The sequence below is a fragment of the Coptis chinensis genome, chromosome 5 (genome assembly GCF_015680905.1).
Source record: "Coptis chinensis isolate HL-2020 chromosome 5, ASM1568090v1, whole genome shotgun sequence".
In the NCBI taxonomy this organism is placed as follows: Eukaryota; Viridiplantae; Streptophyta; class Magnoliopsida; order Ranunculales; family Ranunculaceae; genus Coptis; species Coptis chinensis.
In genome coordinates this window covers 9026351-9098439 of record NC_141460.1, presented here as the reverse complement: position 1 = coordinate 9098439, position 72089 = coordinate 9026351, and the positions used below count along the sequence as shown (strand labels likewise).

The following is a 72089-nucleotide window of genomic DNA, read 5'->3' as shown; positions in this document are numbered from 1 at the left end:
ATTAAGGTACGCCTACACCTTTTCTTTATTTTGGTATGGTTAATAGCTTATTTTTGTTTCATCCATGTTCAAGGTTTTTAACAATTCACTGTGAATTTAATTTTACTCGTTGGATTATAATTGAGATACTGAAGACGTTGAAACAAATTGTTCTGTGAATAAAGAATTTAAGGTAAGTAATAACGAAATCAGGCTTTTATGTTGTGGATACTTAGTGAGTTGGTGGTTGAATTTAAATATCTCTTTATGTATACACATCCTTGAAACGGAGAATGTAGAGTCATCTCCTTACTATCATTGACTCATAGTAGTATTGGTTTTCTATACAAAGATATTATATATTAACTAACGAGGCATGTCAGAATGTAAGACAAGACATAGATTTGAAAATTGTTATCCAATAAATCCTAATAGTGCAACATTGCCATTTGTGGATTTTGGGGTACAACGTGTTCCCTAGCATTGCATATTACAGAAAATAGCAGGATTGTATTATGTATGCATGTCACTCCAGTATTCCATGGAAAATAATGTTTTGGACTCATTTAAATAAGTGAATTGATTCTTATCTTTCTATATGCTATACACAAATCCTTTGATGGTAACAACCCTTGAATTGGAACAATATATGAAGCTCTTTACTGTCTTCTAGGTAAGCATTATCAAGAGTTGCATGTTTCAAGGATATTGACAGGAAATGGTTAGTTCTTTCACTGAACTTGGTTCAATGTGCTATTAACAAGGTCATGTTGGCATCGTGTGTATTATTATTTTTGTAGGTAGCGTTTGAAGTTATTCAATCCGAGATGTCATTGTAGGAATATGTCTACTTTTTTGTCGTGGTAAATAACTAGTGTGTGAAATTTATGATAAGTTAATTAAGAAGGATTTAAGAAACAACGATTAAATTCTTTCTAAATTTTGTTGTTTATTATATAGTCTCTTAAGATAATAATGTTCATATTTTCTTTGTTTTTCAGTGAGCGAGAGGTGAGCTTCTCAACAATTGTCAAGCATGCTCTATCAAGCCTTGCTGCTAGATAACAAGAATTTGATGTCAAACTTTGTCAAATACCTAGATGATAATTTAAAGATTTGTTTTTCCCATTGAAGATGTGTTTAATCGGATGAACAATCAGTGGCCTGCAATAATAAGCATATGTGTTCTCCTAGTTTGATCCTACTTTCCAGCGCACTGAGTTGCTTTGTAATGCCTTAATTGCTGCAGTTAAGTCTGACTCCACCCAACCATTTGTGCACCCCATCTCAACTGCCTTAGTTATATTTTCAACTATTGCTCGACTCAGCCACATAGTTTGTGTCTATACCCAGGCCCCCTATGTAAACCTCCTATTAACTTCTCCTGTATGCTTCCTAAAGATACATGACACTACTGACCAGCAATCGAAATGTACAATGAGGTGAAACTATTGAAGCAGGTTCAATGGTTTCGTTCCTGTTCTAAATATAAACTTTTTGCACGAGTCGGTTAGTCCCTATATTCTTCATGTAAGTTCAGTAGGGTCTGGTCATAAGCTCCCAGAGGAAAGTCTTTTTAAATCCTATATTTCTTTCTCTCAAGCAGGTTTACATGGACATTATGTATAACAATGGGCATGAATCCTCTCCATGATGATCTGATTTTCAAGATTCAGGTAGTTTGAACCTCAGTTACCTCACCAACCACTAGAAAGACATTGGACTTTGTACATTTGCGGGTTTATATAAACTTTGAATGATGTTAGGAGTTGGGACTGTTAAAGTAAACTATGTCTTTTGGTTATGGTCATTGAGGTGAAACAACTTGCTAAGTTGCTATGCACTTGGATTTTCGAACACGACTTCCATATAGGCGTCAAATAGAATACACCCTGGGAGTTGGGAGGATTAGCCAATTTCAAGTCATATATCTGTAGAACAGAAAATAAATTTTGAACGATCTCATTTGGCATGTTAGTATAGCAGGAGTACCGGCTAATATCAAAAAGAAGAAAACTAAGATCAAGGAAGACAATTGGACGCCAGTTTGGGATGAAGAGTTTCTATTTCCATTAACTATTCCAGAATTGGCTCTGCTTCGAATCGAAGTACATGAATGATAATAGTAAAATTGATAGTTTTAATAATGAATAAAGCGATGAAACTCTAAACGCAAGTAAAACTAAAACTGAACTATACTCGTAATTATCAAAGATTTCTACTCTCGATACTATTGAAGTAGAGTTGGAATAAAAGATTCGTTCCACTCCTAGTTCTTTAGCATCCAAGTTTCCTACGACTATCAATCCTACCAAAGTCAATGAGAGCTTTACGAATTATACTACGAAATGCTACGGAATACTAAAGTTTGAATCTAGAATAAGAATTAGGAGGGAATTGAATCCACCTTAAATCCAACTTAAGAAACTAGCATAAATTGTTGTAATCCAATTATTACGTTCTTACGGTAAGAATTGGTCGTTCTAATCCCTAATTATACATGGCATCTCTACCAATTCATAACTAGCATGTGAGGACGTCCACCCATTCTCATGGCGAATCAACGACCTTCTAGAGTGGAATAGACTCTTACAACGATTTTATACTACAGAATCAAGTTTTCATCAATGCTTCATCAAACCCCTCTAATGGAGGTTTAGCCTTGATTCATCAAACTATCATTTCCATATGAAATTGAATAAGACATAATATAAAGATTCTAACTTTATTAAATTCAACTAAACAATAATTGAAATCTAAATTAACAACTAAGAAATCATTAACGACTAAGAATTGAAATTAGATCTAAGCAATTTTAAATAACAAAATCAAAATTATCAAGAACTAACTATTTTATTTATCTAATGAATGATAAACAATGATTCAATACTGAAATTAAAACAAGAATAACAACTAATTAATTAATTGAAAAAACTAGATCTAGAACTAAGCTTTAATGGCTACTCTAATAGGTACTTTCTATCCTAAGCTAATTGATACTTAAGAGCTAAGTCTTGTGTGTGGAAATGGAGGAGACCAGATCCACATTTTCGTGCATGGGCTGAGAATCCATGTTTTGGGCCGGAAAATCAAGCCCAAAGCCCAATTTCTTTAGTCCACAGGGCCCTTTTCAGTTGGCTTTGACTTCAATAAGCTTTTCGTGCACTTCTGCTCCTCCGATTGGGTCAAGATTTGAACTATTGGAAAGCTCTTTCCGAGATAGTTGTTTTGACATAAGGTACGCCCAATTCTGAGGCCTGAGTCCAAAGATACGGTCTTTGGAAGTTCTGCTAACTTTTATATGTTGTTTATGCCCGTGTTGACTCTGACTGTTCAGCTTCTGACCGGGCTTTATAAATGCTTTTTCTCCTTGAATCTTGGCCTTTAATCATAGAACTTCTTAGCAACCAACCCTTGCTCCTTTATATCGCCAAAGTGGCACATTTCTGCACATAATTGACTTCAATGCCTGAAATACATAAAAGCACGTAATTAGCATTAACTCTTATTTATTACTCGCATAATTGGTCTAAAAGTATTATTGTTAAGGGGTTAAAACTACAGTTTTGGACTCTTATCAAACCACCCCCAAACAGCATTTTGCTTGTCCTCAAACAAATATGAGAAATTAGCATAAGTGACCAAAAATGGAGTCCTAACTAATCTCGTTTCGCCGAGTGCGATTGCATTGACCATATGCAACAAGGCCTTAAACCACTTGGAATTCCCTAGTGGACGAGTTGTAGCCTCGTGAGAGTTTTCCAATGAAGGTACTCACAAACTTCATCTATATTACAACGACTCATAAATAAAACTATTATTTCCTTATCTATGTCTCTATTATCTATACATCTCACTAGCAATGAATACAGAATAATCAAGTCGAAACCTAAGCTAATATATGCATAATAATCAATCATCTACGAATAAACATATATACAATGAGTAATACTATGAGATGAACTAGCGGGTTAAGTTTTAGAAAACTTCGAATAAGCGTCCTTAAGTAGGTCCTCACATAAATGTCAAGACAAAACCACTCGATTTTTCCGCTCAAGTTTAAGCTACTCCATTAATGCGGTGGGCACACTTTACCTTACAAACTCTATGACACACAAGGAAGCCGGAGTCGATCAAACACATCTGCCACTTACTATCACACTAACCTATTCCTAATTGAGCTAGAGATCTTTATTAGGTGTTGTAGGGATTAGGAGATGGTTTAAGAATGAAAGAAATGGATATTCAAAAATGACAAGTCTGAGATAATAGAGGTTTCATATTATGCAACTAGAGAAACCCTTGTTCTTTACTTTTGCTTCTACACTTTGTTTCCATCCTTAGCCATTTTTTTTTCCTTTTTCCTTGGCTTTTGACTTCTTGATTCTATTTTTGGAGTTCTAACTTTTTTTTTTTTTTTTCTTTTTTATTTTTTTTTATTTGGATGGAAACTTATTTTTCTCATCTGAAGCGACTAACAAATTCTTGATTTCAAAGGCTCTTCTCTTTTCTATTCTTCATCTCTATTCTCAGACTTATTCAAAGAATTGGGTAGGTTGATTTTTTTTTTTTTTTTTTTGTAACAGGGTAAAGGATTTGTGGTTTATGAAAGGCTAAAGAAAGGCTCAGAGGGGCGACTAGCGGAAAATAATTCATAGGTTTGAATTTCTGGCTATATCGATCCAAAGAGGGCCTAAATTCTCGCTTAGGATATGGTATAGTAATCAAGCAAGTGGACGTGTGATTTCTCTATCCGGATTTTACTTCTCCCTTGTGTCATTTCTCAAATGTTCACTCATATAAGGCTTTAATTAGGCTATATTCTCACAGGATATGTAGAATAAGTACTCTAGCCTAGATTTCAGAAACTTACTGCCAACAATCATAGATACTCATGTAACATATTTATAGATAGATGCAAGGATTATTACCTACATATTAGCCTAAGTTTCTAAAAACTATTCTAATGCAAAAGCTACATGAGACTTCTAGATTATTGAGAGCATAAAGAAAGAAAACAATACCAATATTCCTAAGTGTATAGCATACTTTTTATTTATATTTTTAAATTTTTTGAATTTTTTTTAACTAGAAAACAAGTGCATATTAGAAATATCTATATCCTAACAGATGTCTTAATTACACGTGTTTCTATGCTCCCCCCCCCCCCCAAACAAGAAACATGCTTTGTCCTCAAAGTATTTAAATAAATAGGTTAGAGAAATACTATTGAAACGCGTGAAATTCTGGAACATATGCAAAATAAGATTAAACATACTAATATAGAAAAGAAAAATTGACGCAACTCTATAAGAGTTCCACCCGTAATGGGGTTAATGAGAAACAAATTGCTTGGGACATAAGCAGACACTAACTGAAATAAAAACTAACCTTAACTTCTGTTTAAGCATTTTCCTCCTCATCCTTAATAAAGAAATGAGGTTCCTTCGCATCCTGCCATGCCATGGTAATTTGCCAGGCTTCACGCCACTTATCGTCTACTATAGCTAACCTGTCAAGCGCCATTTGGTCGGATGGGGTGTAAGGCGCAACCTTATGAGGTTGTATCCTCTACCCGTGCCAAGTCATTGTACAGAACGATCGAATAATACAATTGGTGGGTCTCACAATGTCGACCCCAACCCAATCTATGAAACGGGCACAAAAAACAGGGAAGAAACATAGCATTATACAGCAAATTAAAACAGGCATAAGAAGGTACTCATGCCTCTTGCTATGGGCTCGGGCTAAACTAGACATTAGGGTATGGGGAATATCATAGAGTGTACATCCCCCAGCTAAAGCAAGGAAAATATCACAAGTTTCGTCATTCACAGAAGAATAACGCCATTCCCCTCTAATGTTGAGCATGATCCAAAACATAACAGTGCCCACGTTCATAGACAGGCTACCAAGGGCGACGTTATAATCCCCTTGGTCCTCTATCCTAAAGATTCCTACCCCGTAATGCTCATGCAAATCATCATAGTTGTACATGTATATATTATCTACCAAATAGGCCCATGAGTCTTGTATTTCGGCCGGCATAGCAAGTCAAAATACAAAGGCTAGCAAGAACCTGGAAAGTTCCATTGGTTCATCCCCGATGGTGATGGAGAACACTTGTTTTCCATCTGGTCTATCGAAGAACTTACAATTATCATAAAAATAAGATGTAAGTGCGGGAGAATAAAGTTCATCAGGACTTACCAATAGTGGCTCCCATCCTGCTAGAATGATCACTTCGCGAAACCACGCACCATAGGTGTCACTTTGGAACAAGTCTTCAAAAGACTGTTCCGGTATGATACGAGGGAATGTCATCCCCAATAAACTCGTTGGAATAGCTGCGAAGGATCCTGGAACAACCAACAAAAAATTGGAATTTTTCTTGGCCACGGGGTTCTGGGCGCGAGGTGCGCCTTGGTGATTTTCGAGTACCAGGCACTTGGGCGCCAGGCGCGCTCACTTGGTGCCTGGGATGGGCGCGGGTCGTGCTTAGGATGAAAACTAGAAAAATAGTGTTGTGGGCGCAGGTCGCACTCAGCTCAGGGCTTGGTAGGGCTGGTCGCCCGATGAAATTGGGGCCGATTGCCTAGAAGTAGGTCGCGCTCCTCCATCAGCAGCAGCGACTCAGCCGCTAATAGTGCTAAAATGGATAAGAAAGATGGGAATCATGGGAATGAAAGGTGAGAGATGAAAGTGAGGTGTAGTGTAGGTTGTGAGTGTAGAATGAATGAAGTTTTTATAGGTTTTAAGTTGCTAAAACGAATCGGGAAGTTGCCAAAAAGTTTTAAGGCAATTGCTGGAAATAAAAAAATTTCCAAAACCGAAAACGGAAACAACCCATATTCTCTATTCCAAAACAAACCTAATATCTTTTAGGTTGAATTTATGATAGAAACTGCCTAACTCATCGAGATTTCATCCTATCACAATATATATTCATAGTCATGCCCATATCGGCAATATTCCCAACAATCATCGCAAAATTATATAATAAATTTGTGGATCATATAAAAATCATGCTAGACTAACTAATACCACCCCCAAACAATTCGGGAAGGTGGGATTAACGATAAAAACAATGCACAATTTGAAAAGAACCATATTATATTAAAAAATGAAATTCAAACAACATTTTAACTACCGAATTTAAATTTAACTACTGAATTTCAAAAAACTTAATATCCGAACTAATAAAAACAATAAAAATAACTAAATAACATCGAAACACCAAATTTTTCGAAACACCTAGCCACGTGATGAAGATGAGATGGAGATTGGGCCTGGGATGAAGAAGGGCCCGAGCCATCCGTCCTTTGACGACGACGCTCATGCCTCTCAGACTCATCTGAATCAAAACCTTCCAGGGGTGGCATGCGTCGTAGAATCTCTACTTGGAACAGGCGTTGTGCTTCCATTGTTGCATTCATCTCTACATATTGCGCATTGTGACGCTGAAGGAGTGTCTCCATGTTACACAAGAGATCCTCCTGACCCTTTTCGAGGTTTTCAAAACTCGTCTGAAGGTTCTTTTATTTATTTCGAATTATAATATGTCTATCCCGTACATCTTCACAAATAGCATAAATGCAACGCACGCCAGTATGCAACACTGACATGCGTTCTGATTCAGACATACATTTTTCCAAGGCATCTTCATCCAAACATGTCATGTCCTCCATTTCCTCATCCGAATCAACCACCCTATCCTCTGGCAACATCCAAGTCTTTTGGATGCACTCCGTATAAATAATTTCATTTAAATGTAATTTCAACATAGTCCCCCCCCCCCCAAGACAACATTATCTTCGTAATTAAAGCAAGGAATGGTGCAATACTCTTCCCAACTCCTTTAATCATATTTATCAAAAACTCGAGGATACAGAATTCATACATCTTCTCTTGCAATATCCAAATAACGTGCAGACATGTCAAACCGATGTCGCTCACTTTCTCCTTCCCAATGATGTTCTTACCAATCCACTGAGCTACAGCCAGTTGGTTGGTTCGCAGAGATGACTATCGAGCACAATGAGAATTCGGATTGTATTGACCTTCCATGAGAGTGTCGTTGAAGGTGTGCACATAACAAAGTATTCAGGTGGAACTAAATAATCATATAGGAATTAAGCACTAAATAATTAATACTAAATAATCATCAAGTTCCCTGCAACCCTGAAAACAAAGTGCTTTAGATTCACCCATGGCGGTGGTATGTCGTTGTAAAAATGATATCCCAACACCAAAGTCACTCGACAGCAATGATACATGTCTTGTTTGATAGAGAGGTTGTTTCGAACTTAAAAAGCTACTTGGAAAACCTGGTGGTGCCTATATTGTATTTAAGATTCATCGATGAAACAAGCATAGTAAGTGTTGCAACACTAACAGTAGGAAAATACATAGGTTTGATCCCAAGAGGGCACGCTAAGGTTGGAACCCAGTAAGCAAGATCAAAGAAAATGAAATTTGGTTTGAGATGTTGTAGAACAACTTTTACTTGGTCTTGTGTGAGATCAAATGCTTGAGCAAAAAGACTTCCTTTGTGTAATGGTACATCTGACATGGTTTCGACACCAACAGCGAGACCATCAACTGGAGGAATGTCAATAGATATGAACTTGATGAGATCTGATTTGTGATTGAGTTGGCTGAATTTGTGTTGGAATGAAGAAGGTGATTCTATGACCTCTTTCAGCAAATTTGTTTGAGAAATGAAGGTATTGGGTGATATGACCCATGGCAAACCAAGGAAACATAGCTATGTGAAATGTGGGTGTAGTGACCATTTTCACTGGAGTGTGTTATGCAGCAGTGCAACTCTTGTGATTGTAAGGATTACCAAAAAAAACGCTTGTGAATGTAAGGATTATACATACCTAGGGAAGATGGAGTATGGTTTTAGGCCTAGAGATCTCACTAAGTCACTAGCATCGATAGTCCCCACTTAACCACCTTGTACTTGATCAAGGTGTGGGGTCTTTTCTGAAACGCTTATGTACTTGGTAACTACTGTGAAATATGCAGTAAGTACAACATATCATAGTTGTTTGTGGCTGGAAAACTAGCTGATGCCCTGTAATTTCTGTTTTGGTATACAATTTCACATGTGTCATACAAATAGTGTTGTGAAGGAAATACATTTTATTTTATTTAGAAAGTATGCTGATTATTCAGAACAATTAACTGCTGTTGGCTTGGACAACTTGCAGGAAATGGTGGATTTTCTTGTTGATGTTTGGGAGCAGGAGGGAATGTATGATTAAATGAGTGAGGCTGCAAGGATATGATCAATCAAAGGTTTTCTAATCGGGGGGTGCCTTCTACTATTGTAAAGACGCTGGGGAGCAAATAGGCATTTAATTGTGTTAATTGTAATATTTGAGTCTGGCCGTTTCATGTTCTTCTCCGTTGGATGTGATGTACAGAAAATAGAAAAAATGGCTTACACAGTTCCGTATGCAACTGAATAGTAAGCAAAATCGTACTCTTCCCACCTTTTACTACCGTTTGGAAGATCACTTATGTTATCTCTTCATTTTTTTACTTGACATTTGAAAGCACCCTCTGATTTCGTCATTCCCTTGTTTATCTTTCGTTTCGCGTTCGATATTGTTATAGTAAAAAAACACGGAAAAGAAGAAAACAGTGAAAAAACCGTGCGTCTGAATAGCGGAGCCAAAAAGTTATCAAACATTTCTTTTTTGGGATGGAAAATGAATGTGTTATTTCATATTGGTTGACATGGATAATATGATTATTTGGCTTCATCATATTATCATACAACAATCTCTATTTTATTCGGACTTCTTTTTGTTCTCTAAAACAGGCCGGGGCTGAAGTAAATGCAGACGTGCAGACGTTTACCCTTCTAATATGTATGTAAACATCATTGAATCATTTGACTTCAAAGTACACACCCTTGTATTAAAAACTTGTTTGATTCTATAGTCATCAGCATCCAATTTCTGCCATTTTTCTTCTGCAGCATAAGTATAAACTACCCAGAAGTTATCAGGTCAAGTTAAATTCCAAGCTGCGCTACCTACTAAGCAGAGACTATTGGACTCATGCACCGTAAGGTCAAAGGGTCTAATGCTGGTTTGATTAGAGTAAGAGGATGGTTTCAATCACCCATTGTGTGCTTCTGCACTGAAATGGTTGCAAGAGGGAGGGGAGAAATGAAACCTACGTCAAAATAACATTAATGATTACAATATGTCCACTGCAATGATTTTTTTTTCCTTTCAAGGAGTTGAACAAAGAGTACATATTGCCGTTTATCCAAAAATTAATAGAACTTAACTATTATACATCCAAAAAAAGTTAAGTTAAACTAAAATTAAATACATATAGGCAGAACACTTGATTGCCTATCAAAAAAACATATTTAACTTGATGATTATTTAGTATTAATTATTTAGTATTTAATATTGAGAATGCAGGAACTCCAGTATACTGGGATTCCTGTATGGTGGCGTCGAGGTAGTGTTCAGGCGTAATGCCTAGAATCTCAGCCAACTTCTCTCTCGATAATTCTCTCCTAACCCCAGCCACCTTCATGAAAACTTTTCGACCATCTAACTCTCTCTTCTTATAGAATTGTTCAACCAAATCGGAGTGGTAGAAATTATTTGACGAGTACCACAACCTATTCCAATTCCTCCTAATCATCTCGTCATGAAAAAAAGGCGTGAAGCGGTCGGCCGTAAAAGCTTGTTCCGGCAGAATTCTTCGTCTTAGAGCCATTGAAAGTTTTGAATTGATTTGGGGGTTTGTATGTGGTGTAGGAAACGATGTGAAACAACCCTACTTAAAAAAAAACGATGGTGGTGGGACAATTGTTGCGCGGCAATTCAAATATTTTGTGGTTTTTCTCTTAATTTTCGGTGTTGGGGATAGTGGTGGGAGTGTTTTGGGTAAGGTTTTGAATTTGGGCGTGGCTGTTTTTTTTTTTTTTTTTTAGGTTATGATTTTGAATTTGGTAATGGCAGTTTTGGAAGGTGAAATCGCGACTGTTATGTTAAAGATGGAGACGCATGTGCGTTGCACGTGTGCACGAGATTGGGTCCAAGTCCAATTTGATTTTTCGATTTTTCGCACAACTTCAAACTAAATTTGCCGCTTCGTTACCAGTCTGATTTTTGCGAATGAGCTATGGAAATGATCAGGAGAGAATTTCCAATCCAATGATCCATAAAACACTCTATTTCGACTATGGATGACATATAAGAAGATGAAAAATGCCTTGAAGTGCGTGCGTAACGTAAGTTATGCGAACGATTGAACTCTAATTTCATAGATAATGTCAACCCGAATCAAAATACAATTAAAAGGCCTACGCAACACAAATGGAAAGTTGAACAATCCAGTACAGAAACGAACACCCCACCCCCAAACAAATTTTTGGCAACGAAGTTTAGAAAATTTGTTTTAAAAGCTGGTCTTTTCAAGTCAGATTCCCGGGACTTCCTAAATTACTATTTTTATAATTTTAACAATTTTTTTAAATAAGATTTAATATAATCAAAACAATAAAGCAATAAATGCATAATTCACGCCATGGAAGAACATGACCCAAAATCTGAGAAAACATGCAAGAGTGGAAAATGTGAATTATGTTTAACGTGGACTTAGGATCCGGTACTTACATCCACACACTCCATAAGGAGGGCCTGGTTACCTAAATGGTGCACTTACCAATATATGAAAATGAAAGGAAGTACACCAATGAAAAAGGTCAGTCCTCATAGACAGGGTCCTGTAAAAGGACTTCCTCTACATCAGGGGACAATAGCTCGTGAAAATGTTTCAACCTTTGGCCATTGACTTGAAAGGTATTGTTGTCCTTGGGATTTACCAAGGTGATTGCTCCATGAGGGGTGACTTCAGTAACCAGAAAATGACCAGACCAACGGGTTTTTAATTTTCCTAGAAAATATGTAGACGGGAGTTGTAAAGCAAGACTTTTTGACTTACCACAAACTCTTTGCGCAAGATTTGCTTATTATGAACACGTTTCATGTTAGCTTTATAATCATTCGCGAGATCATAAGAATAGCTATGAATTTCTTCAAGCTCATTCAATTGCAACTTGCGCTTGACACCCGCCTCATTAACATTGAAATTAAGGCTTTTTATAACCCACATAGCACGGTGCTCCAATTCAACGGGCAAATGACAAGGTTTCCCAAATACAAGTCTGAAGGGAGACATACCTATAGGATTTTTGAAAGCCGTCCTATATGCCCATAAGGCATCAGATAGACGCTTTGACCAGTCTTTCCTATCAGGATTTACAGTTGTTTCTAATATCTTTTTGATTTCCCTATTAGAAACTTCTACTTGTCCGCTAGTTTGTGGATGATACGGAGTTGCTACTTTATGTGTAACTCCATACTTTTTCACTAGAGATGCAACAACTCTGTTGCAAAAATGTGTTCCATCATCACTAATGATGGCTTTGGGAATGCCAAATCAATAGAAAATATATTCTCTAACAAAAAACACAACTGTCTCATGGTCATTGCTACGATAAGTCATGGCCTCTATCCATTTAGACACGTAGTCCACGACGACTAGAATATAAATGAAATCGTAGGAAACTGGAAAGGGACCCATGAAATCAATGCCCCATACGTCAAAAATTTCTACCACCATGATTGGATTCAATGGCATCATATTACGCTTTGTGATTCGCCCAAGTTGTTGGCAACGAATGTACGTCTTGCAATACACTTGGGCATCTTTAAAGAGAGTGGGCCAATAAAACCCACATTGAAGAATTTTAGCAGTTGTTTTCATACCACTAAAATGGCCACCACACTCTTTGTCATGGCAGAATGAGAGAACCTCATTATATTCCCATTGGAGAATACAACGACGAATAATCTGATCCGCACAATACTTGAAAAGGTAGGGCTCATCCCAGTAGTATAGATTAACTCTGGCCAAGAACTTCTTACGTTCATTTCTTGACCAATCATAAGGAATAACATCAGACGCTAAATAATTCACAATGTCAGCATACCATGGTACAGAAAAAATAGCATACAGATGATCATCCGAAAAAGAGTCCGGTAAGGAGTCAGAATCACTATCATCATCGTTTGTAAGTCTAGATAAGTGGTCGGCAACTATGTTTTTGACCCCTCATTTGTCCTTTATTTCTAATGTGAATTCTTGCAGGAGAAGAATCCATCGGATTAATCTCTGCTTAGCATCCTTCTTTGCGAGAAGGTACCTAAGGGTTGCATGGTCTGTGTAAACTAGAGTCTTAGAACCAACCAAATAAGGACGGAACTTATCTAAAGCATAAACGACAGCTAAGAATTCTTTTTCAGTAGTTGTATAATTCCTTTGAGCATCGTTTAGAGTTTTACTAGCATAATAAATAATGGTGGATTTATTATCTAGTTTCTGTCCCAAGACAGCACCAACTGCATAATCATTAGCATCACACATGAGTTAAAAAAGTTTAGACCAATCGGGAGGCTGTATAATAGGTACAGAAGTTAAGGCAGCTTTTAAAGTTTCAGAAGCCTGTTTATAATTAAAATTAAAATCAAAGATGGCCTCCTTTAAAAGCAAATTAGTTAACGGCCTAGATATTTTCGAAAAATCTTTGATAAAGCGCCTATAAAAACCTGCATGGCCTAGAAAGGCTCTAATATCACGGACAATCCGTGGTATAGGTAGAGTCGCTATCTTATCTAGTTTGGCTTTATCTACTTCGATGCCATCACTAGATACGATGTGACCTAGTACTATGCCTTTTTTCACCATGAAGTGACATTTTTCCCAATTTAAAACGAGACTCTTTTCTTCACATTGTGTTAAAACTTTAGACAGGTTAGACAGGCATTCAGTGAAAGAGTCTCCATAGATAGAAAAATCATCCATGAACACTTCCATGAAACGCTCTACCATGTCACTAAATATATGAAGCATACACCGCTAGAAAGTACCAGGAGCATTACAGAGGCCAAAAGGCATTCGTTTATAGGCGTATGTTCCAAAAGGACATGTGAAGGTAGTCTTTTCTTGGTCATCAATATCAATAATAATTTGGAAATAGCCAGAATAGCCATCCAAAAAACAATAAAAAATATGACCAGCTACACGTTCAAGCATCTGATCTATAAAGGGTAAAGGAAAATGATCCTTTCGTGTCATGGCATTTAAACGTTTGTAATCAATATAGATCCTCCATTTCATAGGACCATGCGTGGCAACATATTCACCCTTGGCGTTACGTACCATGGTAATCCCTGATTTCTTTGGAACTACATGAATGGGACTTACCCATTCGCTATCAGAGATTGGGTAACCATAAGACCTCTTACCTGACCACCTCTTTCATGGCAGGATTTAAACGACGCTGAAGTTCGCGGGAAGTCTTTGCGTTATCCTCTAAATAGATACGATGAGTGCACACATTAGGGTTAATTCTCTTAATGTCGGCTAGGGACCAACCAATCGCAGAACGATGTTCCCTAATCACCCTGATCAACCGTGTATCTTCCTCCTTAGATAACAGAGAAGATATAATTATCAGATGACTACCATCCGAATCAAGTTGAATATACTTTAACTCAGGAGGAAAATGTTTAAGCACCGGGGTGGAAGGAATATCGATAAATGCTTCTGGAGAGTCCTCATCTTGAGTAATACTTGCTTAGGCAGCAGGTCTTCAAACTCTGTATATGGAGCAACCGAAGGGTCTATGATTTGTGTAGACTCGAAGATAGTGTTGACTTCCTCTATGTAGGAGTCATCAACAAAATCTGAACTTCCAAAAAAAAGGAATTTATGCATATGGTTTTCTGAAAACGTGTTATTAAAGTAATTTTGAGCTAAGCTCTCGATCATGCTAACCTTTCCATCTATAGACGAATCTGGTAACTGTTTCATCATTTTAAAAATATTTACCTCAACCGAAAGATGGCCAAAAGACAAGGACATCGAACCATCGCGGCAGTTTATAAGTGTGTTGGCAGTCGCCAAGAAGGAACACCCTAAGATGATTGGAACAGAGTCGTTAGCGACTTCTGTATCAAGGATAACAAAATCAGCAAGATAGTAGAAATCCTGGACCTTAACAAGCACATTTTCAACCGCACCCTTAAGGTACTTAATAGATCAATCCGCTAATTGCAACGTCATTTTAGTAGGTTGCATCTCTTGTAGACCTATTTGTTTGTATAGATAATATGGGAGTAAGTTAACACTCGCCCCTAGGTCTAGTAAAGCGGTCGTCGTGTGGGAATCTCCTAAGGTGTATTGTACAGTAGGACGACCAGGGTCCTTGTACTTAACGATTCCATTGTGTTCCGTTAAAGTTGGAAACTGTTTAGTTAAAAAGGCGTCTTTAGGAATATTTGTCTTACGCCTTTTAGTGCACAACTCTTTGAGAAACTTAGCATGGTGAGGTAATTTTTTAATTGCGTCCAGAAAAGGTAAGTTTATCGTTAGATTTTTAAAAACTTCCCTAATTTTGTCGAAGTTTGTATCCATGTTTAACATAGCTAATTTCTGGGAAAACGGTGGTTTCTCTCTATATTTAGCGTATGGATCAACTGGATGTCTAACCTTTACTTTCTGTTTCTTAGGTTGTTGTTTAATTGGTACCTCTACAGGAGTAGGCTCTTCAGTTTCTATTACGGTATCTAGTACAATCTCCGGTGTAGGGACAATTTGTGGAGTAACTATAGGCATAGTTACTTTGTCATCAACCACTCTCCCAGAACGGAGAGTGGAGATGGCATTTAGCTCACCTGCGTTTTCATTTTCCGTACTAGTATTACCATTTACCTCAAAGGCTGTGTTTGTTGTTTTAGGATTAGCTAGCGCTATCGCTAGACCTGGAAACACACCTTTGGGTTGCACTTTCTCTTAAGCTAACTGCTGTAAAGAAAGTTGGATGACTTGTAAAATCTGTTGTTGAGATTGCATAAAGATATCAAAACGATCCGGTTGTGGAGGAGTGTTAGCTATAGGTTGTGCGATAGGAACTATGTCACGTTGATTATTAATTGGTGGATTTTGATTGTTATTATTGACCGGAACGATATCTCTATTAGTATTATAATTATTATTATTATAATTATTATAATTACCCTGACCTTGTCCTTGTCGTGGTTAAGCTTGGTTGCTATAATTATAATTACCCTGACCTTGTCATTGACTTTTTTGTGGTAGGCCTTGGTTATAATTGTTTGTTGGCCTAACATTTTGATTATTAAACCCTGGAGGTGTTACTTGTTGATTATTTCTCCAACTGAAGTTAGGATATTGTCTCCAAAGGGCGTTAGGAATAGGAAAACTATTAATCGAGCAAACATTATCTTGTTGTGACTGTTGTTGGTCATAGGCGAGAGGACAATAGGAGTCGGGATGCTCTGGACTCAAATAGAAATTACATGGATTGGAGTTGACATTCATGACGGGGATAGGCGTTTGTTGAACAGAAATAGCCTCTACCTTTTTAGTTAGAGATTCGATTAAATTTTTAAGTTCCGAATCGGGTTTCATTTCAAACATACCGGCGACTTTAACTGTTGTAGAAGAACTAGCGGAACGGGAGAAATCGTTACTACCCCAAGTTATTATTACGCTTAGTTTGATCTTCTAAAAATTTATAAGCCTTTGAGGCTCCCTTACTTAGGAAACTACCCTCGTTCATTATGTCAAGCACCTCCTTAAGGTGGTGTAACAATCCCTTGAAAAAGGCACGAACTAGCGTGTCTTTCGCGAGGTTATGGTGTGGACACTCTATAAGTAGATCGGTGAAATGATTCCAAGCCTCTGAAAATGATTCATGAGGATTCTGTCGAAAGAAATGAATCTTGGAAAGCATTTCATCGATCTTCAGTGGTGGGTAAAAATGTTCCATAAATAGTTGAACAAGTTAGCCCACGAGTCCACAGAATTTGGCACTTGGGCAGTTAACCAAGACGTCGCCTTATCGGCTAAAGTGAAGGGAAATACCCTTAGTTTAATTTGTTCAGCACCAACCGTAGGATGGTGGAATGTAGTAAGGACTTGGTCAATCCCACGATGTATCGATAAGGCTTTTCATGGTCTAACCCATGAAAAGCGGGTAACATATTAAATATATTTGGGGATTCGAAATCCCCACCGGTCCGATAGAGCGATTCAAGATTTAGGGCTATCGTTCAAGGCTTTGTAAAAGTCAGAGAGAGGAGACTCTCTTTCTTCAGCCATTACTTCAGGTGGTGTGTGTGGTATATTAGCTAGAGATGTAGTGAGTGGTATACCAGAAAGGCGTGTTTGTTGACGTTGCCGGTTGATTACGTTAGGCATTTTTCTTCGGCCTGACCTTAATCTCATGCAAGGCTAAGCCAATCTTAACGAAACACAACAACACTCCAAACAATCCTGATATGCTAGTATGAACCTTTAACAGGAGATGCGAGGTGTGGAAGAAAAGAGTACCTGAATGCCTCCTTGCTTCGCTTATGAATAGCGTCTTGTTTACGCATGCTCAGTGTGTATAACAAGTTAAAATACTGAAAACTATGAAGAAATGAAAATTTGAAACAAACCTGTGGAAATCGGGCAGTTGCAGCAGAGGGGGGAATTGAATCCACCTTAAATCCAACTTAAGAAACTAGCATAAATTGTTGTAATCTAATTATTACGTTCTTACGGTAAGAATTGGTCGTTCTAATCCCTAATTATACATGGCATCTCTACCAATTCATAACTAGCATGTGAGGACGTCCACCCATTCTCATGGCGAATCAACGACCTTCTAGAGTGGAATAGACTCTTACAACGATTTTATACTATACAATCAAGTTTTCATCAAGGCTTCATCAAACCCCCTCTAATAGAAGTTTAGCCTTGATTCATCAAACTATCATTTCCATATGAAATTGAATAAGACATAATATAAAGATTCTAACTTTATTAAATTCAACCAAACAATAATTGAAATCTAAATTAACAACTAAGAAATCATTAACAACTAAGAATTGAAATTAGATCTAAGCAATTTTAAATAACAAAATTAAAATTATCAAGAACTAACTATTTTATTTATCTAATGAATGATAAACAATTATTCAATACTGAAATTAAAACAAGAATAACAACTAATTAATTAATTGAAAAAACTAGATCTATAACTAAGCTTTAATGGCTACTTTAATGGGTACTTTCTATCCTAAGCTAATTGATACTTAAGATCTAAGTCTTGTGTGTAGAAATGGAGGAGACTAGATCCACATTTTCGTGCATGGGCTGAGGGTCCATGTTTTGGGCCGGAAAATCGAGCCCAAAGCCCAATTTCTTTAGTCCACAGGGCCCTTTTCAGCTGGCTTTGACTTCAATAGGTTTTTCGTGCACTTTTACTCCTCTGATTGGGTCAAGGTTTGAACCATTGGAAAGCTCTTTCCAAGACGGTCGTTTTGACATAATGTACGCCCAATTCCGAGGCCTGAATCTAAAGATACGGTCTTCAGAAGTTCTGCTAACTTTTGTATGCTATTTCTGCCCGCGTTGACTCTGACTTTTCAGCTTCTGACCGGGTTTTACAAAGGCTTTTTCTCCTTGAATCTTGGTCTTTAATCATAGAACTTCTTAGCAACCAACTCTTGCTCCTTTATATCGCCAAAGTGGCACATTTCTGTACATAATTGACTTCAATGCCTGAAATACATAAAAGAACGTAATTAGCATTAACTCTTATTTATTACTCGCATAATTGGTCTAAAAGTATTATTGTTAAGGGGTTAAAACTACAGTTTTGGGCTCTTATCATTGAATATGACAAATCCGAAAAGGATGATTTTGGTAATGATCAAATGGGTTGATCCCTAGAGGATTTCCTGAACAAAAAATGACTTAGATCATAGCACTAGTAAAACTGTCATTGGATCACTTTGGATTTTGGACGCTCTTATTAGGTTGAACCTCCCATGTAAGAAACTTTTTTTCTCTTTTTTGTATCCAGCTGTGTCCAATATGTGCATGGTACATATTAAGTAAGTTTTTCTTGGTCTTTTGCAAATACCATAGGAAGAACAAGGCATCAAATGCAATGAATCGTGATGCTGAGCAGTGAGATGGTTTCAAGGTATGGATATATCTTATTAATGAATAATATATGTCTAGAATTAGTAATTGAATACCAAAATTTTATTATGTTGAATTTCATTTATTTACTTCATTTGTAGCAAAATAATGTAGTTTTGAAATAAGAATGTAGTCTGAAGTTTTGAAAGAAGAATGTATAAATATAGACTTGCATTTATGTCCTATTCGTAGTTAATGTGCTATTCGAATTGTAGCATTTTTAATCTGGAGAAGTAACTGTACAAATAATGTCCATTTCTCCATGCAGCCAAATATAAAGCACAGATATCTTACAAGAGAAGTCTTCTGATGTCACTGAAGTTCATGCTTGAAACGAATGAACCTGAAAACAGACGGACATTAACCCAAATTTATTAGTGGAAGCAATGAAAAATTAACTCTTATAACGAGTAGTTAAGTGGGTCAATCCAAAGGCGCGTACTTGAGGATTTGGAACATCATCTGCCAATCAATAACTAAAAAAAACAATATTTAGAAATATATGTGGGCCTAAAGGAATGCCTAAAGATCAAGAATAGTGCTCCTTTTTCTATTTCATCTTCAGAGATCTTGAGCAAACCATTTTCCGTATACTTTACCAGCAGCCAAGCTATATCCAATAATATAAGCATATGCCATGGTATAAGCTTTTTTCAACTTAAAAGAAGGAAAAAAACTTCGGTGCAGACTTTGCGTTTTAGCAACTATGCATATCCAGACACACCGTTGCCTCCCCTGCAAGGACCAGCAGATGGCCTTCCACCGAAATGCAGAACAGGATCAACATCATATATGTTGTCATCGAGTTCAACTCATGAGGTATGCAATTGGGAATCAACAAGTAATTTGGACGTGCCTCATGAAGAAGGGACCTACTACAATTATCAGGCTCAAAACGAACCAACACTCCAACAGAATTGGCAGGCGGGGCTGCGTCAACACCCAGGCTCATTACCTTACAATCAAATATGATATATTGTACTAGCTACCTAGAGCTAATGTATTTGAATATGGTAATGCAATAGTGGTTAATCAGGAAACATATAGACAATTCTTTGTTCAACTGACAAAATAAAACATGCAATCCTAAAAACTTGCAACAAAAGTTTCTAAAGTGATATTACATTTTCAACATAAAAAAAACTTCTCTTGACATATTCCTGATTACTGCTAAGAGAGAAAAAGGACAATAAACATTACACTGTGATCACCATCAGCTAGAAAATAATTTAACTGACTAAAACACACAAACTTGCAAAGTATCAAGACATATCACAATTCAAAACATAAAAAAATGCCCTCTAAAAACAAAAAAACTAACACCAACTTTTTAAAACTAACAAAACAGCAGTTGGTATTTCTTAACAATATCCACAGCTAGCTCAGCAGCCAGCATATATGCTTTAGCCTTGGACTTTGTTATCCATTTCTGTGTTTGCAAAACCACACATTTGTCTTCCCAATCCATACCCTGACATATTACTCCTGATGCAGGTTTACTACTAAACCTGTCAAATCAAACATAAAATATTCAATTCAGCCCAAATAGAAATTAGGAGAAAGAGAACACCCAAGTCCCCAACACATGCACATGTACAACTCAGCCTATTTTGTCTCTTAAGTACCTTAAACAATTGGACTAAAACAATATTTGACTAAAACAACTTACCCATCCATGGCGTCTACGGTAGTAGATAAGTAAGACTACAATGAATATGAAACCAAGAGAGCAGAGAACGAGGACTATGAGTTTAGGGGAAATAGGTATGTGGCTGGATGTGTAAGGAACGATGAGGGGATAACTTCTACACTTTCACTGAAGCAAACTTCAAACGTCAGAACTTCCTCTTTTTTTGTGTTTGAACAATTAAATCTCAATTCACGTGGTCTTCCAATGACAAATGAAAGAAACGAAATAAACCGGAAAAACGGAATTGAAAATAAGTAGAGACCAAACCAAAATAACATAGCCCATTTCAAAGCTCATAGACAAGTGTTTACAATGTGTCTTAGTTTCAAAGCAGTAATGTTATACCGACCCACTTATTTAATATTTTAACCTACTATTTAAATCTACTAATGTGTTAAAAGTCCTAATAAGTGCAAGTTTATACATCAATAAAAAGTTCTTAATAAATAATACTCTGACCAAGGACACATTTTCATTAAAAAATTTAACTCAACCACAATTAAATGGGTTAACAGACTTTATAATTATGGGCTATATTTAATATGCACTATAGCCCGAAGAAGTGCACTATAGGCCTAAGCGATAAAATTGGAATGTATACGTCAATTTAGTTCGTATTATAGATTACCAAATGGGCTTATGACTTAAGTCCACATTTGTATACGACCCACATTTAAAAAAAAATGATATAAATGCATCTATCAAAAAGTGGATACAAAAACCACTCAATTCTTTGTGAAATTAAGGAGAGCACTATCTAATTATATATACTCATTATTAGCGGGTAGGTGAAACTTTTTCTTGAAGTATGGATGAGATTAGAGATGAAAAAGACACTGGGATTAGTAAAAGATCGTTGATCATACTTTCTTGCCTTAGCCACTATTGAGTAAGAGGAACTCATAGCACATGCAATCCTTACCTGTGAAGGTAGTTTACTTGCTTACTTTAACAAGTAAATTTATATGAGTGATAAATATAATATTCATATCTCATAGCTCTACATAGTTACTAATATTTTTCATAATAATTTAATATAAAGCAAGATCAGCAAAGTTAAGATAGTTGTTAATCCTAATAAGTCAAACAACCCACCATTCGTTAGACTTGAAACCAAACTCATGTTAAGTATTCCCCGGTATAACAATGAGAATTTAATTTGGCCTTGTAAAACACTATTTATGTTTCACAAATGGGGCAATTATATGATAAAGCAGAATCCACACCTCAATGTTCTAAAAAATGCTACGCGGTGGGAGAGCGCCTAGGCCTTCTAGGCAGTGCCTAGACGGGTTAAGCACTAGGCGGTTTTTTTTCCTAATATATATAGTAAAACACGCATATACTACAAGAAATGAAGAAAATCATTTACCATAACTCAAAAAATAAACACAAACAAAGATATTTATTACAAAAATACGTAATAGTTGAGAAATATTGACTTCATATAAAAACATATTCTTTGTTATAGTGACATATAATTTACATTAGACTTAAGTCTTTTAAACTAATTCAAATCTTAAGCCTACACGGGCCTTTATTTTTCGACATTTAATCATTCAAAAAAAAAAAAACTTGACTAAACCGCCTAGTCGGTCTACCGATTTTTTAAACGACTAGGGCCTAGGCAAGTCGGTTGGGCACTGCCTAGCATCTAGAGACCGCCTAGGCGGCTGCCTAGACCAATTTTTAGAACAGTGCATATGGATAACAGTTACATAACCAAACTGGAGAAGACAAAGAACCATCCACATCAATTTTTTTGTGAAAGCCAATATAATATTCATATCTCGTAGCTCTACATAGTTACTAATAATTTTTATAATAATTTAATATACTCAACCATTTTATGTTTTTCCATAATTTTTTGTCATAAATCTAATTAATTATGTTTGTTGAGATATTTTGTTCATAAAAACAATCTCCATTTGTTTGTTGAACGGGCTAAAAAACTAGTTTAATAGATTATGCGCGTCCAAAATCTCAGTAGTTAACTCAAGAGGACCAAAACAAGACTAGTCATTTTCTCCACTTGAACAAAACTCGACTACGCTGTCCACTGCCCAATCAAACCCCACCACGTCAGTAACGCTCTCTTCTGTAAAGTTCACTTTTAAGAGAGAGAGAGAAAAAAAAACAGTACACATCAAGATCTCCTTCTCCTTCTCCTTCCCTCATAACACTTGTTCGAGGAGAAAGAAAAAAAATGAGCCAACGTTGAAAGGAATCAGACAACTTGAAAATAATTAAGAAGGCTGAAAGTGTCTGACTTTGAAAATCAAATGGTGAAAAAGTCAAAACCCTAATTATAAGAATATAAAAAAGGGGCCGCCTTTTTACAATTTATAAAAAGAGAGAGAGAGATTTGAGGAGAGGGAAAAAAATTTAGTTGAAGAAATAAATGTACGTGGTTCCCCCACCTAAGAATGGCGGCGGCGGCTTGGGAGTTACGGATGGGGCGCCGCCGCCTATGGTTTTCCAGTCCTGGAAAGGCAGCAATGTAAGTGTTTCTTTCTTTCTTTCTAGTTTTGATTCAGTGCAATTAATTGGTTGACTTTTTTGAGTTGTATGAAAGAAAGTGTTCCTTTTTGTAGCTAGTGAATTGAATTCCAAATATATACAGGTGCTTGGATTGGTTTCAAATTTCCAATTGTTTATACAGGTGTGAAGATTAGATTCCGTAATTGCAATAGCCCTTTATTTGTTTTTTCTTGTCCTAATTCTTAGCGAGGCACTAATTATGTGTACCTGCTGTAAAAATGGACATATATAGATAGTATTGTGTAGGCTTTAGGTGGGCATGCAGTGAGTATAGCATTGTCCATAAATAACCTGCATACACCTGATTTTGCCTACTGAGCGAGGAATGTCTTAATGTGCTCGAGGAACAAATTAGAACCATCTTCAAAGTAGTGGCAATGAGAACAGAGACTTGGATGCAATTGAATTTCTATGACTTGGAAAGATAGACTCAATGTTTTTAGTGTACAAGAGATTCAGTGTTGGATAGAAACAATTATGATGTATATAAACTTTCGGGGTATTTGTTGTTGAGGAACAAAGAGAAATTATAAGTGCTAGGATTTGATTCGAAGTAGGGAGTCAATTTACTTGTCGCTCCATTAAACTGAAGAGAAGTTGTGCATAGCTCATATAGGGAATTATGATGATGAAGGGTAGTGTTGCTGGGTCTTTGTGTTATGTATTTGGAGATCAAGTTTTACTATTTGTAGGATGTCAGCGGAAGAGCTGAGGAGGTAATGGCTCACTGGTATATTATTGGTGGAGAGTGGAAATTTAAATCGGTGAAATGCAGCATGTAGGTAAAATAATGAATTTACTAATAAAATTAAAAAGGATCTGTCGACTTTCCCTCACAAGGAGTGAAACATATGTGATCAAATCTACATGTTGAACTGATAATCGAATGATTGGTATGCTTTAGATCTTTTCGTGGAGTCCCATTACCATGAAATTGGAGAGGAAGTGCTTGAATCTTCTACTTTCCTCGGATCTTGAATGAGCAAAATATAGAGATCTTACCCCTCTTTTGTAACACTAGAAATCTTAGTCCTTTTAGGTTAGGGACTGATGTAGTCAGGACCAATTTATGGCAGTAACTCTTGTATGGAGGAGGATTTAGATGGAAGTTAAATTCTTAGACGGGCTCAATGATGGAATCCGGATACAAATTATCAACCTGTATGATGGGCAGATTACCTTGTTGCTCTTCCTGCTACTCGTCGTGTCGTAGTAGATTTTAGATTGGAAGGTGACATAATTTTTGGATTAACAACTGAAGGATTTTACCACTGATATAGATAACTCCAGTAAAATGTTTATATAGATTTAATTAAGCGAATAACTACTATAAATAAATTAAAATATGAATTAGTCCGTGCTGCATCATATTCTCTACTTGAAAGATCTCTGCTCTGATGAGTTGATCTCTTCTTTGATTTCCATCACTTTAAAAAGTGAATGCAATTGAGAGAAACACCAGGTGGTGTCTTTCTTCTATTTACATATGAAAGACTAACAATTAAACTTCAACATCACTAGCTTGTAGTAATTTTCATGTAATATGTAGGTCAACACAACGTACCGAAAGGAAAAATAGTAAATTAGAATCAGTTGGAAAAGACTATGTATTGCATTTAAATAGAAATGCAACAATGCTATGAAGTGTTTCACCTAGCTTAAATGAGTTGGTGGAGGATCAAAGAAGATCCCACGATCATATAGTTGAACTCTATATGAATCTTCATTCGTCATTTCTATGTTAGACTCATTTCTGAGGAGCCTATATGTGATTGAGCAGATGAGGTTCAAGTTCACTGGATTTAAAGGGTTTTGGAGGGCGAGGAGATGAGTCAGTTTTAAAAAAGCTAGATCGTAATTCTGCCCCAGGCATTTCTGTTTTTTATATGGAATTGAATCAGTGATGGATTGTATAAGGTCGCACTATTAGCCATGAAGTAGTTCTTGTTTGGTTCTCGGTAATCAGCAAGCTGTATCTTGTATATAGCTTCGAAGACTCAAGTTTCTTGACTTGGAGAAACATCCCATATTAGGACGATACTTGCATACAAGCTGCTGTTGCTATTATTCAGCTATTATGCGCACAGCTGTATTTTGTATCCATGTCCTCATTTATCTAAAACTATGTGTCATATCACTCATCCGTGGCCATTTGTTGGTTCCTGGGTCTGTATCCAGGTATTCTGGACTTGAGCTTTTGTAGATACGAAGACCTCTTTTTGGGGCCTAACATTGTTGTACACTAGGTTCTACTCCTCTGTCTTTTACTGCTCCTTGTTCTTTGCTCTCTCTCATGACATAGATCTAGTTTTGCTCATAGTTTTAAATATCCTCTGCCAGAAATTTCTCTGATACTAAGAGATTATAAAACATGGTTGATATGACTTCAAAGTAGCTATACTCTCATGAAATAGATCTAGTTTTGCTTATAGTTTTAAATATCCTCTGCAGTAAGTTTCTCTGATACTAAAAGATTATAAAACATGGTTGATATGACTTCAAAGTAGCTATACTCTCATGAAATAGATCTAGTTTTGCTCATAATTTTAAATATCCTCTGCAGTAAGTTTCACTGATACTAAGAGATTATAAAACATGGTTGATATGACTTCAAAGTAGCTATACACCCTCTAGTGAGTAGTGACTGTTTGAAAGAAAAGAAATGTGTTTCAGTTTCAATGGCAGGTCTAATTTTTTTCTGTAAGATATCTATCATTGATCCATTAATACACTTTAGTTTGCGTCCTGCAGATATTTTTTTGCCAAGGAAGGTTTATATTTGGACCCGATGTTAGATCACTGGGGCTGACTATATTCCTCATTGTTGCGCCTGTTGCAGTTTTCTGTGTGTTTGTAGCCAGAAAGCTTATGGATGATTTCTCTCATCACCTGGGAATATCAATAATTGTAGTTGCTGTAGCATTCACATTATATGTGAGTATAGCCTTCTCCAGATCTGTTCGCATTATTTTTTTCTCTGTATTTAGTTTATGCTAATTTATTTTTCTGTTTATTCATTTTTGATAACTTAACATAGCACATTTTGGTTCGCAAATTATTTCTGAACTATCAGTATGAGCACCAATCTTGAGAGAGAAAATAAAGAAAACAAGAGTATTACCGACCAGAAGAACCTGGCTCCAATAGCACTTCACCTTGCTGCTTGGACACTATTGGAATTTAGGACCTACCATAAATGAATACTAGGTCAGTGAAATAAAGATGGATGCAGGTGCCAGCTAGCATAGTTGGTAAAACTTTTGGGTGATGATACCAGAGGTCTGGGGTTTGAACCCAACAGCATCCGAGTTACTGATCACATTTAGTAATTAAAACATGCTTGTTAATAATAAAAAATATAGGGATGGACGGTATAATTGCCCCCTTTAGGTGCCCTATGTATTGAAAGTTCATTTTCTATTTTCAGTACTGCCATGTAGTATCCAGACAAGCTGATGTGATTATCTTCCTTGTTTCAACATGTCACATCACCTCAATGCCATTAAGTTCTTACTACTGGTCTGCGGCCTACTAGTCAAGCCTTGGGAGGCTGGGCCCCAGGTCTTGGGATCAAATTTCACCTCTAACGGGGAAAGGGTAATTTAAGGGTTTTGGAATAGAGTTGTAACTATCAGGGAAACAAAAAAAATGTTATTGCACCCTTTTTGAAAGTTTTGATTAGTGGCACAACTGTACAAGCTGAATGTCCAGTTATGTGTTAGTGGGAAGGTTGTAACCTCAGAACTTGGCATCTCACTAAGTGAGGATTGCGTATTTTGGGAAGTAACGAAATACATCTTTTACCGTGTAGGGAAAAAGGGATATATCTTCCCCATCAGTTTGGTTAAAGTTTGTGGACATAGTTAGTTTTAACAGCACCTTTTTTTCCATTACACTATTTTTTTTTCTTACTCTTCAAAAATTATTAGTGACTTTGTTAGTCAAGATTCAATAGAACAGATAGTCCGATACATCCATACCAATTTAGTATTCTATTTGGGTTTCCATCTGGTCCTTCACTGAGTGTAGCCATTTGCCTTTATCTGCTACGCGTCTTCTTCCGTATCTAAGATTCTGGTTGATATTCATTTCACTATTATTGAAAAAAAATATATCATTTCTTCCTGGTATCTTGGTTTTTATCTAGGACTCATTCAATGGTCCTCATGATGAGCGATCTTAATAGAGCAAACATGTTCGAAGTCCTTATTTTGTTCATCTCTACTATGTATTAGCATGTTTACATCATTTCTATCTCTTTGGTGCTTAATCCGTTATATTATTGTTAATGGATGGTCAGTTGGTTACCTATTATTTAGAGTAATAAATGCCTAATGTTCTGTCACTTCTGTCCCACTTTTTCCTTAGAGACCCCAAGGTTGTTATATTATGCTCGAGGAAGTTAGAACATTTGTTTTTTTTTTCTTCTTTTCTTTTTCCTCTTTTTTATCGGTCAAGTAGAAATGTATTATTAATAATAAGCAAGATGAAAGATAGGATGAGACATCCTCATACAACACAAAAAAGAAGACGTCAAATCACTAAACAGTGAAAGCATCTATTACCCAATACTAATAGTTGGTTTTGTAGGCTAGATTGAACTGTTAAGTCGGGGTTTTTTTCTGGGTGATATGATTTATCTTTTCCTTGATTTTTTTTTTGCAAGTATTTATTCTAAGTTGCATGTGTTGACATTATTGTGATGAGGAATGATTGCTTGTTGAGCTCTTTCCCTTGAGAGTAGTGCTGTTATGGTTTCAGCAATTGTGTTTGAATTTTTCACTTTACTTTGAACTAGAGGACCATATTGTTGTGGTTCCAATTTGGTTTGGTTCTATGTTTCTGCAACTTATTTGTATGTATTATTGTTCTAAAAACACCTCGGATAAAAATAGGCAATGGACATGCATTAGATTTATTTTATTATTTTATTATTATTATTTTTTTAATGTCTTAATTGTTTATTTTATTTCATTTTCAGGTCTTAGGTCTTCTTCTGCTTACTTCTGGAAGAGATCCAGGTATAATACCTCGTAATGCACATCCTCCAGAGCCAGAAGGTTATGATGGTAGTGCTGAAGGTGGTGGTCAAACTCCTCCGTTGCGTTTGCCTCGCACGAAAGATATTAACGTCAATGGGATGATTGTGAGGGTCAAGTATTGTGATACCTGCATGCTATACAGACCTCCTCGATGCTCACACTGTTCGATATGTAACAACTGTGTAGAACGATTTGACCACCACTGTCCGTGGGTCGGTCAGTGTATTGGGTTGGTATGTTGACAATCTTTTGTAGTTTCAATGTTAATCTCAATGTTCAAAAAATGCTAGATCTAAAAATGAAAACTCTAATTTGATAAAAAGAAATTAGGAAAACACTTTTTACTCTCATAGACAGCTTTTTGTTCGTAGACTAAAATTTTCTTTCAAGCCCTTGACCAGAGACATACACTTTTTGTTCCCCAAATTCGGTGGAAAACTCTGTTGGATGTTATGTTTGCCTGTATGATTTGTACATTAATATTAATCAAGATTTAGCTCGTCTTGTGAATGAAATTAGTTATACACTTGGGTTGAAAGATGTGTCTAGTGAATTGTATTACTCATAGAAGAAATTGATCAAGATTACGATTTGAGTTTTAGAATTATGTTCAAAGTATTAATGTATGCTGGGATCGAAATTTCCAGACGACAATGAAATTTATCAAGTCAAATTAAATTATATCAATTTAAAACCATTATGAACCATGAGGAAAAGAAAATAGAAATTGTGATGTGCTGTATTTTCTCTAAATAAGATTTTGGAAAGGTTTTTGATGGCCTTATCATGCTCCTGAGTTATCTATGTCTCTCTGTTGTTTATTAGTGAGTGAAGGGTAAGGTCTCTGAATCTGAACCAAGTTATGATTCTGGTTTGCAGCGAAATTACCGATTCTTCTTCATGTTCGTCTTCTCGACTACTCTTCTCTGCATATATGTGTTTGGGTTTTGTTGGGTGTACATCAAGAGAATCATGGATGCGGAGGGCACGTCAATCTGGAAGGCAATGAAACATACACCTGCGTCCATAGTACTCATAATTTACACATTCATATCAGTATGGTTTGTCGGTGGCCTCACAGTCTTTCATTTATATCTTATTAGCACAAACCAGGTAACAGATGATATTGTCATTTGAATACTTTGTAGCTGAAGATTCTGTAGTATCGATGACACTAAGTGTTTCTTTTCTTTGTTTCTGACAGACTACGTATGAGAATTTCCGTTATCGATATGATAGGAGAGCGAATCCTTATAACAAAGGAGTTGTGGACAATTTCAAGGAGATATTTTGCACCAGCATTTCGCCTTCGAAGAATAATTTTAGAGAAAGGGTGCCAAGAGAGCCTGGCTTACCACCTCGCATGGTTGGTGGGGGATTTATTAGTCCAAACATGGGGAAAGCTGTAGGAGACATTGAAACAGGTAGGAAGCACGCATGGGAAGAGGCTGGGGCCGGTGTAGTAGATTATGAGGGGCGGCTAAGCAATGATGATGGAGTGGAAAACAAGGATGGTGGTGGATTTGGCAATGTCTCTCCTGATTTAAGCCAGTCTCTCCCATCCGAGAACATGGAAGGTCGTGCTGCAATGCATCCTAGGCGCTCTAGTTGGGGAAGGAAAAGTGGAAGCTGGGAAATATCACCAGAAGTTCTTGCTCTAGCGGCAGGAGTTGGGGAATCTAACCGAGTAGGCAGTGGAAGTAGTGGCAGTTTGACAACTGGGACACGATAATAGGTGGAATATAGGTCTGACCAGTGAACAAAAAGAAAGAAGACGGTTAGTGTGGAGATTGGAGTTTGGGTTGCTTTTTGTTTGGCCCCTTATTATCACTGTGTGCACTGTGGGATTTGTTTTTTTATACTTGGAGGTTTAGGGCCATTGTATTTCAAGGAAGGAAAGGTGTACAAGTATTTTCTTTGAGTTTCTTTCCTTTGCAGTCGTGATTGTGTTATATTTGTGAAAAATAGTGATAAATCTCTCTCTCTGTGGAACACTGGAACTCTTATGTTTGTTTATTTAGGTTTCCCCTTCTTTTTTGTGCTAGACAGCCCCAGCTAAAAAACAATATGAAAATAAGAAAGGAGACTATTCGGCTAAGACTTGGAACGATATATAGTGAATCTCGGGTGCCCCATGATAACGATCATTAAAAAATAAAAGCGCAAGTTTTTCATACCGGTGAGTGGGAGTTGTTTGAAAATCAAATTGAGAAATAATTGTATTGGAACAAGGAATGAGAATGTACTGAAGGTCTGAAAGAGTAAGTTTATAACCAGCTGAGCTCTCCCTAGCCACTTAGTGGCTAAACGAAGAGGGAAAACGAGTGTATGTTGTAATAGTCTGGTGAATCTTCTAATTCGAGCTAGTGCGTATAAAAGCACATTGTGGGATGGGATAATGGGAATTGGAAGGAAGAAGGTGAAGGCAATTTGTGATGTTGAGAAATTTCACTGATTGTGAAAACTCAATATGGGTTCAAGTCTTGCTAGACTTCAAGTGATCAAGTGGGTAAAGAATTACTTCGGTGCAGATTTGAGGCGTTATAGCATCTCTAGGTGGTGGTAGTATCACCTCTAAATTTGAATTTGAAAGCGAAATTTGAAGAAATTTGACGCAAATTTTGACTAACTCTAGGTAGTCGCAAATATCGGACGCAAATTTGATTATAGGGTCTACCATGCGCACCATTGGTACTGTCGCGTGCCATTACTAATGTTGCGTGCTATCGAGCAAATTTCACAAATTGCTTCATTCTCACCCCATGTTCCAAAACTATCTCCACAACCATTTTATTTTACCATGACTACTTCTTCATCATTGCAAAAAGTTAGCCAACATACCGACGTTGAAAAATCAACTCAACAATCATGTTATTTTGATACACTCAATCAAGAAAACACCTTGCATTATCATGCAAGTATCTGAATGCAATGTGTCATAAAGCACCACATTGCCAAGATTATATGCTCATATATAGAAGTTGTAATGAAGATGGTGAAAAAGTAAGATTTTTGAAATGCATGTATGATATATGCCCTGGTATGGAATATATATATGGAGACAGTTTGTTGATATGCACATGTTGTGGCGAGGATGATAATTGGTATAGGTATTGCTCTTATGCATAGATACTATGTCCAAATGGTTGTGATGGTGTTAGAGAGCTAAAAAAGTTCGCGAACCTTGAAGGAAAAGGTCTTGATCTATTAAAGTGTTTAGTGTGTGGAAAATGTAAGTGGCTGGGTGCTGTAATGAAAAATGTTAAGAGTGGTTAATCATTTTATTTTCTATGACTATGTAACATAATATGTTTTTTTAATATGAATGAATTTTTATTTTCTATAAATATATGTTAGTTTAAATTAATATATATATATAATAAAATAGAAATTGATTAACATTGTTTATTGATGATTAAGAAGAAACATGCATCTACTAAATTAAATTAAATTACAACAATCAATGTCGGTCACCCCTAATGCTCCATAGATGCTCGACAAGGTCTTTTTTAAGTCTATCATGCATAGTCTTTGATTGAACTCGTAGAGTCCCCTCAATGTAGTGTTCCTGAGTAGGTGGGATCTGTGGTTGCTCTTCTGGATCATGAATCTACTTCCTCATTTCATAATTTTTATTCTTAACTCCGATTATCATATTGTGCAATATGATACATGCTCTAATAACAGTACCCATTGTCTCCACATGCCATAATTTGCAAGTTTTTGCCAAAATCTCAAATTTAGATTGCAAACCCACCCCAAAAGCACTTTCAATATCTTTCCTTGTAGCTTCCTGTATCGTTGCGAACCTCTTCATCTTTAGAGCATTAGGTTTTGAAATTATTTGTATAAATGCCGCATAGTCAGAATAGATACCATCAGCTAAATAATAACCCATATTGTAGCTATGATAATTTACATCAAAATAAACAAGTGGGGAAGTACCATTGATCACGTGCTTAAATACCGGCGAGTTGTCAAACACGTTGATGTCATTGTGTGACTCTGACATCCCAAAGAAAGAATGTCATATCCACAGGTCTTCGGTTGTAATAGCTTCGAGAATAACAGATGGTTTTCCATAACGACAACAGTAAGCACATTGCCATCCAGTTGGACAATTATGTCATTCTTAATGCATGCAATCAATACTTCCCAACATACTTGGCCATCCACGTTTGGCAGAATTGAATGTGCAAGCAAGCGTTCTATGTCTGCAATATTTGGCCTTTGCAAGTAGACTAAACCGTACAATTTGATAATTGCATCACAGAAATGTCTCAACACCTGGTTTCCAGATTGCTCGAAAATGTATAATTGATCGTCAATTTGATCAGCAACCGTACCATAACCAAGAATACGCAAAGTTGAAGCCACCCTGATCAAAGGATTTATCCCAGATTTACCAGTATTGTTAAATTTAGGCTGAAAATACTTAAAATGAGTCTGAATATTGTTGAAGATTGGAAGGAATAAAGATTTTTTTTCATATGAAAACGCCGTTTGAATCATCTTTCGGAAAAATAGGACGATCGACGAAGTATGTAGTTGGCCTTCAAGATTTCCAAAGTTAAAGCATAGTTTCTATGTTTCACTTTTCGACACTTCTTTGAACCACCTGTGGTGCCTTCGGAGCATGTACTTGTGCTTGAGCAAGTCCAACCAAATTGTGATTCATAAGGGGAATGACTTTAACAAATTATTTATCAAGACTATCTACCGAGTCTTCCGCCGGAAAGATGAAGAAGAAGAAGAAGATGAAGATGAAGATGAAGATGATGAAGATTGAATGGGAAAAAGCTCATACACTTCATGATCTATTTTTTAGCAATGTGTGTGTGTTGTTTGTTGATGATTAATGTGAAATGGTTGAGTTGTTTGATAAGAATGTTTGGGTTGAGTGTATGTAAAATGAATAAGGAAATGAGTGTAGATATATGGATGTAGAATTCCGGCCATTTTTTGCTCGTATTTTTCTCGTTGGAGCACGTGACAGTGGCAATGACGTGCGACATTAGTAATGGCTCAGAGTGTTGGTTAAAGTCAAAAAAAAAATTGGAACAACATTACCCCTGTCGCGCCACATCTACATCCGAAATCCCAAATTTACTTTCAAAGATGCGACCGAATTTGCTTCCATAAAATTTCGAGTTTTTGAAACAAATTTGGAAAAATTGGTAGATGATACTATGACATAGAGATGCTCTTACACAGGTCACAAGCAATGCTATTATATTGCGACTCTGGTCATCTTTGTGTAGCCTTGTAGCATCGGACGAGTCTATATTACGTGCTGGCTCTCACGTGCCCACATCTAACCCGTGAAATTTTTTTGCAGTTGACCTTTGTCGGAGTTGACTCTGTAAGAAAAGATCTATATAACAAATATTGATTGTGTCACCTTCTCTCTCACAACATCCTATGGTCCTGATGTGAAGTTGGTGGGCAACATTGACTTTGTATAGAAGTAGCAAAATTATAAGTTAAAATACCATAAAGTCCCTTATTAATTGCGTAGATCCCACTCACTGATAGGGAGAGTAGACTAGTTTTCTTATGGGAAGATGTGTTTTATTGGAAAATCTGCATCAAACAATAAAAATACTTTTCTTGGGTAACAAATTTTTAACAGTAGGCTCAGAGATAAAAGCTTCTTCAGTTTCAAAGTTCAAACATCAGTTGTCTTTTCTTTTTTATTACATTTCAAACTCAATCACCATGCTCATGCTGAAGTATTGTATCTCTTACTCGAAACCTCTCTTCATAAGATGTTTGTTGCTTGAGCTGAAGTGAGAGGTTCTTTGATGCTTTCCCACTTTCATCAGGTTTCGTAGGTAGCTTTCTTGTCTTGCATGTACTAATTTTCTAGTTTTGGATGGTAGGTGTGGTATAGTTTCTCTGTTTCTAAATTATTTGATTGTGTAATGTATTATTCATGTAGGTATGTATAAGAACCAGTTGCAAGAACTAGCACAAAGAAGCTGCTTCAATCTTCCTTCATATGCATGTATTAGAGAGGGTCCAGATCATGCGCCAAGGTTTAAAGCTTCTGTGAACTTCAATGGTGAGGTCTTTGAAGGTCCTAGCTATTGCACCACACTGAGACAAGCAGAACATGCAGCAGCTGAAGTAGCACTCAGTTCCCTTTCTACAAGGGGTCCTTCAAGGTTATTAGCTGCAAGGGTTCTTGTAAGTTCATCTTGCTTTTAGCATGGAGAGCAGATTTGGAAGATACCACTTTTCTCTTATGATTTCTCTTCCATTATTTGTATATATAGGATGAAATTGGAGTGTACAAGAACTTACTTCAAGAAACTGCGCATAGAGCTGGTCTGGATCTCCCTGTTTACATTACAGAGAGATCAGGTCCGGGCCACCTACCTGTTTTCACTTCTATTGTGGAGCTCGCTGGATTAAATTTCACTGGTGAACCAGCGAGGACTAAGAAACAAGCTGAGAAGAATGCTGCCATGGCTGCTTGGTCTGCTCTCAAACAAAGTAAGTTCCGTTTTTATGATTCTCCTTTCCAAAGGTTATACTCATATGTACATACTTGTTCTGATCATTATCCTGATTGCCTACGTGCTCAGTGTCAATTGTGGGTTCTACATCTCAGACAAAGAAAGAAACTGAGAGTAGTGAAGAGCAAGAGCATTTAGTAGTAGCAAGAGTGCTTTCAAAGTTCAGTGCCAAAAGGGAAAACAGAACACTAAGACATAGGAATCAGAGTCAAGTAAGGAAAAGATTGATTTTGGATCATAGGGTCTTGCAGCATCAGCAATGGAGGACTATGGGTCTGTCATCTGATTCCTCTTCTAGTTGTTCAATCCAACAACGCACAGCTCTACTTCCTAGAGCTCTTTCCACGTCTTCAAAGATCTTACCACCGAGTTCATCCACAGATGAAAGCAACTACTCCTCCCTATGTTCACCGAACAAGGGCATACCAGTACAAGTCAAGAGCAACTCCCTAGCCATGAAACAAGATATCGCACCTCCATTGGAAGAGCATCAGAAAGACGAAGATGAATGGCTATGCAAGAAGGCAATTATCACAGAGAAGCCCACTGGGAAGGATCCCAACAACGCAAATCCAAATTCTGTTTTCAGGCAACAACCAAAATATCTGAGTCCATTTAACTCATCATTCCTCGATCACACTCAACAAAATATTCATCCAAGACCATATAGACCTGCAACTTCAATGGGAATACGTACTAATGGAAGCAATGCTACCACTTCTCAAAGAATGCTCAACAGTGGGGGATTCCATGTGCATAACATAGCCCCAGCCGTTCACATCAGATCAGTGATTCCAGTATGTGCAACCCCACCAATGAGGCCCCCTTCATCAAATTCTCCAATAGCACCTCAGAAGAAGCAAGACTTAATACCATCTGTTTCAGACACAGTGTTGAAACAAGCAGAACAAGAGGTCCCAACAGCCAGCTCAAAGCTCAACAGCCTACACTTATGAAAGCAATCAACATACATCTTATCGTTCTGAGTCCAATTTTTATCATATTTTGGAACTTTTTTCTTGATGGGTATTCTCCAGAACTATAGCCTTTGGCTTCTGAATGCATGATCAACTAATGGACTGTTTTTTGATACATTTTTTATGTTTTATTTGAATTATCTTTTTGTTTGACATGATATGTATAATGTATAAATAAATGTATTCACCAAAAGTAGAGTAAGGTCTATGAGTAGTGGAGCGATGCAGGGGAAAAAAGAAAGCATTAATTGAGATCTGTAGAATGGATTGAAGAGATAAGGAAGAAGGTGGTGGTGGACAGAGGAGATGGGTTAGAGCATTGAATGCAGACCTGGAGAAGAAACAAATGCAGTGATAAACGCGAACTGTTAAGTTGTGGTCAGACATTAAATGGTCTTGTCCTCTCCATTAATGCACCTCTCAGCTCTCACAATGAGAAATTTATTACATTATTTGTCTCCTCACTTCTCTCTCTTGAGTCTTAATGAGCCATCTTTTCCCATCACCATTGTTTATGTTCCACTTTACCTCCTCATTTCACCAGTGGGCACTGGGCAGTGACCAATCTGCAATCATCTTAGGCAGTTAGATCCAGTTTGCATGGAACTTTTTTTATTGGATGTCAAGTAGTAAACTGCATTAAAATGGATAGATAAGTAGTCCAGTCCATAGCACTTGGTATTTAGTACCATAACTTCTATTTAGCCCTAGCTAATTTAAGTTCTTAAAAGTAAGTCTGAAACTACAAGTATCAAACAACAAAGGCTGAGAAATGGAAACATTGTGAATTACTTGTTCGAAGAGGGGGGAATGCTAGGAAACTTGCATTACTTCCAAGCGTTTCTTTTGAGATAGAGTGGAAAATAATTTTTTTTATACGTGAGATAGACCCTTTTTTTATTTCACATACGTGAAAGTTGAAACCAAAAAATACAAGTGCTAGGCTGCTAGCAGAGTAGCAGATAACTCTCTTTGAGTTGCATATATACACCAAATACACGCCACTTCCTAGAAAATACAACATTTCCACTGGGTAGGAAGCTACCAATCACGTTAGTTTTGCAATCTCAAGAGAGAGTTGTGCGTTCTAAGTGCGTGTATGCAACTCACAAATTGAGTTGCCACTGAGCAGGCCACGCCACTCTCTTTAGCCAGAGACATGAGAGAGAAGGGGAGATACAACCATAGTTCATAGTTCGGAATTTCAGAATTTTCGGAATTCTGACAAATTTAAAATTTGAAATTTATTAAATTTTGACTCCTATCATATTTAGAATTTCAGATGATTTTGGATATTTCAATTCTATATTCAGAATTCCGTTTTTTTTTTAATTTGAAATTCCAAACGAAATTCCAAAATTTCATTCGGAATCACCAACTATGGATACAACACTACCTGGAGCCCAAAAGAAGACCTAATTAAGGTTCTAACTTTTAAACTCAATAACCAAATTCATGTGCACATGTCATACACAGGGCTCCACTTAGCATTGCTGAAATCCTACAGAGCTTCCTAATACATTACACAACCCAAATTCATGTGCACAAGTAATAAGTGCCTGATTAGGTCGATTGTGGTCATTTCTAAGGATTCTTTGCCACATGAATGGTAACAAAAGTTCAATTTCCGCCATGAAAAATACAGACGTGTGTAACTCGTGCATGCCCACGACTGTATGATAAGGACTTGGCCAAAAGAAAAAGGAAAGACGAGAACGTTCCATATTTTGAGCAACATTTTTCCATGCGTAATGTACATCTATCTTTCTTTCTTTCTTTTTTTTTTTTTTTTTTTTTTTTTTTGAGCAGAAGGGAGTTAGCTCCTAATGGGGTTGACTCTCTAAGATTAAAAAATTACAGACTCGATGATAACTCAATTAAGGACCGTACTGAAACAGAGTCCAGACAAAAATACGGACCGTCTACCTCTAAAAACTAAACTATGGGCGACAAAGTTCAGGATTCTACTAACATAATAAAGTTTATACTCAACTAATTTAGATAATAAGAAGTATATATATCATGAGATATAGACGTTGCTCCCCAGGAAAGCATTGTTCCTCTACGACATCAACAAAGGTTTGATAGTCTGACAATATTGCTATTTTATTGATTTACAACCATTGTGCTAATTGTAGTCCTTCAAGGATAGCTTTGCCTTCAGCCTCTTATGCGTCCCCAACTCTAACCCTATCATGTCCTGCACCAATGCATATACCAATAGAGTTCCATATATAAAGCAAAACCAAGGCCTGCTTCGGTGTAATTGTCCACCCAAGATGCATCTGTAGATATGTAACGCCAATCTAAGCCTATGTTGGGCCAATTGGTACTCCTGATAAATAGTTGGTTGTTCTTGGTGATGTAAGTGTTTGCCCTGAAGAGGATAGCGGTGATAGGAGTTTGCTTGTTGTTGAAGGTGAGGTCATTCTGATCGATCCATATGGAGTACATGGTTGTAGCTACAGAGCTAAGCATGCCAATGATATCGTGCTTATTATTGTGTCGATTGATAAGACTACTTAAGACGGAGCTGAGATTATTACTCGGGTTCCAATTTTAGGCCAAGACCAGAATCATACTAAATACGCTTGAGCATAATACAATGGAAGAGAGCATGGGAGGTTGACTCTACCTGGTTATTACATTTCAGACAGGTAGATGACTGGACTATATTCTGGTAACTCAAATTTTTCTTTGTGGGCAAGGTATTTTTTTACTGCTTTCCATAAGAAGAGCTTTACCCGTTGAGCAGTGTCGAGGTGCCAGATGTAATTCCAAGAAAAATGTGAATTTTCTTAGTAATCACTACTAAGATACTTGTACATTAATTTAACTGTGAGTTCATCATTCTTCTCTCCCAACCATCTGATAGTATCGTCATGAACAGTCTGATTGAGTGGGATCTTAAGAATTTCGTCTGCCATTACGGAGATGAATAACTCGTTTATAATATCCAAGTTTCATACCTTGGTTATGGGATCAATAAAATCGGATACAAATTTAAACTGGTTTGGCTTGGGTGGTGGCCCAAAAGGTTTATAGTCACGTATGGTAGGGATCTACGGATCCAACCAAATGTTAATGTTTGCACCATTACCACTATGTCAATACAAGTTTGGCAGGATTTCATTGCGAGCTTTTATAATGCTTTTCCAAATTTTGGAGGAATGAGACGAGCTTTTTGCTCTGAGAATGGGTGTTCTAGGAGAATACTTTTTGATAAGGCTAGATGCCCAATTCTTTTCAGGTTTTTTGATCAATCTCTAAAAAAGTTTAGCCAGTAAAGTTATGTTGTGCTTTGAGGCAAGTCGGATGCCTAGCCCGCCCTTTGATTTGGGTTGACAAACTTTGTTCTAGCAAATGAAATGAGTTTTGTTTGCATTGTTCTCATTCTGTCCCCAAAAGAAGTTTGCATTCATTGAGTCTACTTTGGAACATGTGGTAAATGGTACATCAAATATTGACATAAGATAGGACGGTATGGTTGAAGTGACTGATTTGATGAGAGTGACTTTTCCTGCCTGGGAGAGAATCTTAGCTCTCTAGCCTTCCATCATTTGAAAAACTCGAGTAGTGATCTCATTGAAGTCTTGTGAAAAACTCGAGAATCTTAATACCAAAGGTGCTCCCAGGTACTTGTCCAAAGTAATGCTTTTGCTAATATTAAGAATCTTTTTCATCAATCTCTGGTGTTTGTGGTAAGTGTTCTAGCTTGCTGAAGAAAATGCCAGATTTTTGAAAATTTATTTCCTGACATTCTTAAAAACATCGAGGATATCTCTGAACTTGTGAGATTTATCAATATTAGCTTTGCAAAAAATAAAACTGTCATCAGCAAATAGCAAGTGAAATATGGGAGTATCTGATCGGCTAATTTTGATCCCATGGAGTTGCTTGTTGATTTCGACCTTGTCAAGGAGTCTAGATAGAACTTCCGCACATATCATAAAGATGTACATCTATCTTAATGTAAATATGCGCAATCAATCAATCATATATATATATATATTTTCCTATGTCACATAAAACCATCGCAGGGCTCAAGCTTACATTCTATGGGCATAAATTTAAGCATTTGATTGAAAATCGAAAATTAATTAAAGAAAGTTGTAGAGAATAGCGATCTGATTTTGGGTGCCTATCTACGGTCTCAAAGTACTCACTATTCTAGTTGTTTAACTAGTCATCAAATGAGTATGACCATCGTAATCAGATCTTAAAAACTCAGAGCAAAACTAAAGAGCAATTAATACTATTTATATGACAGGATTCGTACATTGCATAACAAATATAACATGGTTTGAGTTGACAAACAACCACTTGAGTGCATATGACTGCAGAGTTGAAGTTTTCCAATGTTGCAATTTGCCACTCGCACAGTAGAGATATTGTGGAATAACAGAAACAATATAATGATAATGTGAAAGTAAAGGTCGTTTGGATCCCAATCATGGTTCGGTACATGCTAACATGTCATGGTCCAGTTAATCAACTAGAGCATCTTCAAGTAACATACTAACCATCAACACTTTTCTGGTTCATTGTCGAATTAAGTATCAGCCAGCCTTTCTTCTCCATTTCGTGGTCCCAAATCCACTCACCACTAAGGCAAAGTATTACCATATGGGTTATGGATTAACCATAACAATTCTAGTCACGCCCAAGAACATTCCCATTCTTAACCCAGTTCTCATAACACACCCTACTTCCATTCATACTCCTGTTCTTACCTTTCCATCAAACTCCTCTATACCACATGGCATAGAAAACTATAAAGGCCCTCCCAAATGGTCTTTGCACTTGAGACACGCTCTTACCAAACCATCCAAATCCTTGGCCCAAGTGAATTTATCAGGCATACCAATAATGCAAGTGCAAAAGTGATGGTACACTGTCACGCCTAGTGAGTTAAATGATCAAATTTGATTTATCAAGTTTAGTAGAAAGGTCTCATACCATCTACTCCCAAATGAGAAAGTGAGCATTTGAGCCTATTTGAAATTTTCAATGCGAAAAAAAGATCACTCCCACGAAACAGCTTCTAGACTTCAATATTGCAGGCCAAAAACTACTCAGCAAAATGAAAATGAAAAGGCAGAACAGAGAGAAAGACAACAACAGAACAATAGCAACAGCTTCTATTTCAATATTGCAGGTTAAAAACTACTCAGTAAAATGAAAGTGAATGGGCAGAACTGAGTGAAACACAACAACAGAAACATAGCAACGAGTGAAATAGTCAGTGACGAATAGAAAGAGGAAAATGGAACTCATTGAGAGATAAAATTAAGGGTGCTACACTACTACCTAATGTTTTCTATAGCTAGCATCATGGACCACACCAAAACTCGAATTCACAACAATCCATCACAAATGGAGATGAAACACAAAACAATTTCCTGCTTATCACCAAACCCAACACAATGCAGATCGAAAAGTCACTGAAACTGTTCACGCTGGCCTGACGTAAAGTGAAACTCAGACTGTACATACCACTCAAACATTAATCATGTGAACGACCTGAGGTCATAACCTTTTGAATTGCTGCTACAATAACCTTCAACGACTCGACCTGTATTGAATATTTCAAAACATGAAAGCGAGCTTAAATCTAACCAATGATGAAATGGATCAATACAAGCCCACACTTAAATTCCATCCCTAGCCTCTGGGTATACAACACTTGGGTGAACCGTGACTGATCTAACCATGAGAGACTTGCCAAAATTCACTAGTGGGGTTCTCTACTTTATATTCCTAAGTCCATTACAGATTATAAGAGAACAATTAGTCAATAGGCTCTTGCTCTGTATCATAAAATATGCTTCACTAACTCATCCGAGTAACATATGAGCAAACCAATTATACTGTGATTCTTCGACCTACCATACTGGCATTTGGCTATTGCCTTCAACACAAACAGGAAGAAATAAAAAAAAAAGAAAAGTCAGGCGTACAAAAGGTAATAACCGGAAGAAATGGGAAAGAAAATTCAGGAGTAAAAAAAATAATAGCAGTAGCTATTTGACCAAGGAAACACAACACATCCACACAAACTTAAGCTCCAAGAAAGACATCTCTATCCATCGACTGACACAAAGTTTACCAACAAGTCAACAACCATGATTGTAGTAAAAGCCAAAAATTATCCCCTTCACTGTAACAGTTTAAAAGTAATCCTTACATGCAAGGTTACAAAACACTTTCTCCTAATAATTAGTCAACAAATGCAATGGACTAAGCGTGTTGCATGGATGTGCACAAAAACATCACCGACACCATGCTTTCTTTCACTGTGACTGAAAACGTTTCATTATCATAATGGTCATATCCATGTACCTTTGAGCACAGTTACTAAGGCAAGTTGCTTCGCTAGAACTGAACTTGCTTCCTGGTGTCCCAGTGATGCACTTGTCCCAGCATACATCTGTAAGTTTTCCCACCATCTCTTGAACCATTGCTCTCTGCTTTTCTTGCTGCATAAAAGATGATCCAAATGGTTCAGTAGCATATTTTGAAAGTAGATCCACTCAGTACGAGCTCTCCCGCGTTCATGGAGAAGTCTAAATAGTAAAATAGAGTAGCCAACTGCTTATAAACAGATAAAAGATAATAAAATGTTCACACTTTCTCATCAACCAACATCTAACTTGAAAGAAATATAACTTGTTGATGTGATTTAAGTTAATGTCTCAATTCTCTTTATGATGAAAAGCTACACAGACTGCATATTATGTGGAGATAGGCTTTAAAACAGTGTCCCCCCAAATTGATAGTTCATCTACATAACTGATTAATTTCAAATGGTCTAAAAATATTTGACAAGACAAACAACTCAGCTATAATGAAACGATGACGTTATTACATTTCGAGGAACTTACATCGAGAAAGTGCTGCAATTCGGCTGAGTTGAGAGCTGAAGGATCCATCTTTGCTTTGAGGCTTGAGCTCCCGTCTCTCTTTTTTTTTCTCCCAACAAGATTTTGTTAAACCCTAAAACCCCTACTACTTATCTTTCTACCCAAAATGCCGCGGTATTTCGTATGTCGGCATTTTATCAGTTGATATTTCGTCAACACATATTCAATGGACCACCGATCCTTTAAATAGCTTCTGATGTTAAAAAAGCGAAATGTATATCAAAAACAAATGGGGTGAAGCATGATCGACATACAACATGATCCTTTGTGTTTTTCCTGCAGTTGTATTTTTACTTGTACACCGTTATATCAACCCAGGATAGTGCTTGAACTTGTTGGAATTATGTGAATGAAAACTCACTTGATTCCAAGGGTGCACCTTTGGCTCCTATGTGTCTTTTGGTGGTTAGACTCAAAATATATGTTTTTTGAGCCGTACCTTTAGGAAAAGTCCTCTTTGAAAAGGTGTGATGCATTTTCGTTGAAATCGGGTCAAAAAATATATCTGTTTTTGAATTCGGATACGGATATATCCAGTCGGGGATCGGATGCGGAGAAATAATAAAATATTATATTATTTTCAATTAAATATAAAATTTTAGTGTAATTCAGATTCGGGTTCTATTCGAATTCAGATTTGGATACGATGAAAAACTTCAGATACAACTCATACAACCATATTCGACCCGTTCCCTGCCCTACTTTTCGTAGAGACACCTTTGAAAAGGCGCGGTGACTCTTTAAAGAGACACCATTCTTATATATATACACACACTTTGCATTTTGCACTTTTAAAAAATAAGAAAAAGGAGAATTAGACAACAACTCGAGTGGCTCAACACTTTCTTGGTCATAAGCCTGTCTTGTGTTGGTAAAGAACCTACAAATAATTGTCACATGGTAAAAGAATGTTTAGGAGCCACCAACTTTCCCCACACCACCTTATACCATTTAAGCTCTTCTCTAATCTTTCTCAAAGCCTTATAAGCATACTTAAAAGTGAAAGCACCTGTAACTAAATTGGGGTCCAAACTACTCGGCCCTTTTCAACAAAATTATTGATTTAAACTTGTAGTATAACACTTCTCATATCCTTATCTTGAATTGAAGCATTATGATTTTTAATTCCACATCCCATTTGAGAGAATATGACTAACTCTCTTGTCAACTGGGAAGTCAAAGAGATTCCTAACAGAAAATTGGGTCCACATAGGTTTATCTGTCAGCTAGGGGTCATGCTAGAAAAACCATGTATCTTCTCCATTAGCTATAGTATACTTAATATACTTCCGAGCTGTCTCTCTATGTTGTAAGACTCCTCCCTATACCCATGAACAATCACTTGGCACCTTCATTGTCCAAAAATATTTGTCCTTTATCTGTTGCATCCAAGTCCACTCAACCCAGATTGATTGTTCTTTAGCAGCTATTCTATAAACCAATCCACAACAAGACGCATAATTCCAAGTCCTTGGATCAACAATACCAAATATAATCCTCCTTGTTCTTTTGAGTATCACAACATATCTTGGATGGCATGGTGCATTTTGTGCTTCATCTCCGGACCAGCCCACAAAAATTTATTACATATCTTAGCCACTTTGTCAAGTACTTGCTTAGGTAGGACAAAAGACCTAGCCCAGTACACTTGGAAAGAAGATAGCACAGACTTGATAAGTTCTAGTATTCCCGCCTTTGACAAACTAACATTCTTCCAATTCTCAATTCTACCAGTCAATCTTTCTATAAGCGGAAGGCAGTCCTTCACTCCCAACCTAGAGGATGTAAGTGGGAGTCCCAAATATGTAACTAGTGGGACTGCCAATGCAATATCCATGACTGCGCCCAACTTAATGCTTTCCATATAATTCATACTACTAGAGAGAATTGTAGTCTTAGAGTTACTAAGGTGAAGTCTCATAGCCAGAGCAAAAGTTTGAAGAATCTGTTTTATTGCTTCAACTGATGTTATCTCTCTGTCTAATTTCTTGCAATTTGAATGTGCCACAATAGCCTTTGTAGCCAACCCTTTCTGAAGCAATCCACTTAAGATTTCCATAACTAAAACAAATAAGAAAGGGGAAACTGGATCACCTTAGTCTGAGTCTGATCCCTTCTTTCTAACAAAGAAGCCTTCAGATGAGCCATTTATCATAATAGAGTGAGAGGGGCAAGAATAACGCATATTCAACCAGTTAATGAACACTGAAGGAAATCTGAATCTTTGTAGTATTAACTCCAAAGACTTCCAATTAACCAAGTCATAAGCTTTTTTGATGTCAAGCTTAATGGCACATCTTCTCGTTCCATTCTTTCTGTTATATACTCTCATAAGCTCATGTGCAAGCAACAAGTTGTCTTGTAGACTCTTTCCAGGAACAAAGGTAGCTTGAGTAGAGGAGATAAGCTTAGGTAGGCAAATCTTTAACCTGTTAGTTAGTACCTTTGAAACACATTTATACATAGTATTACAACATGTTGTAGGCCTAAACTATTCAACTGAAGCAAGAGATAAACATTTAGGAATTAAACACAAGTGAGTTGCATTTATACCCATATGCATAGTTCTACTAAAGAAAATATGTTTAACTACTTTAATAAAGTCATCACCTATATGTTCCCAACTCTTCTTAAAGAAGAATGCATTGAATCCATCCAGCCCCGGTGATTTGTTCTCTTCCATAGAAAATAAAGCGGACTTAATTTCCTCACTTGAAATGTCTTTCACAAGTGCCTCTGCTTGGTTGTGATCAAGAACTTTAAGCTTAACTTCTTCCAAAATCTGACTTGGGCAATTATACTGTGCCTCATTGCCAAGTAGCTCAGTATAATAAGAGACAAAAGCCCCAAGGACTTGTTTTTGGCCTTCTCTTATGATGCCTTGGGTATCCTAGACTGCCCATATACTATTCCTGATCTTCTTCTCTTTTAAAGCATTATGAAAGAAAGAATTACCTTTATCACCAAATGTTAACCAATCAGTATTAGTTTTCTGCCTTAACTCCTCTTCCTCAATTTGCATCAGAAACACACAGTTGAGTTCGAGCTTGCTTCTCTTTACAACAAAGGTCCACATCAAAAGGAGTTTGTTGAAGAAGCTTATGTAAAGAGTCAAGGAACTGCCTGGCACTCTCAGTGTTCCTCTGAAACTCTATAGAGGTAATTTTGGGCCACCTTTTTAAGATCTTGCTTAAGATTCTTAAGTTTTTTGGAGAACATAAAGGATGGATTTCCAAAATATTAAATACTCCATGCCTTAGTTAATGTAGATGGAAACTCAGGCATAGCTAACCAACAATTATAGAACGAAACGGGGGCTTGCATCTTCTTGCTTCCAAAATGGACAAAACAACTGGGTAGTGATAAAAAAAATCCCCGAGTAAGAAACTCAACCGAGGAGTTCTGATATTTCACAGACCAATCTGCATTTACCAAACATCTGTCTATCTTTGAGTACTTCCTGCTATAAGCATCTCCAAAGCTTGACCATGTAAAGAAGTTGCCTATTGCCTTATGATCATAAAGGCCCACTGTATTCAAACAATTAACCCGAGGGGTTGTCTCTTTTGGATGCACTAACTCACTCTACTCTTTCATTGGATAACAAAATATTATTAAAATCACCTATAACACACCATGATTCTTGTATACTTCTGCTCAAACATACTAATTCTTCCCATAAAACTAGTTTATTTACTCGATTGTTGCTAGCATAAACCACAGTGAGCAGAAAATCTTGCGTAACTGGAAGCATATAGTAACTCTACAATGAATAAACTGAGTATTCTCTACCAGTTTTTGAACCTTCAATAACCTTGTGTTCCAGCTCAACCATATTCTTCCATAACAGTCACTAGAGTAATTGTTAAGAAACTCCCATGAAGGACAACACACCTTATACTACACCATAACAGGATATTTGTAACAACACTTTTTTTGCTTTCTAACAGTTTTTAGCCATTGGTAATTTGCCAACGCTTTCTAAACGTTGGGAATGCTGTAAAGTGTTAGTTAAATTCGGATGAATTTTAAGAATTAATTTCTAACACTTGAAAACCGTTTGATAAGTGTTAGAAATCCAAAAAACCAAAACAACTTCGAAATTTCAAAAAGAGAGAAACAAAAAAGAAATTGCGATCGTATGTCAAAATATTAAACCTCTCTTTCTCTCCCACAGTCGCTACTACTCTCTTCCCAAATTAGGGTTTTCTTATCTTTTCTTTCATGGTACTAATCGGAATCCTCCGTTACTTTGTCTCAAAACTCATGTTTTCTTCTCAGTTACCAATTGATTCCAAAATCGTCAAAGAAGGGTAATTTTTTTTTATTATAATTTTTTTGTTTAATTCTTTCAATTTTGTTGTTGTTAGTCTAAAGTTTTGATTTTTATTGTTGTTTAATAGACCTCGAGCGGTGGTGTTCGATGGAGGGGATCCACAGTATGAATATTTGCTCCTTATATCCTTTACTCAAATTATGGCTTCATATGGCAGATCCCATTTATTGAGGACATATTGGATTCTGATCTAATCGGAATGTTATAATTAGTCAAGCGGCTCTGATTGAGATGTAAGTCATTTACAGCTCCTGTGATTTGATCCTGTCCTTGTACAGTCAAATATAGAAACTAAGCAACAGATATATCCGTAGTCTTAAGTTCTTAGATGCATGGAGCTATATAGTAACTAATTCTTTTCAGTGAAAGAACTTACAGGAGATGATCTATTACAAGAGTTTTTAAAGGAGAGACAGTTAACTGGAGATTTAGTACTAGTAAACTACTAGTCAACTTGACGAACTTGCTACTGAAACTGCTACTGCTATGACTGCAAATCACCTTGATTATGCTTCGGTAATTGTATTTTTTAGATATTTTTTGGGTAATTAATTAACATTTATTTATTTATTTATTAATTTTTGTTTTTTGGTGATTTAGCTTGTGGCGAGGATTGTGGTTTCTAATTTGCATAAGAATACGAAGAAATCGTTCTCGGAGACGTAAGCCCTTTTTGCCAATTTGTTAATTTTATTGTTGTGATTTGAACATTGGTTGATTTGGGTGGTTACTACAGGATTAAAGATATGTATTATCATTTCAATAAGAGATCTGGGCAGAAAGCTCCGCTTGTGGCTGATGATGTTTATGAGATTATTATGAAGGTAATGATCTTTCGGTTTCACCCCTAATTTTATTAGTGAATGAATATCATGTTTGATTTATAAATAAATTAGTATGACACGATAGATCTGTTTCCGCTTCATGGTTTGTTAATTAATTTTGAGACTTTTGCCTTACGGATTGTTATTAATTGGAAGTTCAAACAATCTGATCTATATTTGTTGAGAAAGTACTAAGCCAATTCATTTTAGTATGTGTTCTTTATTGGCAATTACTGGTTGATCATTATTGATTAAGTCGTGCTACTAAGAGTTACAGAGTTTAGGATGTTGAGTTGGTTGTGTGGAGATAGGTTTGAGATAAAATGTAAAACATAGACATGATCTCTTGTTACAATTTAATTAATCTTTTTGTAATGATTCAATTTTTTTTTATCTTTTTTCTAGAATGCTGAATTACTGGATAGTGAAATCATTTATGACAGAGACTTTGATTATGATTACTTTGGTTTCAAGACCCTTGAGAGATCATATCTATTGAAGATGGAGGGGAAGGTTGTGGAAAGACCACATCACATGTTGATGAGGGTTTCAGTTGGTATCCACAAGGATGACATCGAATCTGTTTTGAAAACATACCATTTGATGTCCCAGCATTGGTTCACCCATGCTTCTCCCACACTTTTTAATGTGGGGACGCCGAGGCCCCAAGTATGTCTTCTTGTGTATACATTTTAAAAAAAAAAGAATCTCTTCAATCTGAGGCCTCTCTTTTAATGTGTGTTCTAACTGGGTGAATTGTTTGTATTGGGTAGCTAAGCAGTTGCTTCTTAGTTTGCATGAAAGATGATAGCATTGAAGGGATATATGATACTTTGAAGGAGTGTGCAGTCATCATCGACAAATCTCTTTGGAGGGATTGGTGTTTCTGTTCATAACATTCGTGCTACAAGTAGTTATATTCGTGGCACAAATGGAACATCCAATGGCATTGTTCCAATGTTAAAGGTGTTCAATAACACTGCCCGCTATGTTGATCAAGGAGGTGGCAAGAGGAAAGGTGAATGTCACATACCCTATTCTATCCTGCTTAGACTATGTCTCATTGTGCCTTTTACGAGTTCATGAATTGTCAAGTATATGCATGTGAATGTTTGCTATACATTATATGTGATACATTTAAGTGCATTTGCTATACATTCAATTGTTTTCTGAATAAGTTTTGACAGTTCCTTTTCTTTTATATTTTGCTTGTGATTCATTTAGGTGCATTTGCTATGTATTTGGAGCCATGGCATGCTGATGTTTTCGAGTTTCTTGACCTTAGGAAGAATCATGGAAAGGTATACTATTGGTGCTACTTAAGTTCATATCTCAAAAAAGTGTTAATTTTTTATTAATTTTTGGTGGGTATTAATTCAACTGTTAATTGCATCTTTGCAGGAAGAACAACGAGCTCGGGATTTATTTTATGCTCTATAGATTCCTGACTTGTTTATGTAGAGAGTCCAAGGAAATGGACAGTGGTCTTTGTTTTGTCCTAATGAGGCTCCAGGTTTGGCTGATTGTTGGGGTGAGGAGTTTGAGAACTTGTACAAGTAGTATGAGAGAGCTGTAAGTTAAACATACTATTTTTAGTTCTTGTTGTATGGTTGACTGGTTATGATTTCTGAAATTTGGTCTTTTGTTTTATGTATGATGTGACTTTTACGTGCAGGGAAAGGCAAAGAAGGTTATTTCTACACAGAACCTCTAGTTTGAGATTTTGAAAGCTCAGATAGAAACTGGAACACCGTATATGCTTTTTAAGGTAATCTCATTGATGGCTTTTTAAGGTAAGCTCAGGTGCTTTTTTGTCCATTGAGGTTTTTGGTCATTGTTCTAATAGGTTTATTTTCATTTATTTCTTCAGGATGCTTGCAATAGAAAAAGCAATCAGTAGAATTTGGCTACTATTAAATCTTCAAATCTGTGTACTGAGATTATTGAATACACAAGTCCCATCGAAAAACTACTGATGCGCAATTTGGCTTCCATTGCTCTTCTTCAATATGTTCGGGAGAAGGTTGGTTAGATACTTAGATGCATTACTAGTATCTACACAAGTGGCTTGACCATTTCAAGTATATCTTCTTTTTGTTTGCCATGCTGACTTGGTATTTTTGTTGTAGGATGTTCCAATTGAGTCTCACCCATCTAAGTTAGTTGGAAGCAGTGGTTCTAAAAACCGCTATTTTGATTTTGACAAGCTTTAGTGTACATCTTTCAATGGTCTTATACAAGATACCTAGCAGTAACAAAGAGTAGTTAACCATACATATATTTTATAGTTTTGTTATTAATCTATGTCATGTCATCATCAAGTTCTAAATTATGTTGTTGTTCTGCATTGATAGGTTACTGCCTTAGTTACTACAAACCTCAATAAGATAATTGATGTTAACTATTATCCTGTTGACACCGCAAAGACATCAAATCTACGTCACAGGCCAAATGGGCTAGGAGTTCAGGGTCTTGTTGATGCTTTCATTATGCTTTGCATGTCCTTTGATTCACCTGAGGTTTGGGGATTTCCTACAGCTTACTATTTTCTATTGTGTTTTCCCCAAATAGTTGTAATTGTGTTTTTCTTGAACCTGTTTAGGCACAACAGCTAAACAAAGACATATTTGAGACTATTTATTATCATGCTCTTAAAGCTTCTTCTTAGTTGGCTGCAAAAGAAGGTCCTTACGAGATGTACCAAGGGTGCCCGGTGAGCAAGGTATGTAACTAGAGGGTTGTAACTTCTTTTGTACATTTCTATTTCCTCTGGGAGGAAGAATACTCAATCCCCTCTCATTTGAATAAGGATAAAAGATGTGGCTTGAGTTGTCTGTTAATAAATCATTCGTTGTGCATGTAATAAGGATTTTTGTAATTTTGGACTATACACTACACCATAATAGGATATTTGCAACACAGCCCTTTTTTGCTTTGCAACGGTTATTTACCATTAGCAAGTTGCCAACGCTATATAAGCGTTGGTAATGTTGTTAAGTGTTGCTTTAATTCAGGTGAATTTCATGAATTTATTTCCAACGCTTAAAAATCGTTTTAGAAGTGTTACAAATCAAAATTTCAAAAATTTTGCGAAAGAGGGAAACCAAAAAAAATCGCGCTCTATTATTTCGGTCGAAATATAAAAGATAACTTTAGTCTCTCTCCTCTCTCTCTCTCACCGCCGCTACACTAGGTCTCCTCCCTCTCTCTCACTGCCGTAGCTGCGCCCATGGTCATAACCGTTGAAATCTTGTGTGAAAATCTGCCACTGCCACTTTTAAGGTGACTACTTTCTCACCTTCCTCTTCTATTTCCATTAGCAATGAAAATGGTGAGCTTTTCTTAAAACTTGAAAAAGAGTGAGCTTTTGACAAAAGAAACTTGTTTTTATTGATCTACTGGTTAAATAAGATGGAACTCTACATCATGAACTTAAGGTTAAGGATGAGAAGACTCTTCTCTTCGGTGAGAAGCCGATCATCATTTTTTTATTTTGCAGTGTCCAATGCATCTATCTCGTGATTTTATTGTTTTGGATTTTATTGTTTAAATATGGTGAGAAACCGAAGTAGGAACATTTACAACAAATCTTTGTGTCCCCTTTCCAAAAACCGTGACAAACTCAATTTTCAATATCCTCAACGATTTAAAAGTGAAAAGGCAATGGGGAAATATGTAAGGATGCTCCATTGTAATGGAGAGAATGAGTTCTTGAACGTTACACCTTACTGCCTTAGAGATCCAGTCGGCGACATGAGCTGCATCAAGTTCCTCACATGTGAGGCTGAACTTGACTATATCTAAAACATCAAGGAGACGCATCACTCTTTCTACAAAGTCAATAAAGATCTTCTTTCTTCTCAATTTATTGTCTCTCAAAAGAGCTTGCAGGAATGCTACTAATAATAAGTTATCTTCAGCAGCCCCCTCATGTTCTTCAGCAGCCCTCTCATGTTCGGCAGCACTAGAAATCTCAGCAGCCCCCTCGTGTTCGGCATCAGCTCCCTCTTGATCAATAGCACCCTCATGCTCATGGGATTATATTGCCACAAAGGTTTTAACCTTGGAGTAGTTCTAGGTTTCTTTCTCAAAACTATATACCTGTTTGTTAGTGTTCTTGTTGTGTGCTTGTTGCAACACATGTACAACATGATTATAAAAATTAAGTTTCAGTGGTTTTTCCATTGTTTGTGTTGATTTTGAACTTTTTCGGGCGCTTAATGGTATTCCTTATTGGCAAATCTTCTAACAGGCATCAAGATTAACAATTTGGAAATTATTGATGCAAGGGGATACAACCGTTTCTCTCATTTCTTCACGCGTTATTGAAGCTTACTTGATTCAGGTAAACTGGACTTCCTTATTTCAGTAAAATTGAGCCGTTTGTTAGCATATGGTATAATATAACAACCTTGAACAGATAAACTGACTGCAGTTTAGAATATTAATAGTCTAAAGAAGTCATCCATAAGCTTTAACTACTCTTCTGACATCTATTCTTATACGTGTTTAGGCTTTTGCTGATGAAATTGGAATTCCATTCATGGAAACCAGTGCCAAAAGTTCTACAAATGTAGTAGTAGTAGTAATAGTATTAGTAGTAGTAGTAATAATAGTAATAATTATCTTTCTTTCTTTGGCGTTACTGGTTTCTTGAATAGATTTGTATTAATTTCGTTGACTTTGGCAGAGTTGTTTGGCATTAAGATATGAGGCATTGATTCTTAGAGAGAAAATCCGTGGATGAGAATTGACTTCAAGTTTCATATCAAGAGTGGTTCAATTTTGCGAAAGATTTAGTGGGAAATGGATTTCACTACATTGCCATCAAGGTAATTAATGAAATGTTATTGTTTGCTTATTGGTGTTGTTGTTAAGCTAAAACTTTACTTGTTTGTTTGTAGGGGTGTGAAAGTGCATTTTCATGCATTCAGGCAAACAATGTCGTTTGCTGTTGAGAGATAAGTTTGTGCTTGATAATGTGAATCTTTCATGAATCTCCATTTGGGTTTTGTTGCAGAGGTGAGAATCCCTAGTCCTTCTTTACTGTTAAGCTCAATCCACTATACCTTAGATTATCAGTATTTAGTGTTTGAATTGGTCTTGATCCCCTTATTGTCTGCTTCATGATCTTTTCTTGGTCGACTATTTTATTTTAATGCTAGGATCTCTTTTGGAGCATTTGTGGAAGTAAATGGGCATAGGGTTTTCCACAACGCAAGCTGTTATCTCTTGTTTAGGATCATATAGTATGAAAACTTTTTTTATGGTGATAGTTCAACAATAAGTTTGTGAGGTTTAGAAAATCGCTCAAAGTTGTGAATGTATATGGTTGGATTAGTTTTGTACTTTATCAGTTTTTTTTCTTATATATATTATGGTTTATTTGTAAAATAGTATGAAAATGTATTGTGTACAGGATAAATTTAGCTTAAATAAGAATTTATGATTTATGTATATGGTGCAAGAGGGGGCATCTTTTTGTAGGTTTAGCTAGTCGCTACAAAATATGAGAATTTTTTTTTTTTTTTTATCAGCAACCCATCAACAACGGTTCATAACCGTTACAAATGATTTTAAATGGATTTTTTTTTAAATTAACTAACAACTTTGCAACGGTTAAAAACCGTTACAAATTACCAACGCTTAAAAAGCGTTTGTGAAATAAAAAACCGTTGCAAATATTTTAAATTTGTGTACAAAAAGTTAGTTATTAAAAGCTTGTTGCAAATTTATATTTGTAACGCTTTAAAAGTTTATCAAAAAAATTTATATTTGCAACGCTTATTAACCGTTGCAAAAATTTCCAACACGCGAAAATTATTCGCAATGCTTTTTTGCCGTTGCAAATAGCCTGTTATGGTGTAGTGTTAGAGATTGCATCAAATTTATCAATCTTAACCTTAGTTTCGAGTAAACTCAAAAAAGCAAGTTTATTTTTAATTCTGAACTTGTTAACCTGTTCAACTTTATTCTTCTCATTAACCCCTCTAATATTCCAACTACTTAATATTATCATCGATTATATCTTTTCTTTTTGTTACCTGACCCTTTTGACCACCCTTTACTTGAGATTGTTGCCCACTAGACTGAGACCTCTGGCTTTGGCTTGGCTTTGTGATTGTGCCCTTGCTCCCTTGTAGTAGCACCTAGGTTCAAAGAGGACTCTCCACCTAAATTCACTATCTGATCCTTAAAAAGGTCATGATCTGGCTCAAACAAGTTGTCTTCCAATTCCCCATCCTTTCCAGCAAGAGAAATGAACATGTTCCTCCTATTCTCATAGTCTTCTTGTTCCTCGACCATCTGATCTTCAGTTACATTTACCGCATCTTGAGCCATCAAAGTAACATTGTTATTGCTTACAATTGGGTGATTAATGCCACTATAATTATGTTCCTCACGTCTTAAGAGGCCTCTGATAGGGGTAGAAACTAAAGGAGAGTACTACATTCTATTACTCCTGTCCACACATTCCCAAACATTCAGTGTTCTGTTATCCTCATTAGTAGAATTCGGCCTAACTAGAGAAGTGCTAGCTCCCTCTTACATTTGTACTACCGCGACCACATGTGTACTAGAACCCTGCAAATTAAAGGTGGATTGGAAGTTCTACCACCTAATCTTTCATTAGACATGTTAACCTGTATATTGTTCATTCCAGGAGACATAACTACTGCCCTACTATTAGATTGTCTTGTTGAAGTGTTAACAACAACAATTTCTCTTTCCACTATACCCTCAAGAGCAAGCACCTGAGTTCTGACAATCCCCGAAGGTATGGTAGATCCATTCCTTGCAACTAATTCAATGTTCTGTGGTGTGAGATCCACAAAGAACTGATCCGCATTGCTTGAAGGTATCTCTGGTGAACAAGAGCTAGTGGGTTGCATATTAGGTGTAGAGGTATATATTTTCTAATACTCTCTGTTCGCCCTCAGGTTGTGCACCTAGTTGGTGTCATTGGTAATCATCTGCTTCTCTGTCACATCTATTAGCATTATGCCCAAATCTGTTGCAAGTCGCAAGTCGCACACATCGACAGTTTCTATGGGTACTCTATACCAACCTTCACCACTCTATTACCCACATCATCTTCAACAAAACCGATCCCCTTTAATTACACTACAAGAAAAATGACTTTTGGCCACAGGTACAAGTTAGCTTTAGCCACGGTCTATGGCTGTGGCAGAGTATCTACGGTCTTTAGCCGTGGCTAAAACATTTAGCAGCTATGGCCAATTACGTGGGTGGTTTGAGTTTAGGTAAATTTTTGGCCACGGTCATGTTTCTTTTTCTTTAAACCGTTGATGTAAATCTGTGTTTTTGTATCTGTTGATCTCTTGAAAATTAAAGGAGCGCGAAATGAAATGTATCACTGCGAAATATTCGACCAAATAGAAATAGGTAAACCTCTCTCAATTTTCTTCCCCTCTCTCTCTCTCATGCCATCACAGATATGGGCGACAAGAAGAAGAAGTGGGTATAAGGTCGTCTCTCTTCTCACTCCCCCATTTCTTCTTCCTCATGTCTCCCTTTGCCCTCTCACAATTTTACTTTTTACGGTTAGGGTTTACCAATTTGGCCTTGAAATCACTCTTGCCATAAAACTTTGATTCGTTTGCAATTCTGTTTCACTTATAGGTTTTGTTTTGATTTCGTATGTTGCACTGTTTTTTTAACGAAAAGGGATTTGAGATGGGTTTTGTGTTTTTTATTTTTATTTTTATGAACGTTTGGGATTATTAAACGTTAATATATGTTCTAACACTCTCATGTGGAAAATGTACAGAAATGGTGGAATGTACGAAGAAAATTGCAAAGCTTGATCTAGAGTCATTTGTGGAGGAGAGGAACCTCTTATCTGTGGGTTACAAAAATGTCATCGGTGCTTGTCGTGCTTCATGGTGCATTATGTCTTCAATTGAACAGAAGGAAGAATCGAAGGGAAATGAATAGAATGTGAAGTTGATTAAGAATTACCGAAGTAAGGTGGAGGAAGAGTTGTCCATGATTTGCATTGACATCTTGACCATCATAGATGAACACTTGATCTCTTCTGCCACCTCGAGAGAATCAACTATTTTCTACTACAAGATGTGAGTCTTTTTGGTTTCATATATTTTCTATTGAATCAGTTCCTTTGGTGGTCTGATTAGGTATGGATAAGCTATTATGCATTAGCTTATATATTATTTGCACCTGTTAATCACTCAGTCCCTTTTTTACTAGGAATATATAGTCCTCTATGTGATGCGACACATCTTAAACATAGACAAAATTCCCTAGTTTGTCCTTGTTAATATCTAGAAGGAACACTTGAGAAGCCCTTCAAATGATGTTAAGACTTTGAGTTAATGTTTATGGTTGATTGGGAGAAAAGATTTATTAGACTAAGAAGGTGAGCAAGTTGTTTCCTAATATTTGAATGGGGATTATCCTTGAACATTAATCTTGGCCTGCACAATATACTAGATCTCTTTGGTCAAAGTAGGACATACGGTTGTTGACAAGCAATCAGTCTATTCTGATTTGGTTAGAGGAAAATATGGTAACAGTTTTTGTGTTAACTTCAATGCAGGAAGGGAGATTACTTCCGCTATCTTGCTAAGTTTAAGACTGAGCAAGATAGGAAGGATGTTGCTGACCAGTCATTGAAGGGTTACCAGGTATTTCCTTTTGATGACATTTTAATGAAGCATTAATTTCTTAAGCTGATGTTTAATGCACCTTTAATGTATTGTCATTTCCTCTGTGGTTGTACCTTGTCAAGGCTGCTTCCAACACTGCAAGTACAAATCTTTCCCCAACCTACCCAATTCGTCTTGTTTTGGCCCTTAATTTCTTTATTTTCTACTATGAAATATTGAATTCCCCTGAGAGGTAAATATGTTTCCCGATCTTCACATGGCTAGCAGTTAACATAATGATTTTTTCCCCCTTACAATTGTCAAGATGTGTTTGTTATTTTATATCATTATCTCGATTCCAAAAGACATGGTAAGTCTTGTACCACTCTCTCTCTCTTTCTCTTCATTATTTTATTTCGCCGAAAAACTAAGATAAAGGGAATAAAAAGGTTGGTGGTGATTGACAGTAGTTAGAAATGTGGCGAAGTGTATCTCGGCAAATTACATCATCCTTAACAAAGAAACATTTTGTTTCTAGATTCTTCTCTTCTGGATCGGTAAGTCTATGAAATATATATATCATTTTCTGCTTTTATTGATTTGATTTGATTGAAATTTGTTATTGTTAATGTTTGTTTGTAGAATGGAGGAGGATATACAATAGTAGATCATACGTACGACGCGATTCAACTCAGTAAAAAAAGTGAAGCCTCTCATTCAACTTTTTTTTTTTTTTTTGTTAGGTAAGCATCTCATTCAAATTGTTTTTCATTGCTAATATTTAACAACATCTAACATCCATCACGACAGATGTCATGTTTCTTCCTTTATATTTTGTGTTTGCTTCGCATGATTGGTATCTCATACAGTTGCATTGCGCAATGAAACCATGACCGCATGATAGTTCTAGACAATGTGAGTTTCAATATTGTTTGTCTTGAATAGTGGGGTAGGCTAGTCAGGTGGTTTCCACACTTAGGGGTTGGTTAGGGTGGTCTTTGGGTTTTTCCTTATACCAAAGTGGTGCTGGCAGTGAAAAGATCAACATAAAATCATATAGTGGACTAGTACTTGTAGTGAGGACTGGAAGTGGTGCTAGAAGTGAAGCTTTGTTGTACTCTTGTTTGACACGAATTCATGCAATAATTCAAGATAGTTGGGTTTAGCCATATATCAAAGTCAAATACCAATGTAGCTGTTTTCTTAGGAGTGAAGCTTGCTCGGGTAAGTATTTAGAACATTTATAAACCTTGAACGTTGTTTTAATTAGAATTGAATGTGTAAGCTAGTTAGCTTTTATTTAGATAATGTATGAGTTCATGATTACCATACGTTCGTACCTCATGTATACGATTAAATAATTTGCCTCATGTATCCGATTAAATAATCTGTCTTCTTTTGATGGAACTTCAACATTAATGTGTTTTGTTAGTTGGATGATTTTATAGTGACTATTTTAGTACTTTCTCTACTTATACTTTTCTTAGAATGAGCAATTTCTTAGAAGCAAAGAAGTTGGAGTCAATGACTACTTACGATGCAGCGTTTGGCAGGGATTAATTTGTACAATGTTTTACAACACGTAATGGTTAGTGCTTTCTCTTTCAATTAATATTTGCTATATCACACGATTTTTAAAAATATTTATGAATGAATGGTCGCGTTTTAGTTCTAATGGTTGGCTTTTATATGGCTGTAACTAAGTCTTCAAAGCCTACTCTCTAAGGTAGGATACATGATGATGAGGTACAACCAAGTGAACGTAAGTATGCAGACTTTGATCCGACACAGTTGAGGTGTTGTTTAGATGGTTAGGAATGCAGTTTACCGAGTTTAGGCACTATAAATGGTGATGTTTTCATTTTTTTGGAGATTCTTAATAGTTTTCAAATTTCTTAAAGAATAGTTAGTATTATCTTCTTTTATGTAAGTTTGGATTCCTAATTGGACTGCTTTGATGATAAAAATATTTATGTTAAGATTCGGGGTTTTATGAAATGGTATATGAAAATTTAAATTGTGGAGAATTATGATTCTCGGGGTTTTATTGAAATGGTAGATCTTATGATATGAACTGCAATTTTTGCAAGTGTGATATAAAGGTCTTTGGAACAATTTTTTTTTAAACAATTGAAAGCATTTGCCATATGGCGCCTTATATTGTGTTATTATCCAATCTTATAGCCAAACAAGACATCCAACATATTTCAAAGTAAACCACCATGGCTCATTTAAGCATTAGCAAATATCCCGAAAGGAATTAGTGCTAGCTGTGATAAAATAAAAAAAGAGTCATTTTTTCGGTTTCGCCCTTGGAACGGCTTAGAACTGTGGGCAAAAAAATAAGTTTTGGCCACGGCTAATATCAACAAGAGCATGAATGGCAACAGATTAGCCTTCACCAAAGTGGGTAGGCATAGAAGCTCTGGTCATGCAACAGCTAATAACCGATAAAATGGCAAAAGCATCTATCTTTAGCCACGGTTAAAGTTCTAAATCTCCCGTGGCTAATACTCAACCTCATTCATTAAGGGACAATGGAAACTCTCCTATTCTTGTAGTGTTATTATCAAACAATCTTATAGTTAATTTATTCATGGTTGGTTTTGTTAATAGAAGAAAACTTTAAAAGTTGCTAGTAATTTTTATCTCATTGTTTGATTGTGTTTCTCTAGTGTACGGACACGGCTAATGCTACTTGTTTGGTAAAGTATTACTTGCTTGATTTACTTGTTATGAACAAAGACAGTACATAGATCAAATATCCTGAGTGAATTATTTAAGACATGAAACAATTATTGTATGACAAAAGGTGTGAGTAGCTGAAGAAAGCGGTTAATGTCCAAAGGCTTTTGAGGATTCGGTTTTCATGGGGTGATTGTAACTAAATCCATATGATGAAAGCAAATTGAAGAGGATCCTAAGGAGCGATATGTGATTAATCGGTTATATCGGATGTATATATTTGATATTGAAGGCAAAAAATATATAATAGTATAATAATCATACCAAATATTTCTAAATAGTGATCCGAGATACACCAAAAATATCAAATCTTTCTCATAATCTAGCAAAAAAAAACAATAATCATACCAAATATTTCTAAAGCTCAATTTTAGAGTACTACAGAGATGTCAAACACAAAAATTAAGTTAAATATTTAAAAGAATAAGGGGAGAGAGAAGCGATAATATATATTAGAGAGATAATATAATAATTTGCATATTTAACTTTTCGTTAAAGAGAGGAAAATAAGTAAACTCTTAGCTTTGTGTATTGATTAAGTTCTATTATTATTAATACGGTTTAAGAATCCAATTCGTTAATTTTACGTATTTTTTTGGGTGGAGAACCGATATTTTCAATAATTATTTTCTCGGTTTAGCTAGAAATTAGTCATATCGGTCTATTAATCGATCAATTCAGTGATTAAATCGGTTCGGTGAGAAAAGCTAAAAAATCTGTAAAAACTAATCAGTTTACAAATGATACACGATTAATTGGCCGAGATGACCGATATTGATAACATAGGTGAGTAGATAGACTTGTTTATTAATGATACATAGACTCATAGAGATAGGAATCATAGGATTACTCAAGAATCTATAAGAACAAAGACTATGTATGTGTCCTTGTTCATGGTTGTTTTATGGGTGGTGGATTCTCGTGCTTTATGAAGTTTCTATTTCTATTATCTAAGTTAGTTTGTATGTTTTTTTTCCCATGTACATTAGTTTAATTAACAACCATCCATCAAAACCAACCGACAACAATTGTATTGCAAAAGGTTACAACTTGTTAATCTGCATGCTACCATTCTGCCATCACACCATAGTTTGTGATTTCGAACGAAATCTCCAAATTCCATTTAATATTTCAGTTTTTGAAGAAATCTAAATTACAATCTTAGGGTCTAGAAAATGTAAATAGTGAATTTTGATTGGAATATATTAGAACTAATTAGGTTTTTGGATCGAACTGTCATAATTCTTGCAATACCAAAATCCTGACCTATACATCACACACGATCATCTAAAATTGGTAAGATCAAGTGGTAGCATCTTGAAGCATAGAGGTTTTTTAGGCTTTGAGCATCCTAGTTGCTTAGATGAAAAAGTCACACGAAAATGCCACGATATTTTTTTTTATTATTAGCAAGCATGTTTTAAATGAGATCAGTAACTCTTTGATTTTGGCGGGGTTCAAGCCCCAGACCTCTGGTATCATCACCCAAAGGTTTTACTGACTTTACTAGTCGATGCCTGCAAATGCCATGGTATTAATACAACTGTGAGTTCTATTTTACTTTTGTATTTTGTGTTTGTTATTATTATTTTTTAAAAGTAAACAAGCACCTGGGGTTTCCTTTAATTTACAGACATTACGGCCCAAGGACAAAGCATAATAATAATTTCGCCATAAGTCCAAAACTTGGTTGACATCATTATTTTTTACTTATAATTTTGGTTCAATGACAAATTTTCGTTAATAATTTCGGCTCAAGGACAAATCGGGCAGACGTCATCATATGTAAATTCAAATTTACATATGAAAATTTAAATTTACACAGGTTTCTTTACCTAAGTAAATTTAAATTTTCATAGTATTTTTACATATGCAAATTTCAATTTACTTTTAAAATTTTCAATTCTATATCTTAATATTAAAGCTCCCACAAATGTATTTTTCGAGCTCTATTAAAATTCCACATCATCTCCTATTAAAACGGAAATTTCTCCCCTATTGAAAATGAAAAAATCTAGCATATCTAATTAAAATGGGAATCTTTCTCCTATTAAAATGGGAATCATCTAAATTATTAAGTCAACTATTAAAACCGGATCCTTTCCTAATTAAAAATCTGGTTTTAAAAAACAATTTGCTGGGAAATTAAAATGGATTTTTTGAGCTTTATTAAAATTCTACGTCATCTCCTATTAAAACGGAAATTTCTCCCTTATTAATTAGAAAAAGAAATTCTAGCATTTCTAATTAAAACAAGAATTTCTCTCTTATTAAAAAGGAAAAATCTAGCATATTTAATTAAAGTGGGAATTCTTCTCCTATTAAAACGGGAATTCATCTAAATTAAGTCTCAGAGATTGGGCATAAATCCCATGGTTCTAATTTAATTACGGATAAAAGATAGACTTTTCTAATTATGTCAAAAGCCTACCCGGTCCATTTGTTGGTAATATTACAAATTTGTCCCTCACCCCATCTTCCCCAAACATAAATATAAATAGATCGAAATTCGAAAACTAAAAAACAAATCCTAGTTCCTCCAAATATAATGGAATGAAAAGCTACTGCAACATGGAAATCTGAAATGAAGGAAATTGATAATGATTTGGTCGATTTTGTGCAACAAAAACCGATATCTACTCGAAACAAATGACAACACCCACTTCTAAAAAAGTTGAGAAACTAAATTTTCAGCTTCATATATATGTTTAATTCAATTGTCTTTAATTAACATTCAGCCTACTGCAAATTTCACACTACGGTTTCGATTAAAGCAACATTTCAACAATGAGATAGTAATAGAGAGTGTTGGGTCGAATGCAACATGAGTGTGGTACTTAAATCAAAACTGCAAATTATAAATACATTTACATTAGTCTAATATATTGTTTTCTATTGCACTGTGAACTACTACTGTGCAGCATGGTGCAAAGTGCAATATGGATGTTGCAGTGTCAATTACTACTACAACAACCACTGTCAACTCCCACTGCAACATGGATATTGCACTGTCAACTCTAGTACAAGGTACAACATGGATGTTGCAGTGTCAATTCATATTACAACAACCACTGTCAACTCCCACCACAACATAAGTGGGTAGGAACTGTTATGGTTACATTGAATGATTTACAAACCGCGAAAATCTATACGCAGCAGAATAAAGGGTTCTCACGATTTGGTTAGGAATCATACCTTTGATCAGCTGTGATTTCTCTGAGAATCCAAGCTCTACGAATCAGCAATCTCTTGATCTTCTGTTGTATTTGTTTCGACCCCCACCTACGTGGCGAACGTCCATTGGTAGGAATCTCCACTTTATTCGTATAATCGACAGGGCTAAAGCCCAATTCGCAATATTATGGATCAAAGTACAGGCCCATTAACTCATGTGTCTGAAGGCTAAACCTTAGCCACATGGCTTGCCACTAATGTACGTTGATTTATGTCAAGATTCGTTCCTTATCAAAGAGATAATTATCAGTTAGATTTATATTCTATCACAATTACTTAAGCTATAAGAATACCTAAGCTACAAGGAGTCTCTACTCTACCTATATAAATACCAAACTATTTTTCATTCAGAACTACGTTCTTGAGACTTTATCCCACCGATAATTTGGGTACGTAGGCAACCGCAAGGTACAGTCTCATCATTCTCCCAATCACCATCATTTTTCTAATTACTTTTCTACGTTCTTCGTCTCTTTCATCAACACTTAGTGTTTTGATCATATTTGGTCGAAACATAATTGGCATCATCTGCGGTTCTTATGCAAAACTGACGATCACGTTCTACAAAAGTTATAACGAATACTCGACGAGCCTAAGTTCTCGATGCACTACTCCGATCCGGGAATGTGCGGTTCCAGTTTTCAACATCCTATTCCTTTTCAACATCCGACAGATACGACCCGCTACCGTTCCACCGATCGCCAAATTATTCAAAGACGAAATTATTGCCTCCGCGATTCTTCTTCATCATCCGTCATGGATAATGTCCGTCATATATTTCGAGGCATTTTTGTATTGAAAATATTACACTGGCCTTATTTCATGCTGTCAGACGTCTTAAGCTTATTTCAAAGAAGGAATAGTCGAAGTTTATACTTGTCGAATATTCGCTGCGCAAGTTTTTTTGCAACGTCTACGGATCGAGTCGCAGAATGGAAAAGTTACCTTAGCGTTTACAACATTGTCTCTGACACTCATACAATTAAACAGAGACAAACTTTGGTTTCACTAATGACTGATTTTCTTATTGATGATATTCCTATGTCGAAAGCATTACTTGATGAGGAAAACGTCGATCTCTAATTGTCATTACCTCCTCGGGGCGATGACTTGAAATATTTATCGGATATATCAGCTACTTGCTAGATTTACACCGATAGTTCACATAATAAGTCTGCCTCCGGTCTTGTTTGTGTCATCTTGAAGCTGAATGAAGACATAATTGAGAGGTCTCTACATTGGGGATTTGTCACGTCAAATAATATGGCCGAGTTCGAAACTGTCATTTGTGGTATACGCACAACTCTTCAGCTGGGGGCGACTAAGTTATGATTAATTATTCTAAGCTAGTTGTTAGCCAATTTGAATGATAATATGCGGCTCGCAATGATAGAATGGACGTTTATTTAGACTTCGTTCAATGAATTGCATAAAATTTTACATCTATCATTACTGTATAGTATCCGTGTTATAATGTAAGGCATCTTGATTCTATCGCATACTTATCCGTGGAAAATCAAGTCGTCACTGTTATGACAACACTGGATTAACCACTTATGCTGTAAGATGATTCCAACGAGCTTGGCACTGATAATGTCTCGGTATCTACCGACGACGATCATGCAGCTGACGATGCTCAGGAATTCCTAATGACTAAAAAACTCTATCACAGCAGCACAAGTCTCAATCATATCCTTCGTTGTTTGGGCCAAACGACCAATTTACTAGGCCTCGAAGGAATTCATTCAGGACTATGTGAACACCACTCCCGGGTCGAAGTCTCGCTCACATAGCAATGACCCAATGGTATTGGTGGCCATACATGCCAAAGGATGTTAAGCGTTTGTCCGAGAAATGTGTGCCTTGTCAAACACATGATATATGATATGGGTCAACTTCCCGCGACGAAGCGTCATCCAATCCATAAACCTTGGTCATTTGCGAAATAGGGCCTTGACATTGTTGGTTTATTTCCGGCAGCCCGACGGCGTTGTTCGTTTTCGCTCGCGTCGCAACAAATTATTTTACTAAATGAGCGACAAAATTAACAAGTTGAGCGAAAAACCCGAGTTCTAATGTTATAATTTTGTTTCCATCACAACGTTACTATCGCCCGACAAAATTTGACGAAATTACCACGTTTTAATTTCGATGGGTCTAAGTTGAACGCTTTTACGCCGCTTTTAGTCGTTATTATCGCTATTAACAAAATCAATTTTAAATTACCACGTTTAATTTCGAAGGTTAAGATGAACGCATTACGCCGCTTAGTCGTTACTATCACTACAACAAAATCGGCGAAATTACCACGCGTTTAATTTCGTCGGTTTAAGATGAACGCTTTTTACGCCGCTTAGTCGTTACTATCGCTCCGACAAAAAATCGATGAAATTACCACGCGTTTAATTTTTCGCTAAAATGAACGCTTTTACGCCGCTTAGTCGTTACTATCACTACAAAAAAATCCGCGAAATTACCCGCGTTTAATTTCATCGGTCTAAGTTGAACGCTTTTACGCTCGCTTAGTCGTTACTATCGCTCCGACAAAATATGACGAAATTATCACGTTTAATTTCATCAGTCTAAGTGAACGCTTTTACGCTCGCTTAGTCGTTACTATCACTACAACAAAATCTGGCAAAATTACCACGTTTAATTTCGTCAGTCTAAGTTGAACGCTTTTACGCTCGCTTAGTCGTTACTATCGCTCCGACAAAATCGGCGACGGTTACCGCGATTTAGCCGTCGGTCCTAAGTTTGAACGCTTTTACGCTCGCTTAGTTGTTACTATCGCTACAACAAAATCTGGGGAAATTACCACGTTTAATTTCGTCAATCTAAGTTGAACGCTTTTACACTCGCTTAGTCGTTACTATCACTACAACAAAATCTGGCGAAATTACCACGTTTAATTTCGTCAGTCTAAGTTAAACGCTTTTTTGCTCGCTTAGTCGTTACTATCGGCTCCGACAAAATCTGGTTTAAATTACCACGTTTAATTTTCAAGTCTATCTATGCCTATATTTGAACATTTCGTTTAGTCAGATTATCGCTATTATGACAAAATCGATTTAACTTACCACATTTAATTTCGCTTCGGTCTAAATTGAACGATTTTCGCCGCTTAGTCGACGATTACTCCGCTATGTCAACATCGATGAAGTTACCCCGTTTCGTTTTAATGGGTTAGCGTCGAGACATTTTTTTTCGCTCAATCTAATTTTGCAAGCTTAAAGTTAGCATTGGGGGCGTTTCATTCTATTTCATTTCAACTGCATAAATCTACAACATTGTCAGTTTTCCGCAGGTATGTTATCTGACACAACAACAATATTCAATAACAAACCCATCTTTATTTTTCATCAAAAGAAATTTTTGCTCTATGGTATTACATTCACACAATTACCTAATCAATTGACAGAGTCAATTGTCTTACGGTTGTTCGATTAAATCTTCATTTTCTTCTTCGAAATCTGTATTCGCTTCGCTTAGCACTTTCGGTTAACTATTTTCCACAGTCATTCTTTTTTCTAAGGCATTGTGCCGATCTTTCTACGAAAAATTTTCCGAGCGAAAATTTTCGTCAACGTCATTGTTTTTTCTAAGGCATTGTGCCGATCTTTTTCCGAAAAAATTTCCGAGCGAAAATTTTCGTCAGCTTCATTATTTTTTCTAAGGCATTAAGCCGAACTTTCTGAGCGAAACTTTCCGAGGCTCGTACAACCGTCGTTTCTCTGTGCGGCAAAAATTCGCATTACGTTAACTTTCTAAGCGAACATTTTATTCAGCTTCTTTATTATTATTATTTTTCTACGGCATTGTGATCTTTCCGTTCGAAACTTTTCGTCAATATCTTTTGCTCATAATACCACCGGTTCTACCTGCGGCACAAAAAACAAAAAAAACAAAACAAAAAAAACCAAAAACCAAAACAAAACAAAACAAAAACAAAAACTTTTAGTCATATCAATTCTTCCTACCAAAGTCAACAAATCAACAATCATATTAACTAAAAGCAACTAAATCCAAATAATTCAACTACACAGATTCATTATACCTTTTTGGGTTTTTGGTCAACGTGTTTCTTTCAATTTTCTACTTAAATTTGTTTATCTGGCCGATTTTCTACTTCACTTAAATTTTGCGGAGTATACCTTCCCAGATTCTCTTATCCTGCAACTACAATACTAAAGACCGACTTGTAAATTTCTAATGATCAGACCAACCAAGTGTTTTACAACCACATATAAAAATCCTAAATTAGTTTCCCACTTTCATATATAATAGAGTTTATAGCTTCCTTATAAACTTTTTATAGCTTCATTGTGTTACGTTCATGTTCATGTTCCCGGTAGTTTAATGGCTTTATTCTTGATACTCGTCTTTATCTCCTTGGTTGGTTCAGAAACCTTACAATTTGTATTCAACAGTGGCATGCCCCATTGCAATTCGATTCCAAGCCCCACCATTTAACTTTTTGGTGTTAGTTAATCTGATAATATAAGCTACCGTATAGTCATATGAATTCTGATTATAAGCAATGTAATATAATATAAGCAATGTATATTATAATATAATATAATATACGAATAGATTATCGTATACTGACTATGTAATGTATGCAATTCAATTTGCGATATCACTAATGGATAAGCAACCGTATAGTCTTACATTGCTATATCCACCAAGATACTGGAAAATCAAGTCGATTACCTGATTGAGAAGATATATGAGAAGAGCTCAATTTGAGCGAACGTACCTGATTGAGACGGAACACAACGTTCAAAAGCGACAGTAATACGGAAGAAGACGAGCTTTATGCGACTTCAAAACTTTTCTTGTTTACGTCTGTCGGATGAGCGTAAAGTGTTTTTTATGGAGTGGGATATGCGGGAGCTGCACCAGCACTTATATAGGGTTTACCAGCAGGTTTTCCAGTGCTGGTGGGATTCTTCTCTAACTCCAATTTCATCTCTACTCTCAATTCTTACCTCATCCGAATACTTTGAGTCCAATTCGTATTTAACTTCCTTTTATTACTATTATTACTAAACTGCCCCTACGTTTAATTTTCAACGGTATAATTCAAATATCGCTATTCCGTTGGCACGCATCGTCGAATTTAAATTTCAGATATTACGTGACGCTGCGTCGATGCGGTTTTATTGATTGAATTTTTCGTGCATTTTCGGCCATATTTTATTTAACTACATTGCGTCCCGTATACGTTAGTTTGACATTATTTCGTTCCCGATAATTAACGAATTTTTTTCGACAGTCAATTTTCCAATTATTTCTTTTCGCACGACACTTCGTTATACATTCCGCTCATTTTTCTTTCTTCTTTGCTATATGAACTTTGTTCGCATGCCAAAGAGGGGGCGGTGTTTCGACCCCCACCTACGTGGCAAACGTCCATTGGTAGGAATTTCCACTTTATTCGTTTAATCGACAGGGCTAAAGCCCAATTCGCAATATCATGGATCAAAGTACAGGCCCATTAACTCATGTGTCTAAAGGCTGAACCTTAGCCACATGGCTTGCCACTAATGTACGTTGATTTATGTCCAGATTCGTTCCTTATCAAAGAGATAATTATTAGTTAGATTTATATTCTATCACAATTACTTAAGCTATAAGAATACCTGAGCTACAATGAGTCTCTACTCTACCTATATAAATACCAAACTATTTTTCATTCAGAACTACGTTTTTGAGACTTGATCCCACCGATAATTTGGGTACGTAAGCAACCGCAAGGTACAGTCTCATCATTCTCCCGATCACCATCATTTTTCTAATTACTTTTCTACGTTCTTTGTCTCTTTCATCAACACTTATTGTTTTGATCATATTTGGTAGAAACAGTATTCATATCCTTAGAATGGACGTTGTGTGGGCAACAATCTTCCAGCCCCTTCTTTCTCTCTTGGCCTCTCTCACTCTCTTAGTTTAGAATTGAATTTAGGAACTAACTTTTCTTGAGAAAAACCTAAGTATTTCGGCTAGAGAAATAGGGGTTTCTTTATATAGGCTACAACTGGGACCATGAGGAAAAATTAGGGTTAGGTCTCCTGATAGGCTTAGGCTTCTCATGTTCTCCTAGAACACACGGCCCAAGTCCGTCAACAAATGACTTATTCCACTAAAGGCCATTGTTGCACTACCACCCTAATCCTAAAATTACGTTTATGGGCTCCATATTATATGCTCGTTGATCTCCCCGTGTTTAAGATATCGAATGCCTGTTGATTAAGTCAAGTTACTGACAACTACATTAATCAACTTCTTATGTCCTTAAGTAGTACCACTCAACCTCATTATCATGTCGGATTAAATCCACTTGCAGGGTTTATATGACAATCCTTATGAGCTCCTCAAGGGGGACATCATCAACCCGACTTCCTGCGGGTCACGGATTCCTTCTATAATCAACAAGACACCTTATATACAATGTCATTACCCAATCCATCGAGTTTGTTGATTCACAAATGAATCTCACTCATTGATGATTTAAAGCAACATACAATGCACGTAAGTGCCCGTTATTATATCCGGATTAAGAGGACAAACATCCATAATACAAAGGTGTTTGTTCTCTTATATAGTCAGTATAAAGAAAAACAACCTCACTTGGTCCTGTTCAATACACACAAAGTGTACTAGTGTAATCATGTAGTCAAGATAGACTAATACCAGATTATACTACAACCGTACCAATGGTTTGTCCAAATCCATCTAGGTTGTGAACATTTACTTATACTTTATAAGATACTGATGATATGATCTTCTGTGTGTCACCACACACCATATCATCTACAACATAAAGTATTAGATGCATGCATATAACTAATAACATATATAATATACATAACATTTGCCCATATGATTTTCATTCAAAATATAAAGAATTAGAGTTATTACAAAAGTAATGCTTTTAGTATATAACCCTATCAGAATGTTACATTGTGAACTACTATTGCAACATGGTGCAAGGTGCAACATAGATATATACTACAACAACTACTGTTAACTCCCACTTCAACATGGATGTTGCACTGTCAACTCTACTGCAACATGGATGTTGCACTATAAACTACTACTGTAATAACCACAGTTAACTCCCACTGCAACATGGATGTTGCACTATAAATTACTATTACAACATCCACAAACAACATCACACTTGACGCCGAGTTCTTTTAACACAAATAATGAATGTTTCTTGGTTTCAGAAAATAAAAGCACTTATAAGACTGCACAAAAGCAACATAGAAGCAATCAAAATGATAGCTATCCTAGATCCTATCATTTAGAAGTAATAACATTAATTTCTTTATAAAGCTACTACAAATTTCAATTAGATGACTGAAGTTGTTGATTGTGGAAGTAAGTTTCAAAGAGTATTGAAGTTGAGGTTCACCATAAATTGTTTAGAATATGGATTGATGGGAGTTGTGAAGGAGAAAAGGTAGTATTCTTAACTAGAACCCATGACTTGTTTTGAATGACTCAAACTTTGTATTGAAATTTCCTAACCTAAATGAAACAACTTGATTGATAAAAAGAAAAACTTTGATTGAAGATTGAAACATAAACTTGAAAAGAAACAACTTTGATTGAAGATTGAAACATAAACTTGAAAATAAAAAGATTGAATTGAAGAACAAAAAGTAAAAAAACAAGACTTGAATGCAAATGACTTGAAAATAAATCCTACTCTACTTTTACATGACACTAGAATAAGTCTAGGTGCATTCTCTCCTCCTACTTTTAGGTTCTTATACCCGTACTTTTACAAATTGCCCTCTCCCTCTACAATCAAGACACCTCACCATGTTGCTTTATGCTTTTCCTTTATGTTTTTTCTTTTTCTTTTTCTTTTTCATATCTTCTTGATCAAACTAGGTTTTGAGCAAGACTTCTTTTGTATCAAGGCTATCCATCTCTAGTCTTTTGAGTTAAGGACGTGACTTTTAGTTCTATGGTTTTGAGTCCTTGACCTTTGACTTTGACTTTGACTTTGACTTTTAACCACTTTTTCATAGCAGCTTTGAGTCTTCATAATAAGCGTTAATGGCTCCTTTTGGCACTAAGATGCAACTTTTATGATAAGTGGTCTGAAATACTATGTAACCTGAAAAATGCAATAAAAACTATGAGTTGTCGTTATGCGTAAGAAAGGCTATAATGCACTAATGTAACGGTAGTAAAATGCACATTTTGGAGCTGATTAATGACATACAAATGCTATTATTACAAACACTGCTGTCGAACCATATTTCTTTTATAGCTAAAAATAGTAGTAATAACTGGTCGGATCTAGATGAATTTCAACCATCACCCTCTCACTTAACAATAATTCTACATTAACACAAAAACAAATGACACAGTGAACCAACACAATGACATGGCACCTGCAACATCAATATATGTTGCACTAAGAAATATCACTGCAACATTAATGTTACCCCATAAAAACCACTGCAACACCAATGTTGCTCTGAGAAATACCACTACAACACCAATATTGCATCGAGAAATACCGCTACAACATTAATGTTGTACCATAAAAACCACTGCAACACCAATGTTGCACTGAGAAATAACATTGCAACATCAATGATGCACCATGAAAAATCAATGGAATGGATGGTTTGCTATGAAGGAAAGATGAGAATGGAAAGAGAAGAAGTGTTTTCAAAGAGAAAAAAAGAGATTTTTGTCTCTTATTTTCACCTAGGTGGACACGAGTCAACATGCCACGTCACTGTGTTATTTTTTCTGTAGGTAGACGGTTCGCAGCCAAGTTTTTGTCGGTAGTGGTACTAAACACCTTGGTATGTATGAGAAACTAATGAACTATGCCATTAACACCCTCTCGCGATACATAATACCTTCTTTAATATATTTGATAGCTAGTCTTTTATATATGTCAATATATGTTTATAGGAATCCTACACACCTACAGTGCGAAGTTACTCATGCCAATAGAAAGTTGAAACATGTGTAAGGTGTTAGTATATACTTTCAAGTTCTTAAAGGATCAGAGTTAATAATATAACACACATAAATAAGGTAAGTGACTCAACTTTGTAATGTACTTTAATATTGCCTTCAGCATAGTCCAGTGCAACATTTAGGTTGCAGAAGTTTATTTGTTAGTGCAACATTCGTGTTGCAGTCGTTCTATCAGTGCAACAATCATATTGTAACGGGTCAATCAGTGCAACGTTAGTGTTCTATCCACAATTTACTCTAACTATGAATTATTTTCTGCACTAAAAAAATGTATACATCAATTCTAATCTACTACTGGAAAGCTAAAAAATCAATTCCACATTCGAAATAAATTCCAAAATCTTATAACATAACACCCAAAACCAAATCTTTCACTTTCTCTTTCTTGTCAATAAGAGAATCATCACACTTATATTATAAGCTTTCGCATGACTAATAAGATCTAAACTTTATTACACCTTTTATCAAATAAATTATTTAAATGAGATTCGAAAATAAGAAACTCGAAGTCAAATAAAA

General features: G+C 36.2%; 4 protein-coding genes, 2 long non-coding RNA genes, 1 other non-coding gene and 2 pseudogenes across 9 annotated transcripts in view; 7 read left to right on the top strand and 2 right to left on the bottom strand.

Moving 5' to 3' along the window:
* Positions 1 to 1341, top strand: part of LOC147496559 (uncharacterized) — a 2215-nt gene extending 874 nt beyond the window's left edge. The window contains exons 1-3 of the long non-coding RNA XR_015196605.1: positions 1 to 6; positions 653 to 842; positions 981 to 1341. The exon at positions 1 to 6 is cut by the window's left edge and continues 874 nt beyond it. This is a non-coding gene — a long non-coding RNA (uncharacterized LOC147496559). The remainder of the gene's footprint in view (positions 7 to 652; positions 843 to 980) is intronic.
* A 21496-nt stretch (positions 1342 to 22837) lies between these two features.
* Positions 22838 to 30391, top strand: LOC147496557 (DHHC-type zinc finger family protein). The gene is made up of 5 exons (XM_086559543.1): positions 22838 to 23276; positions 26069 to 26251; positions 28299 to 28592; positions 29239 to 29472; positions 29564 to 30391. Exons 1-5 carry the CDS (start codon positions 23178 to 23180, stop codon positions 30089 to 30091), a joined length of 1338 nt encoding a protein of 445 aa, XP_086415669.1. The 5' UTR covers positions 22838 to 23177; the 3' UTR covers positions 30092 to 30391.
* On the top strand, positions 23510 to 23620 carry LOC147496558 (small nucleolar RNA snoR103). The gene has a single exon (XR_015197273.1). It is a non-coding gene; the product is annotated as a small nucleolar RNA snoR103 (small nucleolar RNA).
* Positions 30392 to 33922: 3531 nt separating the features above from the next.
* DRB3 (dsRNA-binding protein 3) lies at positions 33923 to 36010 on the top strand. Of its 2 annotated transcripts, none has more exons than XM_086559541.1 (4): positions 33923 to 34193; positions 34301 to 34548; positions 34638 to 34857; positions 34950 to 36010. In XM_086559541.1, the coding sequence occupies exons 2-4, from the start codon at positions 34303 to 34305 to the stop codon at positions 35834 to 35836; spliced, it is 1353 nt and encodes a 450-aa protein (XP_086415667.1). In that variant the 5' UTR covers positions 33923 to 34193; positions 34301 to 34302; the 3' UTR covers positions 35837 to 36010. The 2 variants fall into 2 exon arrangements, with proteins under 2 accessions (XP_086415667.1, XP_086415668.1); XM_086559542.1 differs by having other exon boundaries at positions 33975 to 34184.
* Positions 36011 to 41923: 5913 nt separating this feature from the next.
* TIM8 (translocase inner membrane subunit 8) lies at positions 41924 to 42897 on the bottom strand. Its single transcript, XM_086559540.1, has 2 exons — positions 42742 to 42897; positions 41924 to 42336 (listed from the first exon to the last, which is right to left on the bottom strand). Exons 1-2 carry the CDS (start codon positions 42787 to 42789, stop codon positions 42151 to 42153), a joined length of 234 nt encoding a protein of 77 aa, XP_086415666.1. The 5' UTR covers positions 42790 to 42897; the 3' UTR covers positions 41924 to 42150.
* A 1399-nt stretch (positions 42898 to 44296) lies between these two features.
* Positions 44297 to 44839, bottom strand: LOC147496554 (uncharacterized). Its single transcript, XM_086562604.1, has one exon. It carries the CDS (start codon positions 44837 to 44839, stop codon positions 44297 to 44299), a length of 543 nt encoding a protein of 180 aa, XP_086418730.1.
* A 2763-nt stretch (positions 44840 to 47602) lies between these two features.
* LOC147496553 (ribonucleoside-diphosphate reductase large subunit-like) lies at positions 47603 to 50153 on the top strand (annotated as a pseudogene). The gene is made up of 10 exons (XR_015196748.1): positions 47603 to 47632; positions 47717 to 47778; positions 47853 to 47940; positions 48346 to 48609; positions 48714 to 48958; positions 49165 to 49241; positions 49342 to 49512; positions 49616 to 49708; positions 49811 to 49963; positions 50070 to 50153. The product of XR_015196748.1 is annotated as a ribonucleoside-diphosphate reductase large subunit-like (transcript).
* A 2030-nt stretch (positions 50154 to 52183) lies between these two features.
* Positions 52184 to 53291, top strand: LOC147496552 (uncharacterized). The gene is made up of 4 exons (XR_015194822.1): positions 52184 to 52285; positions 52631 to 52772; positions 52845 to 52962; positions 53106 to 53291. It is a non-coding gene; the product is annotated as an uncharacterized LOC147496552 (long non-coding RNA).
* Positions 53292 to 55734: 2443 nt separating this feature from the next.
* LOC147496551 (14-3-3-like protein GF14 iota) lies at positions 55735 to 56827 on the top strand (annotated as a pseudogene).
* The last annotated feature ends 15262 nt before the right edge of the window (positions 56828 to 72089 follow it).

What these genes read in the sequence shown, in the direction of transcription:
- LOC147496557 (XM_086559543.1), top strand. Translation starts at nt 23,178, where the DNA reads ATGTACGTGGTTCCCCCACCTAAGAATGGCGGCGGCGGCTTGGGAGTT. An exon ending in AGTCCTGGAAAGGCAGCAAT is followed by an intron (nt 23,277 to 26,068) that starts GTAAGTGTTTCT and finishes TGCGTCCTGCAG; the next exon opens with ATATTTTTTTGCCAAGGAAG. An exon ending in CTGTAGCATTCACATTATAT is followed by an intron (nt 26,252 to 28,298) that starts GTGAGTATAGCC and finishes TTTCATTTTCAG; the next exon opens with GTCTTAGGTCTTCTTCTGCT.
- DRB3 (XM_086559541.1), top strand. Translation starts at nt 34,303, where the DNA reads ATGTATAAGAACCAGTTGCAAGAACTAGCACAAAGAAGCTGCTTCAAT. An exon ending in TATTAGCTGCAAGGGTTCTT is followed by an intron (nt 34,549 to 34,637) that starts GTAAGTTCATCT and finishes TTGTATATATAG; the next exon opens with GATGAAATTGGAGTGTACAA. An exon ending in TTGGTCTGCTCTCAAACAAA is followed by an intron (nt 34,858 to 34,949) that starts GTAAGTTCCGTT and finishes CTACGTGCTCAG; the next exon opens with TGTCAATTGTGGGTTCTACA.
- TIM8 (XM_086559540.1), bottom strand. Translation starts at nt 42,789, where the DNA reads ATGGATCCTTCAGCTCTCAACTCAGCCGAATTGCAGCACTTTCTCGAT. An exon ending in AATTGCAGCACTTTCTCGAT is followed by an intron (nt 42,337 to 42,741) that starts GTAAGTTCCTCG and finishes TCTTTTATGCAG; the next exon opens with CAAGAAAAGCAGAGAGCAAT.
- LOC147496554 (XM_086562604.1), bottom strand. Translation starts at nt 44,839, where the DNA reads ATGGAAATCTTAAGTGGATTGCTTCAGAAAGGGTTGGCTACAAAGGCT.